Source organism: Molothrus ater, chromosome 1 (assembly GCF_012460135.2).
Source record: "Molothrus ater isolate BHLD 08-10-18 breed brown headed cowbird chromosome 1, BPBGC_Mater_1.1, whole genome shotgun sequence".
NCBI classification, from domain to species: domain Eukaryota; kingdom Metazoa; phylum Chordata; class Aves; order Passeriformes; family Icteridae; genus Molothrus; species Molothrus ater.
Genome location: NC_050478.2, coordinates 47,435,389 through 47,496,336, shown reverse-complemented (window position 1 = coordinate 47,496,336; position 60,948 = coordinate 47,435,389). Strand labels below are relative to the sequence as shown.

At 40.3% G+C, this 60,948-nt stretch overlaps 1 protein-coding gene across 3 annotated transcripts; it reads left to right on the top strand.

Annotated features, from left to right (window-relative positions):
• The first annotated feature begins 24,092 nt into the window (after positions 1 to 24,092).
• Positions 24,093 to 44,457, top strand: HERPUD2 (HERPUD family member 2). Of its 3 annotated transcripts, none has more exons than XM_036401840.2 (9): positions 24,093 to 24,500; positions 29,830 to 29,907; positions 33,246 to 33,359; positions 35,346 to 35,503; positions 40,335 to 40,421; positions 41,065 to 41,187; positions 41,488 to 41,811; positions 43,027 to 43,114; positions 43,451 to 44,457. In XM_036401840.2, the coding sequence occupies exons 1-9, from the start codon at positions 24,354 to 24,356 to the stop codon at positions 43,610 to 43,612; spliced, it is 1,281 nt and encodes a 426-aa protein (XP_036257733.1). In that variant the 5' UTR covers positions 24,093 to 24,353; the 3' UTR covers positions 43,613 to 44,457. The 3 variants fall into 3 exon arrangements, with proteins under 3 accessions (XP_036257733.1, XP_036257725.1, XP_036257752.1); XM_036401832.2 differs by having other exon boundaries at positions 43,000 to 43,114; XM_036401859.2 differs by lacking the exon at positions 40,335 to 40,421 and having other exon boundaries at positions 43,000 to 43,114.
• The last annotated feature ends 16,491 nt before the right edge of the window (positions 44,458 to 60,948 follow it).

Genomic DNA, 60,948 nt, shown 5'->3' with positions numbered 1-60,948 from the left:
GACACAGAAAGTAGCTTTGACTGCAGTGTTCCCCTGCCTTCTGTGATAGAAGTCACTTGTCTCTGAAAGGTTTTCAATCCATCATTCAGCTCCTTCTCTGTTCCTTATTTGTACTGCCCAAGTAATTAATTTACCACCTGTAAATCTGTGATAGGAGGAGGAATTGTGTTTGAAAAAGGAAAATCATAGCTTTCTGCTCCATTTATCTTAAAACTAAATCTGTAACGAGGTGTCACATTCCCTTCCTTCCTGCACATGTAGGCTTGTCTAAAATAGCCACCCTCCCCTAACATTCAGTTATCTCTGGTGTAGCACCATTGCCTGTAGCAACGCTGAGAATAGTTAAGATAAGACATCAATGTTTTATCAGTGTTTGGTCTAACCTTACTTAATGCAAGTCTGGATGATGGAATAATAATAAAAATACCAACACCTTAAAGGATCTCTCCTGCCCTAAAGCTATTATTTCTATCAACAGTGCAGCCACAGGAGAAATCCCAACAATGGAAGATGTGGAGGAAGGACCCAAGTTTTAGGGTTACATTGGGGCAGCAGGTATAAGGAGAGGTAAAAAACTGGAGCCAGGTTTTCATGTCCATTGTATTCTCATGTTTCTGCAATGTCTCTGTGAAAAATTAGAGAAAAGTGGTTCAGTAGTGTTAATTAACTATTAGTGACCTCCCGAGCTCTACAAAATTTATGGCCTTCGTGGAGGTCTCTGGCTCTTTTTTTCAAGATTGCAGGGAGACTGTTTAATTTTTGCATTTCATGGTGGTTTGGTTCCCTGTGATTTCCCCCTGCAAGGGTAAAGTGACAGGCTGTGCTTGGGTAGAGCTTCTATCCTGAGAATGTCCAGATGTGCCCCATTCCCCTAATGAGATTATTTTTACTCTGTCTTAATGGTATTTTAGGTCTTCACAGAAATTAAGTTTTAGCTGCATACCTTACAGGCATACATATATAAAGACTGGTGTTGGTTGTATACCGTACTGCTCAAAGTATGTCAGAAATATGTAATGTATGATAAACAGAAAGATGGGCTTGGGGTTTCAATCATCTTTCTTCTAAGTGAGGTATTTCAGGACTTCAGCGAAATGCACATGTCTTACATTAGAGAAGCTTAGCAGGCTCAGAGTATGTATATCCCCATTTCCCTTCAGCCTGTGAAGCTGCCTTACTACCAAAGCTGAGTAAAGTATCTTTATTGAGTTAGTGTAAACAGCTCCTATTCAGCTCTCAGCCCTGCAATCACATACTGGCTGATTTTTTTATTTTTTTTCCTCCCCTGCCGCATTTTTCTTTTTCGGAAATAAGAACTTTCTCATGCCTGTTGATTTCATCGTGCAGGAATTTAATTCAGCAGTCACCTTAAAAGGCCATTCATTTAGATTTAGGGAGGAGCACATTTGCTTCCTTTGCAAAATGTGATGTCAATGCTTGTATTTTTCCCCCTCAATTCATCTTTGAATAGGAAATGCAGAAAGAGGAGGGTCCACAGTAGAGCACAGCACACATTTATATCGTCATCTAAATGAACAGAGCTGAAAGACTCATAAGCAATGCCTCTTTCACTGAATGTGAGTACACTGGTTGTTCTTTCTGAGGGTCACAGGTATGGAAAAAAGACACAACCTATTTTGGCAGGGTGCTGATTCAAGCTTCTTAATTAGCCAGCTAAGAGATCAAAGAGCAGAAAGAAGTCAGATGAAAGCTAGGTGCTGGTGTGGCTGCAATTCCTTTCCTAACTATCTCTTTCCCAGATTACAATGATGTCAGGCTGTATCTGTCACAATTAACATGGGGAGGAGGAAGATAAAACAAAAGCTTGCTTACTGTAGGCTGTACCAAAACAGTTTTTGTATAGATTTCTTCAAACGAAATCAGTTATTGTAGGTGAGTCTGGTGGCTCCAGGTATTATTAAAATTGTCTGCACACCTCACAAAGCCCTGTTTGCAGCCAGTTATAATTCCTTCAGAAATCAGCTCCTAGAATTGAGCTGTTCAGAGCTGTCTGGCTCTATGGGATACACCTACATACGCGTGGCTGTAATTTTCAGATCCAGCCTGAAAGGCTTGGTCAGGTCAAAGGCGTTTGGAGTGGAGATTTGGCCTTTGCCATCAGGAGGGCTGGGGGGAGGAGGGAGAAGTGGTCAGAAGTGGTCTCGCTGAAAGAGCTCTCTCTTTTACACTCCTTCAGCAAACGCAGGTACAGTTCGCTCAGTCAGAGGGAGGCCCTTGAAGGTTTGTCACTCACAAATATTCAACAGAAACAGTTTTAGCAGCTAACCTCCCTGATGGCTTGTCTTCCCTGAGCACATTCCAATCCAAATTTAAGATAACTTTCCCCCAGTATGGTCATTACAAGGCTGGCTCTGTGTCAGGTCACACGTACTGGTGAGATCTGAACTGAGAGAGGGGCACTGCCTGGTTTTCAGCCAGCTTCCCCTGGTAGAACTATGGAGGAACGGGGAAGCTGCTGCACAGCAGAAGCCTCAGAATAATGGAAATTCATCCTGGAGGTGGCAGGAGGAAGGATGAAAGTTTTAGACCAGAATGAGAGATGGGGGAGAACACAGGTGATGAAGTAAAGTGCAGGGCAGAAGCTGGAAGGGACCATCAGAGCCTGGGAATACCCACAAAGAGAAACTGTGGTTGAACCTGGCTGAGTTGACACAGGAGAAAGGGAGAAAGGCAGTGGGAACACTGATGCTGAGACAAGGAGAGGGGAAACAGTGCTGGTCCAAGAAACAAGCTGTACATAGGGCTGATGTCTGTAGTCCATAAATCTTGGATTTACTAAGGCCTAGGTTTTGCTGCACAAGAAGATTAAGACTGGGTGGGAAGTTTACAGAGTGGAGGTAAGGACTGGATCAGTCAGAAGTACAGGACTCAAAGCTGAGGGCAAAGAGAAGATATGGTATGGATAAATGGCCCCTGGGGTTTAAATGCTGCCTTGGACTCTGTCCCACTGCTCCAGAACTCCTTGCATTCCAGGCAAACTTTGTATATGTTTACCCGGAAGCTCCTAATTTCCCTGGTGGTCAGTGTGACTCCTGATGTGAGAAAGTGCTGTGTTCAGAGCTGTAACCAAAGTCAATGGGGGCTATGTTTTTTGTATATGAAAAAAAAATCCCAAACATTAGGTGCTTAAAAGGATCAGGTTTTAATATCTCACATTGGTTACCAAGATTATTTTACTTTCCCCCCCTTTTTTTTATCCACTTACAGGTTTTCTTAAAAAAATATTTGTGAAATACTCAGATTTTATACTGTTAAATGCCAATAAACAAGCATCTTGGGAAACAAAAAATCCTTCCTTCAGAATACAGCAAAGTAAATTCTGAAGCGCCATTAAACAACCATCAGAACACAAATCATTGAACAGCTGCTAATTACATAATCAGGTCTTGTTCTGTGTACTGGCTGAAGCAAAGATACTCTGAAAATATAGTTGTGTATCATGCTAGTAGGAGCTGAGTCATCCATGGAAGTACTAATTGGAAAAATATCATCCATTTCTTCTGATGTAATAGTAATAGTGTAAATGCAAAGATTTTAAGCTTTCTTCACCTGTAGACCCCTGTAAACCTTACTGGAGACATGCAGATCCTTGAACGGTGGCTAGACACCAGCTTGTTCTTCAGTTATTTCTGCTGCAGCCCTTGGAAGTCATCTGTGGAACCCTGGGAGTCTGCAGACCACATGTTTTAGACTGCTGTCTATGACTGTATAGCTCACAAAGGCAAAAAAAAAATTGTTAAACCAAGAATCATTTTTTCAGTCTGTCCAGTAACGTGCTCTGTGGCATAAGAAAGCGTGTGAAATATTCAACACCCTTGCTGCTAGCAGTCATCTTGAAAGAAGGGAACAAGTTTGTTCTGATTATGCCATATCAGATGTTCTGCCTAAGACTTGTCTGCTGGCTTTCTTTTTCTCCCTCTCCAGTGCCACTGACAAATCTTGCATTTCTCTAGTTGACCATTGTTATCATACCCAAGCCCAAGTTAAGATCCCAGCACACTAGCTCACCCCTGCCAAAACAGTCCAGCTCCTAACATGCACCATGTAGGGCTGAAATCCAGTCTAAAGGTTCCCTTACTTGAATGTTTCCATCCCACTGCAAACTTGGAATGATATTTGATTCTGTAAAAACAAACATCATTAAGGTGTTTCCCCTTGGAGTTTGGGAACTTCTGTCACTGATGTGCCAGGATCTATAATTACAGCAGTGTTCCCTTCCATCCACCACAGCTGTCTCCAGCAGTGTTCCCCCTCATTAGGAAACTATCCTATAATTTAAGATTAGACCTTGAGCATAAGGCAGTAATTGCCTCTTTCTGTTTGAGTCCTTACAGAATTTACATTGTCAAGCTGAAGCATCTGTTGTGCCTAGACCTTTCCACCTTTCAGAGACAGGTCTTTACTTGAACTTCATTTTGCTTTGCCTGCTTTGCACCAGCAGCTCCCCCAGTGCAAATGCTGTGAGAGCTGGTTGCAGATAGCCCTGGCTTCAGGGAAGCCAGGCCTCTGATACTCTTGATACTGTTAAAACCACTGAGGATTTTTTCTCACCATCTGACGTTCAGCTTTTTATTACATCGGTGACCTGTGTCACTTTCCCATTAAGTTATTCTGGCTGTGAAAATTATGGTAGAAGAATTGAAAGTGGTGTGAAACGATAGGTTTATTCAGTTCCCCATTCTGAATAGCTGCTCATTTCTGGAGTATGGAACAAGACACATTTATCTTTATTCATTACCCTTTAAAATGACACATATTTTAAAATTTTGTTAGTTCCATCAATGTGATATATGAGATCTTCCTGAGCTCATAATTTTTCACTGCTGCCTTTGTATAACTTAATAATATAAATCTTAGTAATGGATGCTGGGCTAGTAGCAAAGGATGTAGCTCCTTGCTCCCTTTTTTCTGCTTTTTGATCTTTTAAGCCATGAGCCCTGGATGTTTTCCTCTGAAGAACTTGGTGTTTGCTGGCTGAATTATAACAACACAGACATAAAATAAATTTGCCAGAAAGGTCCTTTTAGCTATTTATTTATTTTTAATTCAATTTGCAAAACATAAAAAAGGATGAATTCTGAGCTGCAATCACATTTAACAAAGGATTAAAAAAGCAGACAAACCCATAAGAGCTTTAGCAAACCACTGGCTTTTCCCCACATGCCAGGGTTCTTCATCATATTTTTCAAGACTAGCAGAGTGAAAAAAAAGGGCTCAGTGTGGGTGGGCTTGGGACAGAGGTCTAACACGTGTGGACGTGACTCAGAGTGCTTAAGCTGTTTTCTGCTTCAGTCTTTCTGTCTCTTGCCTCAGTGTCTGCATGGCAAAGGTGTACATGTGCACATCTTGCCCCAGGTAGGTGTGTAACATCCACATATTGTAAATTATGCTTTGAATAGCTACTCACTGCCTTCACTTTTCCTGATATTTCCTGTTCCAGCTTTTTTCCTGAACCACCAGCATTGACTTACTTTCGCTTTACTGCCAGAACATGACACATTGCAAGAGATAAATTTCAAAGTTCCACCGATAATTTATAATGATTCCTTTCCAATTACCCCCACTTAGTGAGGATAAACATTTCCCCAGAAGACAAAACCTTAAACCACATTCTGGTATTCACATTGACTTTTTGGAGGGATTGACTTTGTAAAAGCGATATGCTGCTTCATGGGAAGAAGAAAATTCCATTTCTGAAAATCAAGCCTTTGTTTTCAGAGAAACCCATACAGCTTGCATTTGCTGACTCTCTTCATGTGTTGCCAGTGACTGGGGATGGCCTGAGCCTGACTTTTCCTTCCTCATTATATGTGGCGCATGTTTGCTTCTTTCGTGGGCTGTGTTTTCAGTGTTTGCTTAGTTTCTCACTGTCTACCACACAGACTTCTTTATTCTTTCACTTCTGAATCTGCTGCATATTTTATTTCTGTTTTGCATCTGCACTCTGCTTGCTTTGCTCAGCTGGATTTAGCATCCTGATTTTATAAGGACGTGCCTTTTTTTGTCATTTTAACCTCTTCTGCCTTAATGCTCTGTTGGAGAGACTGTAGAGGGCAAGTAAAAATAATTAAAACCCTAAATAAAGTCCTACTAACAGCAAGAAGAAAATTTAAAAGCCAAAAACCAGTCTTTGCAAGGTTAAAATTATCAGAATAGACTCAGAGTTTTAAAAGATGCATAAATTCTTCCCTCATACATGATCCAGATATTACTCAATGAAAGAATCACGTTTAAATATAGAGGACTCTATTTATTGTGTTGCATAATCACTGTATTTTTTAAGTTCAAGAAAAATATTAAAAAACCAGGTTCAGTAATTCACAGCTTTCACAGGAATGCAAACCTTCCTTAGCATGGTTTATGACCATTGCAGAATATGTTCCTCTTATCTCTGGTGAAAGTCTGCAAGGTTTATCATCAGCTCCCAACACAAATGAACTTCATATCTGGCTGCTTTTCTACAGAAGCTATCTGGGATCAATGGGGTCATGCTATATCTGCACTCCCTGCAGAAATATCTGAAAGAATCATGTTGGTTATCTTCTTGCTTCACATCCCCTCGTGGAAAACTGGTTGTCAACATTTGTGTCTATGAGATGTCACTTGATGAGATACCTCAGATTTCTCAAGTGAACAGTTGTATGTACCTCATAATCTGTAACTGAACATAACAATCATCCAGCTATAGCCAAGCCTGGGAATAGAGAATGTCAGAAGGAGAAAAGAAGCTATCTCAAAATAAGTTTGAAGAAAAGATGAGTAGAGCTGACAGATGGTACAGCACTTCAAGGAAATCACGACTTTCCCCTTCTTCCATCAGTTACTAAGGAGAGATTATATATAAGAGAGTATCAAGAATACCAGCACCCAGGTAATACTTAGTTCTGATAAGGATTTGAACACCCATGAAGCCATTTTACACACCTTCCATCTTAATCCAACCTGCTTCTTGGGGCTGGGGCATTTATCCCTGTATCTATTTCTAAAATGGAAGATGGGAATGTTCTGTCTTTTGAAATGTCCAGAAAGCTGTTCAGAAGCATTAACCAGTCCACTGTACAGCTATGCATCTCTTGAGCTGCAAAGGCAAATACATACAGCTCAGAACATATCTCCCTGCAGCTTAGTGATTCCCCATTCAACTGCTTTAAGCCAGAACAATGATCTTTTTCTTTTTGGCTTTCTGCAGGATAGGGTTTAACACCATTAATGACTGTATTTCCCTCCTTACCACTCCAGGGATACTTGGCTCAAAGGGGATGATGTAATTGTCTTGAAAATTGAAATGAAGCTCAGATCAGTTGAGGGGACAGAGTGTGAAGAACACATATTTACTGCAGAAGTTCATCTGGCAAAGAAAAAAAATTGCAGATCATTGCTTGCTTTTTTTAAAGGTGATATTTTTTATTCAAAATGCAGATCATTGCTTGCTTTTTTCAAAAAGATGGCAAGGTGCATATTTTTTACTCAAGCTTTAACTGACTGGAGGGTAGAACTGAGAGTGTTGTGGGGAATGAGGCTTCATCTGGATAGACATCAGTCACTAGCAGTGTTCCTCAGGGCTTAATCCTGGGAACAGTTCTGTTCAATATATTTATCAATGATTTGGGTGCAGGAGTTGAATGCACCATTAGTAAGTTTGCTGATGATTCTGAACTGGGAAGTATTGTTGATTGTTTTGTAAGGATAAGTGGCCTTGAGGAGAGATATGAATGGACAGGAACATTGGGTTATGATTAATGGGATGAAATTTAGCCACCTGAAATACCAGATTCTGCACCTGGGAGAGAATACTGCTGGGTACAAGTATAAACTAGGAGAGGAGTGGCTGGAGAGCAGCCCCACAGAAAGGGGCCTGGGGTGCCAATTGACTGGAGGCTCAAAAGGAGCCAGCAGTGTGTGCCCTGGCATCCAGGAGGGTAAACCTCATCCTGGAGTGCCTCAAACACAGCACAGCTGACCAGCCAAGAGGAATAATTATCCGACTGTATTGAGCTGCTGCAACCTGATTTTGAGTATATTGTGTAGTTCTGGGCCCCAAAACTTAAAAAGGATGTGAAGATCCTTGAATGTGTCCAGAGTACATGAAAGATCATGAGAGGACAGGAAGGCATATCTTGGAATTGCTTATCTCTTCTCCTTGGGATCCAGTGATAGGACACATAGGAATGGTTCAAAGTTGCACCAGGTTTAGTTTGGACGTTGGGAAACATCTCTTTACCAAGAAGGTGGTCAAACACTGAAGTAGGCTTTCTAGAGAGAAGGTTGATGCAGCACAGTTGTCAGTGTTCAAGAGGCATTTATTTGGACTAAGCCCTTAATACCACACTTCAATTTGGTCAGCCCTGAAGTGGTCAGGCAGTTGGACAAGATGATCATTTTAGCTCCCATCCAGCTGAGCTATTCTATTCTATCTTCTGTATATTCTATGTCCAATATTCTATATTCTATTCTAAACCTTCCTTCAACAGAAGCAGGGATGTATTTCCTGCTAAATTATCTTCCTTGTCTCTTCTTTTGACTACCTTATATCTACTCATTTCTCAAAACACAAAAGGTATTGGAGAGACGTTCCAGCTGAGGATGAACAAATTTAATTCCTGGATGTAAGAGAAGCCATGTCTACAACATCTTCCTCTTAAACAACATGCAGAACCCTAAAAAATGGCCCACTTCTTTTAGTAAAGCAGACTATATTATGTGGTGGCCATCCACAATCATGACAATTATGACGGAATTCATATGAGTTAACACTCTTACTTAAGAACTGAGACCCACTAATGGAACAGGATCTGCAGGTGTACAGGATGGAGTCACTCACTATCTCAGAGAAGGAAACTTGGATTTCATGAAGGGCCTTCAGGGAAAGGAAAAGAACCAGGCTTCTACTTTTTTGAAATGAAAAGCACCAAAGAGTGCCCAAAGCACCCTTAAGTGTTAGTGGGAGAATCCCTTGGGCTGTAGCATGGGTCAGATTTGAGTGACTGGCAGCAAAATGAGCTACAGATTAAGTGCACATGATGGTGATATTCAGAATGGGAGGCACAGAAAAAACAAGGGACTGGTAAAGCTAGTAAGTGGACAGAGTCAGTGGTGGTATCTGGGGGATATTCATAAATTTTATGGCTGGAAAGGAAGATGATGAGAAGCAAGGCTGTAAAAGTGACTAGTATGATTTAAGGCCAGTAAGAGAGAGACGAAACAGACACTGGAGGCAAGTTGTTTTGGTCAGAACACAGCAGTGGGGGTGAGGACAGACAAGTATCACTCAGGCTCACTTCCCAGACCTTCCTCAGCTGCATCTCTCATTCCCACATAACAAAGACTTAAGAACCTCCTTAAGACTCCTCTTTTTCAGCTTCACTTTGCCTTGACTTTAATGAACTAGCTTCCATACTGGTGCTGTTCAGCACTGGTCTTTCCCTTCCTTTGTGGTCTGTAACTATCTCAGTCGGACTGCAGACTCCATAGTAAATCATTTTAGTGCTAAAGTATAAATCACAGAGAAATACAGCACCTGTACAGTGGCGAAATTATGCCCATGCTGCTCTATAAATACTAAACCACTCAGGAGTAAAAATCACAAAAGGGTAAGGTGCAGAACTTGAATCAGTTGTGTTGTAGCTCTGGTCAAATTAAGATGTGGTCAAGAATTTTAAACTTTTCACTACATATTTTATCCAAAGCATTTGGTAGCACACAGAAAACCTCTTCAGTTGGGGAGAAGCTGTGATGTATTTCTAACCCAAGAAATATCACAGACAGAATGGTCACCAGTGAAAATCCATTTGAACTCAAGTGAAAGAAAGGGTAAAAAAATGACAATAGGAAGCCATTATAGGACACTGGGGGAGGATGAGAAAGCAGAACAGGAAATGTTTATGTAGATAAAGGAAGCCTGCAAAATAGCTACAACAGGAATCATAGGAATTTCAATCGTCCTGTCACTGAGTGGAATTGTAATTAGGAAATATCAAATAAGTGGGAAAAGCTGAAGACTAACATGAAGACTAACATAGCTCTGAATTGTCTTTAGAAAGATTGTGAACACACTCTACATATAGAAGCAACAGACTCAGAAAGCTCACATCCTGGCTTTTATCTCCAAATCCAAAATAGTGCAGATCTGAAAGAATCAGTTTATTGACCTACTGGGTTATACTACTAGCTCTATTTTCTCAGGCCTTCTGCAGAAGGTTGGGGGCTGGTATTCACAGAGGATGTGGTTCATTTAACTTCTGGGGACTTACTCTTGTCATGTTTGTGGAGAGAGTGAGCTATAAATTGTTAGTAAGACAACTCTGCAAGCTATGGTAAAATGGCTATAGGTTTTTACTACTTGAGTTATTCTAAATTCAAGTTGGTATAAAAGATAGGCCATTTCTGTAAATCACAGTATACACTAAAAAAAGTTTAGTTCCATTTATATTTTTAAAAAATCATGTGCAAAATCCATTCTTCTGCCAGCAGTACCATACTGACTTCTGTGAGGTTTGAATTCTCTGCTGCAAAAGTGCAGTTAAGAATGGGAGGCATTGGCAAAGCTTCTTTGTGTTGCAGTTGTAAGAAAGAGCAGTAAAGTGAAAATTACTTGCTATTACTCAGCTGATGTTAAAGCATCTGGTAGCATTTGTCTTCTGTCCATCCCAAGCTTTTTTGCTTGCCTTCTACTTAGGTTCTCTGTGTCTGCTGCACCACAGCAAGCTTCCCTTTGCCCAGGGTTTCCACCTGATACTTCCAAGAACATTCAAATGCCCTTGATGCTCACCTCATACAAAACCAGTTTGGTCTGTCACTGGGCCAGCATAAAACAGGAGGCAGTCCCCTCTGAGACTGACCTTCAAGAGACTCGAGGAACATTGTCTCATACTAACGGGACTGCACTCAGGAAATAAGAGGAGTTGCAAGAGTAACCACCAAATATTTATGACAAGTAATTCAAAGTGTGTTCTTCTGAGACGCTGAGGCTCTGAAATTTATTTCACTAGACTCAATTTTTGCAAAAATTCATCTGAACAAGCATCTGGTATGTTCCAATTCATAGCACATATGTCTGCCATTGTATCATTCTGCACAGCAATAATCACTTTAGTATTTAGCTCTGACTTAATTCAGTATTGCTACTATAATTCAGAATTTTCCTTGACATCTGCAAAAAAGGACAACATAATTTCACAGTATTTTATCTTTTCTGGCCTTTATTTGCTTTCGTGAAAGATGATCTAGCCTGATATTTCTCAAGACATAACTGTTGTGTCTGGAGTCATCTTTGTTTGTGTAACAGGGATAGCACTTGTGAGACTTCCAAGGGATTAAAATGAGCATTTATTTTATAATGTGATTATAATGTAATTCACTAAGGTTTTGATGAAACTGTGCGAGAAAGTGCATAGTTAATTCTACTTTTCTCTGGCTCCATGTGCATTCTGGCCTCCAAAAGTTGTGCAGAGACTTTCTGAAGAGGAAACTCTAATCAAGCCTTTTCATATGAATTTTTTGTTTGCAGTCTGCAGAAATGCCTGCTTTATTTTAATTAGCACTTTCAGTAGTATCACACAACTGTTTTCATAATCTCAAAATTCTTATTTAAAGAGCTGTGACAATCAAGCCAATTATGCTCCCATGGACCAATTTTTAGTTATCTTTGGTCAGCTTCCACTAAAAACATATTTGTGTCCCCTTGCTGTCAGATGAAATATTTTTCTGGAAATCAGTATTATTTATCTCACTAATTACCCTTTAACTTGCTTTTGATTATTTTTACAAATTTTCTTTTTTTTCCCTCTACTAGATTATTTGTTTTTTTAAGGCTTACTACTTATTGTTTCTCCTGACCTTTGGATCTCTGAGCCTATGAGGCTCTGGGATATTTTTTCCTATTTAAAATACGAAAAGGGACATTTTAGTTTCCTTTTCTTTTTTTTTTTTCCCTCCAAATATTTTCTGCCAGAAATTCCCTTTCATATGACTGCTTGATTTAGTTTCCCCAGCTCACAGAAATTCACGTTAAAATAGGAGAAGAAGAGATTCTTTTGGCAGCCTGCCTGCTGAACTCTAGAAATGCCACTTCACATAGTCCATGCTATGGATGGTTGAGTGAGCTCCAGAGAATATAGCAGGGAAGAAAAACCTGTGGACTGAAGCCTGTTAATCTGAGGAGAGGGGAAGGTATTCTTTAAAGTGCTTCATCTCGACCATCACATGTCTGTTTTATTCTGAGTGCTTCACGTTGGCAAAGCAATTCATTCTCTTCACTGCTCCATTAGTCAGTCACTGTGAGAACTCAGCCAGCAGGCACTAATGGTGCCTGGGAATTTCGTGCCACTGACACCCATTTATTAATAAACCATTAAGATATGGCACACAGACAACCATACAGTTATTAGATAGCGTTAGACCTGTGCTTACCTGAGTATCCTTTAGGACAGGAATCTGGCAGGGAAAGGATGGCTCTGTTGTCACTTCACAGTCATCTTCCAAACATGACATTCCTAATTATATAACTGGGAAGCCCTAAAAGCATTTTGGTCCTTCATAAGTGAAATGAAACTGCCAGTTTACACTCCATCTTTGCATGGAAAACGTTAAAATTCACAGCAGATTTCCAGACGTCTGCTTCCCAACTGTTTTTAAAATCTAGGTCATTATATATAGGTGGCATCAGATATGTCTCCATGGAAGTCTCAGAATATTTTAAACAGCAAAATGGGTCAGCCTTCTTTCAAGCTTGTAACCATCTAACTCAAGTTTTCATATGTGTACAGTCCAAGAAAGGTTAAATATCTCCCTTGACCCCCTCACTGAATATGGATTTTTAACGTTCCATATTCTCACAGCTCTGTGAGAAAGCATTTTCTAGATAAATTCCTCTGCTATTTCAATCTGTGTGATGTTTTTTGCCATCCAGTATGAAATCTATGGCAATATAAATCCTATTTTGTTCCAGACACTGGGTATTCATTTCCACATGCTGGGCAGTCATTCATTGACTGCAGGCATTTTCCACAAGTTGAAAACTTGTTTCTTTGATTTTGTGATTATTATTGTCCTCACTATGTTGCCCCAGACTGGGACTGAAACAGTGATTCCAAAAGGTGCCATGCTCCCTGTGTGCAATTTTACACATGCTTGCAAACAATTTTCAGACTAGCAGGCAATACACGTTACTTTAAGCAGTATAGAGCAGAGGTGTGGGGTAGTGCAGTGCTGGAGAGGGCTACTAAATGGATGCTGCTGGGAAGTGGAAAGGGATTAATGGGAAGAGATGGTCACCAAGCAGGAGGGAAGCACAGAGAACATCAGCCCCATGTGGTTCCAGTGCAGAAGGATAATGAATGAGTCAGACATCGCTGGGTGAGAAAAGGAGTTGATGCTCTGATTTGGGCTTTCCAGAGGCAGAAGCTACTTTAACTGTGGAGCAAAATGTTGGGGATCCTGCCATCAGTGACAATAGCTTGGGAACCTTTATCCTGGCTCCCCTTGTCCTGGATCAGGTCCACTGCTTAGGGCCATACTCCACTTACAGACAGGTCATGATTACGCAGGAGTAGAGCCATGGGGGCCCCTAACAGTCCAAAGACAGAACTACAAGCCAAAAGCCTGACACATTTTCCCACTGCCAGCTTGAGTGCCTGAGAAACCAGCTGAAAGCCAGGCCAGCGTGAGAAGGTCCTCACTGGCCTGAGTGAAATGCACAACATTTGGCAGCTCTACAGGCTATTGAAACCCATAAAAACATTCCCAGTGCTTCCAGAGGACTGTAGATCCTGCCTACAGGACCTGTTTTCCTTGCTACAGGAGCTCAGATAATATTACCACCTTCTGAACATGAATCCACTTGCATCTGAAATTGTTTACTATTTTTTCCTGAACTTTTTACCTCTGCGACTAGTTTTGCTGTGTCTTCCCACAACTGCCAAAGAATAAACTTGTCTCTTTTTTCATTTCTTTCCATTGCAGCCAATATAATCTCCTTGTGCCCATTGCAAATTCTGCCACCACTGAGTTCTTCTGGCATCATGCTGGCTTGTGTTTTTAGGACGGAGGGAAAGAGGGTTTTGTGTGGTCATTTAATGCATGAGAAAACTCATTAATAGATTTTCTGGGTAACTGAAATGTTGTTTTTATCTGCAGAATAGAAGGAGCCTAACACTCCAAGCTTCTTCCTGATGCCCTGGCAGTCTCCTCCAATTCCAATTTGGTGTGACTGTTTCTTTGGAAGGGAAGAGTAGCTTGAACTCTGTATTTATTCATTCTCTCTGCTGGAGCTAATCAATGAAGCAATTGTAATTTTTTGGTGATGTGAGTGTTGCCATGTTTTAAGCTGACAGGAAGCCCATCACTTGCACAATTGCTAGGCCACAAGGTGAGAATGAGAAGGAGCCAGGACAGTGATTATGAATACACAACTGAAGAAACTCTCAGTCCACTTCTAAACAGTTGAAATAACCCATTCTTTCCCAGTGGGGCATTTGTAACTGGTTGCTGTGAAATTATGGTGATGTCAAGAGCAGATAATTACTAAAGCTAAGCTGTATGAAACAGCAATGCATGATGGCTCAACCAGAGAGTTAACAAAGATTTTGTGCAACTAACAAACACCTTCAAAAAACCAAAAAAAATAGATGAACAATACTGTGTGCAAACGGAACCATCTGGAAACAGCGAAGTGGAAAGGTCTGTGAGCACTGTCAGTGGCTCCTTGTATCCCAGGGGAAGAGCGCTCTCCTTGGCCATGGCAATGCAGTGTTGTTCCCTGAAGGTGGCTAGAAGCAACAGAGCCATCTACTGACTGACAAGGTTAACCACAGCATCTCTGTGTGCTGCTCATTTAACTTGCCATTTCCATCCTAAAATTGTGGCCTGTGGAGAACTGGTTTTCAGCAGAAGCCAATTACTGAAGTACACAGTTAATAGCTGATTAGCAACTTGCTGAGTCTCCCTATTACTCACCACTTCGACATCTGGTTAGGTACCTGTGTGAATAAGCACTCTTAGGCATGTGCCATTTATTTTCCCAAGCATGAGATGACAACACATCTCGTGGTTGAAAAGCAAGCTTGGTGTTTGCTGAACACTGATTACTCTGTAAAAGGCAGAAAAACACTCTGGACATCAACACAATGTTATTGGAGCAACCTGGCAAAATAAGGGGACGGGAATGTTTGACATGGGAATCTTTGACTTGGGAATTATTGAGGATCTTTAATTGTGTTTAGGAGCTGTTTGTAGGCAGGTGTTTGAAAAGGGAGCCTGACATGCAACACCCTGTGTGCTACGTGACCTGAGGGCTCGCATGTCCTAGGACCACGGAGTCTTGCAGGAAATCCATGTCTTGCCAAAGACTCTCATTAAAGCAAACAAGCAAAGAACCTTTCAAGTTCATTCAACTTAAAATGACAGATGTGAAAATGGAGTGAAAGTGCATGAAATACTGATTTTAAGGACCATTTTTATTTTGGTAACATCTACATCCTGGATAGATATCAAGAAGCTCACACTTACCAACCTTCTGTTGGTTAATAATCATATAAGGTTCAGCGGGAGCAATGTCTGCGCCAGCAAACTGAGAAAATACCTGGCATACTTGCTGTACTGCTGAACAGTCCAAAAGGCACTCAGGCAAATGCAGTCAAACAGCAGACTGTCAATATAAGAAGTCTGGCATTGTTATGAAATGACTGTAGGGATCAAGAGTGGCCAGAGCAACTGACTCTGCCCAAGAACCCTCATGACAGCTTGTAGAACCTGGTCTTCACAAATGGTTTGTGAAGTCCCACGATCCCCCTTGGGTTTAGGAGGAGCCCTGTGACCTGCAGTGCTCCTGAGGAAGCTCTAAGTGCTCTGCTAGGAAGAAGGCTGATTACATACACACATAGGATTCCTTGCTAGAACTGGAGCATCCAGATTTACACGGCTAAGACTTCTCTTTGAAGTGTCACTATGAGGAAATTGTGCCTTTCTTCCTCTTGCAACCACTTCAGCATGGCATGAATTAAATTGTAACTAGGTTTAACCCCTATTGCTTACACAACCTATAGGCTGAATTCAGCCTTTGCAATTTTTAGATAAAACAAAAGCCAAAGCATCAAAAACTGCAGGCAAAATACCTCCCCCCCCCCAGTTATTTCATTGTATCTTGCTCTTGTGAATGAGATGTGACTACAGATTCTCAGAACAGTGTTAAGCTCCACATTTATGAACAAGGGCTTTTGAAACTTTAAACTGAGACTCAAGACTCTTCTTATGATATTCAAAAACTTGTAAAATCTTTCTTTAAATAAGAGTGTGATGTTTAGTGGACAGAGATAAATGTTATTATAAAACCTTCTAGCTGCAAGAACAGCATTTCAGACTGAGAAGGTTATATTTTTCAGAGTACAGATGTCAGGATGACCCCTAAAAAGACAAACAATAATAGAAAAGCATTTGGAAACAAAATATTTGGAAGCAGAATCTAAACCAGCTTGTTTCCACTCAAAAATATATGAGAGTGTCATCACAACAGACACGAGACAATGGCTCAGACATAACAAAATATAAATATACAAAATATATGGATTTCCAGGACAACTGGATCTTGTTTCTGTAAATACCTATGCACTGAAATGGATGCATGAAGTTTTCTGGGACTGCTCATGAATAAAGATATTAGTTAGAGTCTGTAAGTCTCCAGTCATGTGCTGTGACATTGGCAAACCTGTAAGACTGGAATTTCAAAAAAGATAATTGATTAATCATTCTGAAGAACAATGGTTTCTTTTCTACAGGCTGGATAAAACTTAGCAAGCATTTGATAATTTATGTTAGAAATAATAATAAGGCGTATAAAGACAAGAATGAGGGAAGATAGATATTTGATAATCATTAGACTGGCAGTTTTTAAAGGTTTTCCCCTACCCCTTCACAAAGACACATTGTCAGCATTTCACATTCTTCTGCCAATTAATGAATTACTTGTGTGGTTATTTTCACCTGTGTAGCACTGATACACAGAGTGTATGGGACAGGGGGAGAGAGAGAAATCCCCAGGGACTGCTGCAAGGGATACTGCCAGGAGGTAATGGCTACACCAGAGTTGCAAGCAGGGAGGAGCTGCCTTGCTAATTCCAAGCATTTTCATCACTGAGCCTGCCACACCTTGTTCTCAACCAGACAATTCTGCCATAACCACACTCCTAATTCTATTCCTTGTCCCACAGGTGCCACTGGAAGAAGATGCTCGGCCATGCCATGCAGGGAGCATGGTGAGGAAGGCTTGGAACTGGCAGTGCTGCACTGCTCTGCCCTTGTAATGCCCCTGTGCCATGTCCTGGGAGCTGGGGAGGCGCTCAGTAACAAACACCACTGTAGTGGTTGGTGGAGGAGCAATCCCTTCTTTCATGAAAAGCTGGGTATTCACCTACATATCCTAATTCTTTCCATGCATGTCCTTTCTTCCCCTCACCCCCGAAATTTTGTTGAGACAGAAAACCAGGAATTTGGTCTTATGTCTGGGATTTCTGGATAGCTAGCAACCTGAGTGGATGTGCAGTACTGCAGACCAAGTGATGTCTGTCCTGATAACTGGCCAGCACACATACAAAGATCAACTGTACTTGAATAAAAATTCAAGATATCTGGAGCATGTCACACTTATTGTGCAGGTGCCAGTTATCTGAGCACATGCCAGGAGATGCCCCCATCCCTTTTTCTGCCTGTGTAGTCCTGAGCTGAAATTAAAGATGCTGACACAAACTTTACACAAGAAAAGGTAAAAAAAATTAAAATATCTAACAGAGCCCCTGTAATGTAAATCAGGAACCTATCAGGTTTCAGAGGAACTTCTCCTTTAAGCATGAAAAATTCTGGCTACCATCAAGTCTCTTTGTTTTTTTCCTTATGTTTTTAGCCCTAAACACACTCAAAGAAAAAATAAGACTATAGGAAGGAGTGATCTTCAGTGACAGTAAATTTTACATTGCTGTTGATTCAGATGAGTCCATTACTGCTTCCTGGAGGTGCAAGGGATGATACTCTAATTGGCAATGCTTCAACATAGCTTGTATGCTATGGAGAATGAAACAGGCACCTTTTCAGTCTGCACTTGCTCTGTTCTTAGCTGGGGGAGAAGTTACTCCTTTCCCACCATGAACCATGCCCTTCCCTAATCAAATGCTTCCTGACAACTGCCTTCAAAACTGGGATTATCTTTAGATAGCAAGTTCCACAGACTAATTATACTATATATGTTGTAAAAAGAAATATGAAAAGAAGGGTCACACTTGGTTTCTTCTTATTTTAATTAAGTATCACTTTGTTCTCAAATTATGAGAGATCCTTTTGGGTTTGTTGCTTCTGTGGTTATGGACCCAGAATTGTGGGGCTGCCTGGGCTGTGCCATGATGCACAAAGAAGCCCCAGTTCCTGCAGACATTTATGCACCTCCCACATTTCAAACATGTCCCTAAAACACAGCCAGCTCATTGCTTGGTCTACAGCCAGGCACTGTGGAGAATAATCTCTGCTCCAAAGGGCTTATAAACCTCAAAAGGTAGTCGAGCAAGTAGCAGAAAACAAGGAAACATTTAGAGTGAGAAACACTTTTTCAGCTCTCACTGTCATTTTATCATATACTACGCTATCAGTGTCTTTGTGGGAGCTGACTGCAGTTTCTTTCATGTGGGCAGACTGACAGGTCTCTTAATGTTAATAGGGCGTCACATGAGTAAAGAATGCTACTGATGGAAGCAGAAGCTGGATCACAGCACTCATCTCATCAGTAGCCTCTTGTGGGCAGTAAGGTCAGAGGCTTTTTCAAAGTTAAAAATCAATTGTATCAGTAGACTTTCCTGTATTTACTGCTTTGCAAGAGATCATTCTTCATAGAAATGCTGATTTGTCTCAAATTTTTCTTCATAGTGTCTTAGAATTATTTGAAATTTAAAAAGACAAGGAATTTGCTAAATGGAAATAGTATTTTTTACAAAAACAAATGCTCTTCTTAAAAAAACCCATTATAATAGCCAGTTTTGATAGATTTCCAATGGCCAATTTAGCAATGTTTTAAATTGAGTATTTGAAATAATTTTTCTTTTTCTTTCAGAAGCCCATTCCATGTTGCCAAATGTTTGACTGCCACCCCTTGCAGACTTGTAGGGCCTTAAACTGTCTTGTTCTTTACATGATTTGCAAGTGAAAACAAGTATTTCTGTATTTCCTTCTTAGTCTGCTCCATTTGAATTCTCTGGCTAAAAGGAGAGAGATTATTCACTTTCTCATCAGTGAATACGTTTGTAAAGTTTCTCTCTCTCTCTCTCTCTTAATAGCCCCATAGTTCTTGCAGCCTTTAAATAATATCTGACTGCTACCCCTTGTGATGTTTGATGGAAATTGGCCACTGAGTTAAAAGTTTAGAGGAAGGATCAACTGGTACATATAGAAAACATAAGTGCATAAGTCCTGACAAAAAAAAAAACAAAACCAAAAAACCGAGAAGCCCATTATTATATTTAAAAACATCTGCATTTCAGCTTGCTTGCTTACAGAAATATCAGAAATATTACTGACAAATTGCATACTTCTTGTCAAAAGACATGTAGTCAAACCTGTTTGTCAGTGCTGTTAATATGGCAACAAAAAGGCTTACAGAGACATTTTTCCTGACAGAAATCCATTATGGAAATTCCTATAGTACTGTTGGGAATTGTAATATTTCTAGTACTGAGGAGATGATACACACTTCCAGAGTGAGAAAACCCATGTGAACATGACCTTTCCCTTAGTTTTCTCAAGGAATAAACCACTCTGGCTGCATGTATACAACTGAACAGAGCAAAAACAGCACAAACCCACTCTTTCTTCCCTGTCAATCAAGTTTTCCAAATCATTAACTGAAATGTAAATTCTGTGGTTTATAAGAAATAATCTTGGCAAGGACTGAAATACTGATTTTCTCAAAGTCATTTGTTCTGGAGAAGGAATGTGGGAATCCTTGCGATTGTTCCATGGTAAGGCAGAGTTTTTAAAAAGTCTTGGAGAAAACTGATGTGTCTGAGCATAGAGATTCTCAAGTTCTTTCTGGTTGTCATCCCACATACAGGTCAGACATTTCACATGACCCCTACTATTAGTATAAATAACAGAAGAGGCTGAATTTGTTAGTTGCAACTCAGCTTGTAACTCAGCTTGCAACTGCTGTGATTTTACTTCATGTTACAGTGCCTAAGCTGTGCCCTGCTGGCTTCTGCAGAGGAATGAAAGAAAGAAATTATCCAAGTTTTTGGACTGCATACTACCTTATCAGGAGATAAATAAATTAATAAAAATAATGTAGAAACAGAGATGGTATTTTACTGCCAATAACTTGAGATTTTTGAGCTATTCCAGCATGATAAATGGATATTAGCATGGACTAGAATCACAGAATATCCTGAATTGGAAGGGACCCATTGGAAGGATCATTGAGTCCAACTCCTGCCCCTGCACAGGACACCCCAAGAGTCACACCATGTGCACGAGAGCATTGTCCAAACGTTTCTTGAACTCTGTCAGGCTGGTGCTGTGACCACTTCCCTGGGCAGCCCGTTCCAGCACACAACTACCCTCTGGTGGCTGCCCAACCTAAACCTCCCTTGCACAGCTTCCTGCTGTTCCTTCAGGCCCTACCATTGGTCACCACAGAGAAGAGATCAGTGCCTGCCCCACTGCTTCCCTTTGTGAGGAAGTTGCAATCAGGGCTCCCCTCAGTCTCCTCCAGGCTGAACAAGTCAAGTGACCTCAGCCACCCTCTGTATGAATTCCCCCTCTAGGCCACCATCTTCATTCCCCCTCGGTCACCATCTTCATGGCCCCTTTTGGATGTTCTCTAATAATTTAATTCTACATGTATCTTCTGTGCCTTAGTTAAGAGCCTGGAGATGCAGGATCTCATAGACTATGAATTTCCTCGTGGATAGGCTAGTGGCTGTATAAGAAGGCCCAACTCTCAAATTAAGTACCTGCTTTAGACATTTCAAGAGTCAGAAGATGATCTCCTCAGTCTTTTATAACATTTTATTGCATGAATTCCTTTACAAAAAAGAATAGTTTTGGCATTCTTTAAGATGTGCCGTAATTTTTCCTCTGCACTACAGAGATGTCACAGATGATAGAAATATGCAAATTATTACTGTGGATGTGTCAAGGTATGATAAGCCAGAGAAGTATTAAGAATAATGACATAATTTATTGCATGTTAAAATATCAAATGGACTCTTGGTGTGATGTGATACCTCACAATCTATATTCAAAGACATTTATGCCCCCATGACAGGGGTTTGGAATGATGTTTAAGGTTCCTTCCAACACAAATCATTCTATAATTCTATGAGTCTGATTTTCTGGAGCATAAATAAATGCTGAGCCATTTTTACAAAGTTTTAAGTTTTAATCCTAAAATGAGATTGTTGCAAGTGTCATGCTGCCCTCCATGGCCCTGTGCACAGTGTAGGGATCTGCTCACAGAGCTGGCACACCATGCAGCTTCTAAAATGCCACCACCAAAGGGATCTTACTGTTCTCAGGTTCTAACTCAGGAGATTTCTCAGTCATCCCAAGTCTGAAATTTTGTATAGTAGTTAAAATGTGCACTGTAGAAATACTGTGTGTATTTACATATCATCAAATTGTCAAGTAATAAAATTTCAACCACTCTGAATGAAAAATTCCATGGAATTGCCTTGAGTTTTGCATATTAATTCTTCCAAGTGCCATGATCAGCTAGCTGATCCATTGCCTTATGTACAAATATCTGCCAGGTGTTTGGAAATTCTAGTTTATTCTTGGAAATTCCAGTTTATTCTTGGAAATTCCAGTTTATTCTTGGAAATTCCCAGTAATTCCAAGTACATACTCTGGTAGTGACAGCATGATCAGAATTTCAAGAGCAAACAATTGCTCTTATAGAACAAGGCAGGGAAATGGAAAGCTGGTATGAGTATGTCAAGTGTTGTAGCTGAAAGTGCTGTCAAATACCAGTTGTCCACATTTACAATTTGATAAGCCATCTCAAAGACAACAGGTGCTGTAGGAACATGCTTGAGGTCTCATGCCCCATCTCAAACATGAGGTTTGCAAAGGTGTGGTTGTACAGAAAGGTAATTAAAAGTCAATAAACATAAAAATAAGGACTGTTTCCTCTTCTTTTGCAAATCCTAACATTAGTTGTCTGCATCCGTGTTTTATTTAAACAGGAGAATTAGGTCCTGGGGGCTAATGATATTCCTTCAGGCTTTTCTTTTTATCTTTCCCTTCAGAAGCTGGAGTTCCTTATGGTCCTCTCTTCATTAGCAAACTTCTCCCTGCCTCTCTCCAGCTTAATTAAAGGTCTGATTTTTTGGCATTAAAGGGACACTATCTACTGGAAAAATCAAACCTGAAACTCTTGAGCCATCTGTAGCTACATTCAGTGTTTGATGACAGAAGGGAATAGAAGGAAACATTGTTTATTTGTTCAAGAGACAATTTGGGTTTTTATAACCTTTTAAAAATTTTTGTCAAGTTAATGAGGCCAACTCTTACTGTAAAAATTTAGTAGAAGTATAATGAACTGAACTTTTCCCTTATTCATTGTCATTTTATCCATCCACCTTGATGGTTATCCTTTGAAGTATTTTCTTCCCAGCAACTGAAAAATTACATTGATGATTAAAAGTTTGCAGTGTTAACCTGGAAATTTAGAAGCTTATTTTATGGTTTTAGACAGAATTCTTGAGCAACATAAGGGGTCCATATTGAGACAAGTGTTATTTAATAACTCCATTAATGATATAAACAAAGGGACTGAGTGCACTCTCAGCAAATGTGCCAATGACACCAGGCTGAGTGATGCCGCGATGCCATCCAGAGGGAGCTGGACAAGCTCGAGAAGTGGGCCCATAGGAATCTAGTGAGATTTAAGAAGACCAAGTGCAAGGTGTTGCACCTGGGTTAGGGCAACCCCTGGTATCAGCACAGGCTGGGGGATGAACTGATGGAGAACAGCCCTGGGGAGAAGGACTTTGAGGAGCTCATGGATGAGAGGCTGGACACGACCCAGCAATGTGCATCTGCAGCCCAGAAAGACAGATGTGTCCTGAGCTGCATCCAGAGCAGCGTGGCCAGCAGGGCAAGGGAAGGGATTCTGTCCCTCTGCTCTGCTCTGCTGAGACCCCACCTGCAGGGCTGCATCAGCTCTGGGGTCCCAGCACAGGAAGGACACGGACCTTTTGGAGTGAGTCCAGACCAGGCCACCAAGACAGAGGGATGGAGCAGCTCTCCTAGAAAAAATGGCTGATAGTGGGGTTGGTTCAGCATGAAGAAGAGAAAACTTGATCTCGGGTCACCTAATTGCAGCATTCCGGTAACTGAAGGGAACCTGCAAGAAAGCAGGAGAGGGACTATTTACAAGGGCATGTAGTGACAGGACAAGGAGGAATGGATTCAAATAAAAAGAGAGTAAGGTTTAGATTAAATACACAAGGAGGAAAATTTTTACTGTGAAGGTGGTGAGGCACTGGCACAAGTTGCCCAGGAAAGTTGTGGATGCCACATCCTGGGTACTGCTCAAGGCCGGGCTGGATGGGGCTCTGAGCAACCTGGGCCTACAGCAAGATGTCCCTGCCCTTGGCAAGGAGCTTGGAATCAGATGATCTTTAAGATCCCTTCCAACCCAAACTATTCTGTGATTTGGTGATTCTTTGTGATTCAGTGGCCTCCAGTCTGGTTATAAAACAGCATTTCCTGACGTCACAAGGGCATTTGGGCTAACTACACTGCGGCATTCCCACGCAACGGTGACGGATGCAAGACACACAAACAGCAAAGCTTTAATTCCCATGCTCAGAAGCATTTAAGCCTTCCAGTCGCTGAGACCTTCTTGTGAATGAGCCCAGCGACCCGAGCAGCCGGCGAACGCCCACACTCCGCACCGCGGCCCACGGCCTCGGCCCCCGCCCGCCATTGCGGCCCGCGGGCGCCCCCGGGTGCCGCTGGGCGGGAGCGGCGGGGGGCGGGGGCAGCGGCGCCGCCGCTTCCGGCCTCCATTTTACGCGGCGGCAGCGGCCGGAGGCCGAGGTGGTGTCGCGAGTGGAGGGTTCGGCTTGTACGGGTGCGTTCCGGGTGCCGTAGTTTCTTCTTCCTTGGGCGTGGTGGACGAGGTTGTGATATCCTGTGGCTGCGGTCGGAGTGCCAGCGAGGGGATGGGCTCCCCCAGCTCTCCCGAGAAGTTCGGCTCCGGCCGCTGAACCCGCCCGGAGCCCCCCGAAAGGTTCGCGGGTCGTGTCCCCGGGGAGGAGGAGGAGAGCGGGGCAGGGCCGGCCGGCCCCGCGGGCAGCATGGACCAGAGCGTGGTGGAGCACCCGGTGACCCTCATCATCAAGGCCCCCAACCAGAAATACACCGACCAGACCATCAGCTGCTTTCTGGAGTGGACTGTGGGCAAGCTGAAGTCCCACCTCTCCAAGGTGTACCCCAGTAAGCCGGTGAGTTGTTGGCCAGCCCTTTTCCCTCGCCTTGTCGGTAAGGCTGGCACTGCGGCGACTTGGGGACAGGCGGTCAAGACTTCCCTTTTAAGCCTTGTTAAATAAACAAACAAGAGCCCTGCTGCCGAAGAGTGAGCTGCGTGAAGGCGATGGCCGGCCCTCTGCTTTCAGGGAAGTTGGCAGTGTAATAAATACGAAGCTGCTCTTTTACATCGTGTGACAAGATCGCAGTGTAGCATCCTGAAAGGCGATATCGCTAAAGATGCTTACTAATGCTTCACTTAGCTTTTATTTGGGAACTGAGATTTAGGTATCTCAGTTAACTGAATTTGTGACTGATTTTTGTAAATCTAAGAGCACTGGCTAAGAGTTCTGTCTGTTCTCAAGTACAAGTGATATACTTAGGGTTAACAGGATCTAGGGAATTCATTGAGGTGTGGAGCAGATAGATGTTTATTCATAAAATCATTTGAAATTATGTAGCTGAACAACCTCCAAAATTATTTCCTCTTTGAAAAGCCATTTTTCTTGAGATTGTGCTGAAAATTCTGCTATCAGGTCTTATACGAGCTTGTGTGACAGCTGTGACTGTATTTTGAAACAATGCCTATAGCTTTTTTTGTTTCTGAGGGGAATACGTTTATTTCTGAATTCCTCCTAAATTGTAAATGTGGCAGTTAAAAGGGGCTATGAAAAAAGCATAGGCAATAGATGATAATACTGTATATGTGTAGAAGGGCAGTTGTGCAGAACGGTATATTTAAAAATTTGTTCCAGAGAAGTGTATGAGAACTGCAGCAGCATGTGGGGCCTACAACCAGGCTTTAGAAAACACCAGAAGAAAGGTGGCATTTATATTTTAAATTATTTTTCACCTAGTTCAGTAGAAGAATTACTGTCATTGTTGATTTTTTTGACATGGAAAAGTAAAATGGTTGCTTTGTCTCAAAAAGGGTTTCTGCCTTTTGGGGAAAGAAGAAGAAAAGCAGCCAACAACTTGGTCTGTGTCACTGGTACATTGACATCTGTTAAACAGTTGTGAGAGTTTGTGAATATAGTTATTGCTGTGGGTAATTCTCTGCTGAAAGAGCCGATCTGCTGTGGAAAACAAAAATACCACTCAGCTGATTGCTACTTTGTCCTCCTCACTAGAATTTCCTCCAGTGACGTGTTTGTGAAACACTAGTTTTCTTACTCATCCTATGAATGATCTTGCTAAATTCAGCTCCTGAAAGGAAAGAACCACAATGAACAAGAGCTCTGCATGTTGCACTGTCGGCTTTAAACAGCAGTATAGTGTTAAATTTCAGTTTCCTGAAACATCCTTCTTCTGTTGAAAATAGATTCCTCAACATGCCTCTCAGTATTACATGAGTAGTTCAGCACACCCAAGTTTGTTCTGGGTTAAAGAATGGGGAGTTTCTTTAATGAGAACTGTCTCAGTAATTCCAATTTAATTTGGATTTACTGCACTTGCAGTTAAACTAATAACTGAACACAATATTTTTATTTCATAGGACCTTTCAAATTAAAGTAATAACATGGGAGAGGAGAAAGGTGTTTAATTGCATGGCTCCTATGTATAGTGAAATCAAAAAGTATATTTTTGGCTCAATATATTTTGAGTGCTACTGCTTTTTTCAAATGTAAGTCCTTTTGCTTTTAGGAGCTCCCCTCCCCCCCCCCTTTTTTTTTTTTTTTTTTTTTTTCCTTTTAAACCAGATCAGTGTTAAAAGCTTGATTTCTCTGTTCCCTCACCATGATAGGTCCTGGAAGTAATTTCTATTAGAATGCTATTTTAAGGTGGTGGGAGTACACCAGAACACAGAGACTCTGCAGGCCTTGGAGTGTTCTTGAAGGGTGTAAAATAGAAGTCAGTTGCTGTCACTGCTGTACATAGTATTTCAAGTTTTCTGTGTGAATTGAACCTCATTCTTGTATGTGCATCTGTAAATTATTCAGTAAATTATGATAACTGTAAGTGTCCTAATTAAATTTACAATTTATGAAGAGTATTTAGAAAGTGAGGTGATTAGAATAGGCAAATGAGAAGGTAGGTCTTGAGGCAGTATTTTCCAGATTAATTTGTGTAAATTACTTGCCTAAATACATACAAATTTCAAATACAGGCAGATTTAGATCGGTTTAGTTGTTATTAAAGTTGATACACTTCACGAAGTAAGTACTTGCATAAGCTAAATAGGTTCAGAAGGGTGTTAAATTATGTTTGTAAGCCTTAACCAAGATTCACATTTTTCAGTACTTTTGCTCCCTGTCTGGACCAGTTTTCGCAGCTAGAGTACTGCAGTTACAATGTCCCTAAATGAAATACTTATGTAGAATAATACAAGGCTCTTGTAAAATCAGCCTGGGTGTCTCAGTCTGGCAGATCCTACCTTCAGTGCATTAAGTGCTGCATTGATTACACCATAAACAGTAATTGAAAACTGCTATTTCTCATTTCCCACAGTACCTGTCATTAGCATTTGCCTACAGTTCTCACCAGATGTGGTTGTCTGGATTTTTATTAGCTATGGAAGAATGGGAGAGAGGCTTAGTGAACTAAAATAATACCTGTCTGGTAGCTGCAACTGTATAGCTCAGAGATCACCTGTGTTCCTACAGAACATTGCTACACTGTCTTAGGTTTGGTGTTTGGTAATCTGCTGGGCATAGCTAGTTTGGACTAAGCATTGCAAAAAGAAGTCTTGCATGAAAAATTTCCAAACCAGTAGCTCTGGAGTTCTTAGTTTTGAATACATACATTTTGGATTTTGATCTGCAAACTGTCTCCTATCTCGCTCTAGGTTCTAGAATAATTTTTTCTCATGTCATGTGCTTTCTTCTGAAAATGGGACTACTCTAATTATGTGGTTTGAGGTGTTTTTCCATCACAGTTCAGTGTTTCAGCTAGCAGTGAGCGTCCTGTTCTTGAAGCAGGAGGTGTGGTACTGACATTTCCTCTGGCAGAGGATGAGTTGAATGCCTTTTCCATTTACTTTGGCATATATGTGAACTACTGTGTTTCCACATTTATTACCTCTTCTTCCAAAAAAAAAGTCCATTTCAGAATTACAGGCTTTCAACCTGAGAATTGCAAGTGATAATCCTTTAGTTCTCAGGCAGTTGTTTAATTTATGAAGGGAGGAGCATGGGGTTTAAGGCCTCATCTTCCCCATTAAAGTACTCAACATATGCTTAACCTTTTCTTTTGTGGCCTTACTGTAGGGAGTTAAAATGCATTACTGAAGGCTGTGTAGTCAGCTTTGAGGGGCTGGTTTAAGCTTGCCAGTTTCACCTCTGTAAAATACTCATATTTAAAAGTGACTTGTATCTTGTTTGAGAAAATACTTTAATGAGAGGGAGTGGAAGAGGGGCTGGTTCATGAGGTACTAAAGAGAACAATTGAAAGTGACCATGTAGAAAGCCCCATTAGAGTGAGACAGGGAAAACAACACTCTAGTGCTATGCTGGATGGTGATTTAAAGATTTGGAGTTTGAAGAGTTTTTGCTGTTGGGCTTTCCTTGTTTTAAATGCTTATCTGTTCTTACTAATCTCCAGATAATCTGTCTCAGGACCCAGAAACAAGGATTCTTAAAATTTTTCTTCTGATTGCACTGGTCAGTCTAAAGCAACAAGTCTCCAATTTAGAGGAAATTAAAGTTTTCTTTAATCTTGATGCTTAAATTCTGATTTTTCAGTCCTTTCCCAAATACAGAATGCAAGCTTGCATTCTGCTGGTAGCCTGTTCGTGCTTGAAGGGCGCAACAGAATGGTATACCTCAAAAGAAGTTATTGAATATGAGTCAGGCTTTTTTTGTTGTTTTAAATGTAAATAGAAATAGTACAGCATTGTTGTTGAATGTATTGCAGTATTTTATCAATTTGAGCTGCAAATAACTAGTTCTCCATGTTGGGAGACATAAAAATACTGTCCAAGGCCACTAATTAAAAATACAGAAAAGTGCAGAACAGTAGAGAAAATGAGTCTTAAATAGAAGTGATAAACAGTTCTGCACAGTATGTGGCAGGTTATTAAAAAAAAAACAAAACATGTATTTAATCATGAATGGCTAGTTTGGCTTTGGGAAAAAAGTTAAAGCTTCAGATTTACTGAGTACTTATTACCATTATTTGCTTTGAATATCTGTTTTGTTCTTATGACATGACCATTTTTTTCCAGGTAGAAAAAACCCAAACAGTTTTGTAACATTTCTGTATTCTGCTAAATTATTTTGGATCTGTAGAAGGCTATTGCAAGAAGAAAAAAGTCAAAACTTATGTGAAAGCTTTTCCTAATCAGAGAGATCTGGGGCTCAGCTATTTGTCTTAGTATTAGCATGAACAAGACTGCAGGGCTGGGATAGGAAGAGGAGAGGTGTGAGGCTTGGTGTTTGCATGATGGAGAAATTCTTCAAATAGTTCATGCTGATAATGCATGTTTGTTCCAATGGTGTTAGGCTAGATTTCTTTGTTTAGCATTTGTGTTTCTGTATTTTGTTGGACGAAGTAAGCTCCTTGTTTTAGCATACTGGACATCTTACTGTAGTTAGGCACCTAAAATAGTTTCCCTTAAAATAATTCAGTTGTTATTTCTATTGTGTGGATTAGTCCAAAGTTATTAAAATATGAACAGTATATAATTTGTTAAAAAAAGAAATAAAATCTTTGTTTACAATACTAGATTGTTTTAAACTGTGAAACTGTAAGAATAGGAAAAAAAGCTTACCCAGGTTGGAAGGCTACCTTACAAAAAAAAGTTCTGCTGATTCTTGCTTTTTAATGCTTTCCTTCTTGTGTTTTTTGTAATGATGTTATTTTTGGTTTTGTGTCTTTCTGATTTTCTTTTTTTTCTGCAGGGGGTTTGAGGGTGCGGGCAAGGACTAATAACAGAAAGTCCTTGTTGAAAAAGACTGAAATGTGTGCTCTTCTCTGTATTTTAATTGGCATTCCATTGTTCTGCTAACTTTCTTTGCTCCAGCCACTTCTCCATCTATATTTTCAGAAGGTGACTGGGACCAGGAGCAGGGTAAAGAACGAATCACTAAAAGACAGGAATTTTTGAATGTACTTGAAAGTTTTCTTGACAAGCTTTTACCCTTAAGTGTTGTTAATTGTTATGGCACTCTTGCTGAGTGCTTAATAGCATAATTCTTTTTCAGAAATAATTTGTGAGTTGGACTTGTGAAGCCTCTGAAATGTTTTTAAGTCTCTCTTTTGGTGATTGGACTTGACATTTGCAGATGAGAAAATTCCTTTTATCTCCAGCTATATACCTGTGCAGCAGGAAAAAAAAGCTAAATTCCTTTCTTTGTCCCCATCTCCTAGTCTACAAAGGATCAGAGACTGGTGTATTCTGGCAGACTGCTTCCTGATCATCTGCAGCTGAAAGATGTTCTCAGAAAAGTAAGCTCTATATCAACACCATACAATATTTGATCAAACCCTGTCTTTGGGAAATAGGAATTTAGATTTGTGTTATTTAAGTTAAAATTATCATTGTTGTATTGAGAGATGTAACTATAGAATGTTGCTATGTTCTGGAAAATGTATTTTCAGGTGTGCCTTGTGTGTAGGATTATGATATTGTGGATTGAGGAGGTGTTTCCAATTGGTGGGAGAGCAAGTAGGCTATGCTAAGTCCCAAGCAAGTGATATGTTGTGTCATGGAATGATTCATGTTGGAGGGGACCTTATAGATATTCTAATTACAACCCTCCTGCTTTGGGCAGGGGCACCTTCCACTAGACCACGTTGCTTAGAGCTCTAACCTGGCCTTGACTTTTTTGGACAGTTACCACTGTCACATAAATGGAATTATACAGCATATTTGTGTTGATTTGGGACATCATTTAAATTCTCAAAGAGGTTTAAATCCAGACGTTATGTCAAAAATGGCATTTGTATAAACAGATAAAGAGTAATATATTAATTATGGAGAAGCAAGAATTCTCAATTCTTGAGTAATTTCCTGGGAAGGGAAAACTTTCTTGGTTTTGATTTGGCAGCTGTTAACCATTCCTGATGATGTTTCAAACTTTGTTGGTTCTTGCTCTTTTCATTTCATACTTTTAAAAAAAATTCTCTTGGTTCCTATTGGAACAAATAATTCTATTAGTCTAATTTTGGATTCTTCAGTCAACATCTAGATCCCAGTTCTGAATATGTGTGACATCTCATGCACACATGCACTTGGTTTTTCAAACTGACTCAAATAGCCTGGATTGATGATACCAGGTAATCAAACTTCATTAATTCAGGAATGTTCTTAAAAATGCGTAGAACAAGATATTTAGAGTAGATTATAAAGAACTTTTCTTTCAATTTTGATGGTGACCGGAAACATGATGCATTATGTTGAGTTGTGTAAGTTCTTTGTAAACAGATCAGGATGAATCAATAGCTGTTATTGGGGAAATGCCTTAGGTCCTTGTACAGTTTTTAATCCTATGAAATAGATGAACTCCATAATATAGTACCTGGCTGTGGGTAAGGTTGGTTTTCTGTAATGTGTTGGGGTAAAAATTAATCTACAGGCTGTAAGAGTGTGTTGGTCACATTGTAAAACTTCCTGTGCAGGAAAGTCTCCAAACATGGATGGTGCTTTAGTGAAAGTGGGCACTTGAACTTCAGTATTAAGATGGAGAAACAGATGCAGAGGCATCTTGAGTATTGCTTCAGCAGACTAACACTTTATAATCTTTATTCTGAAATAGATTTTATTAAATGGAATTAAACTTCTTACCAAAGAAGGTGTTTGCAGTTTACTATGTATAGGTTTACTAGAAAACTGAAGCTGGACTGTTGCAAACCAGTGTATGCCCTGTGCCACTTAAATGTTCAAGGAAATGGTTACAAAACTTATCTCAAAGCTTAGTTTTGCTTGCTAAGTACAAAATGAAATCCAATTTCCTTAAATTCACTTGGCCTGCTTGCCATGCACTTGCTTTAGAAAATAAGATTTCAAACTTTATGTGCTAGAGGAGAAACTTTGTAATTAATGTCTTCCTTCACCATACAGGGGCTGTGCTTGACTTCAGAGTATTGGCATAGTGCTTTAATGTCATAATGGCAGTTATAGGCCTTTGGTGTAGTTAAAGAAATTCAGTGGATTTGAAAGCACACCGAGCACAAAGTTAGAAATTTGTGTTGGAAGAAGAGGAGTTTTTGCGCTAAAGCTTTTGAGAGCTTTTGGAAAAATATGATTAAACTTAAATTCAGTCTCATTCTCTGCCAAAATCTTCCTACTGGATTATCTATAAATTCCTAATATTATCTGAGGACTTACTAAATCACTGAGTTTAGCTTTGTGATACTTGCTCCTTGGTACTAACCAGTGTCATTTCACCCATACAAAATGCATAAAAGCTGGATGAAAGTTGTGACACTCTTCTAGCACAGTGGTGTCCAACACATTACATATGAATAGAAGTATGTTACAGTAAACTGCTGCATTTGATAAAGCTGTATGCTGCAGGCTAACCAGTGGTATGTCTAGCTTTCTTTGCCTTTCCCAGGGGCATAAATTCTTATCCAGGAAGGTGATTAGTTAGGTTCAAGGCTTTTGACGTGGCCAAAGTGCTGATCACCTGTGTTCAGGGCTTTCTGATCCTTGCTCTCACTGACTGGTAAGAAGTTACACTTACTGTAGCAGTGAGGCTGTGCTTGGGGTTAGGGGCCAGTGCATGGGAAGGCGTTTAAAGGACTGAGTGTGCATTGGCTATGCTAGCAGTAATGCACAGTGGTGTGTAAAAGCATTTATCTAGTTTTCTCTATTCCTAAAGATTAAAACCATAAAAATGGGTAAATGGCTGTTATAGCACATTTATATGTAGTTTAAAAAAAACCCCTCCAAATGCAGATTTTCTGAATGTCATCTCATTAAAAATGGCAGCTTGCCTGCACCATGCTGATTTCAGAAGAGGATAGAGGGATGTTTTTGTTGCTCCTCTTGCTAAAAATTTAGTTACTGAGGAAGCTGCAGTGTGCAATTTAAATATGGAGCCATAGCTGTTGTGTTGCTATGGCCGTGTAAGGGAGTGTTTTAATTTGGTACAGCGAAATAGCTTCAGATTGAAGTTATGGCCTTCAGATTTGGGGTGAGCATGTTCTGGTGGAATTGGCATGGCCTTGCTACAGGGCTTCAAGTTGTGGCATGCATTTGCTTCCTCATTTTCGAATATTTGGGAATACTCAAGCCCCACCTAGCACTTTGAATAGCATTCCACGAGCATGGAATATCTGCAGGGGCCTTTAGTTGCATGCAATGGCTGGCACATTGTTCCTATCTTGGTCTGCTTGTGGAATTCCAGTGCCTTCATTTTTCATGTACCCTGATGTCTCTATTCAATAACATTCTTCATAGATTTCAGTGCAACTGTAAGCATTCCTAGTATTAGGTAAACTTAGCCCTGTTAAAGGTGTGAGATTTTTCCAAAATAAAAGTTTAAGCTTGTGATACACTTCCTCATGCTTTTCCTGGGTTTCTTCCATTAGTTCTGCTATACTACAGTTTTAGGGGAAACTGGGATAAAGTCAGTGTTCCATATTTTATTGTGGACAGCTTCTAAGAATACATTTGCTGTGAGACAGTAAGACTCTTGTGCTGGACTCAGGTGTTGCTCTATGGTCTCTTTTGTATAAGGTTTTTAGTGCTTACAACTTTGAATTTTTAAAGACTTTTTTTATACTTGTAAGTTTCTCCAATATTGTTGCTTTAGCTCTTTGATTTCTTTAATTTTTAGCAAGATGAATATCATATGGTTCACCTGGTATGTGCATCTCGGACACCCCCAAGTTCTCCAAAACCCAGCACCAGTAGAGAAGGTCACGGAGCATCAACCTCCAGCAGTAGCTCAGTGAGTTTTTTCATACACAGGACATGAATTCCTTCTACACTAAGGAAACTTGCCATTAATTTCTCTTTTAACTTTTCATATTTGTCTGTAAAATGGTGTGTTGAAAGTAGAGCATGCTATATGAATTTGTACAATTAGACTTGATTATTTAAGGATGTAATTTTATTTAAACAAAGATGACCTTTTTTCGTATTGTAATAGTTATGTTTATTAGATGATAAAGCACTATTTTTCTAAGCTACTCTTTCTTTTTAACACTGTATTGAAAAGTGCACTTTCCTTTCTCTCTCTATCTCTGTATCTTTGGCAGAAATTGCAGAGTGTATTCAGAATTTTAGAATTTCTAAGTTGAGACTTGTTTTATGAAAATTTAAGAGAGACCAGTCAAAATATTGCTGTTGTCGTGAGATACAGGTGGAACTTGGCCAGGTTTTTTTGTTTGACAGGAATTGGCCAGTGTTTATGTATGAACTTGGAGCTAGTCATAGCATCTGTAAGGCAGTCAAAAGTAGCAAGTGTTCTTAACACTTTTATTAGTTAAATTGTTTACAGAACATGTTTGTTTATGGTGTTTTGAGCCTTCCTCTCCTCACACCCTCTGAAAATGATGGTGGTCTTTGTTGTATTGTATTTTAAAAGCAGTTATGATTTCTGTTGAGAACTTGGTAGTTCTTTTTTTTCCAGAATTGGCAGTATCACTAAGCAACCCTTGAAGGTTAGTCAGAAAGGGATATGTACAATACCAGCGTAGGTACATTTCATCTGAGATGTGTGGATTGTCAGCATATGGGAAATGCCCTTTGAAGCTGTCTGCCTTCATTCTCCTGTTGACAGGGCCTGTGTCAGGCTGCTACGTGGTAGTCAGAAACACAAGCAGTTTAAGCAATAGTAGAGAGGGGACTGTGGCTACAACATCTTTTCAAAGGTTTTATTTATATTTCTGTATACAGGCAGGACACAGGCGGCCTGCTTGGTAAGTGTTTATTGCTGTGTACATCAGTTGTCAGTGTTGTATTTGAATGACTGTATTAATGACTGCTTAAAGCAGGCAGTTTGCAAAGTGCTGAGTTCATAACACTTTGGAGGAAACAGCCTAAACCCAAAGCTTGAATGGCCTTTGTCCTTCTAGTTGTTTTTTATTTCTATTCCTCCCCACCCCCACTGGTCTAGCGGTAAATTTTTCTTGTGTTTTTTGTGGCATAGATGTCTTAAGTAATTGCACCTCCTCACTTCCTGAGTTGTCAAAGTTATAGAAGATTTTTTACTAAGTAACTACTACAGTAATTCTTAGCAACAGGATTTGGGGATTTATTACAACTGAAACAATGCATCTCAATGGCCCCATTCTAATCTTGTTATGGTGACAGTTTAGAAGCCGGGTACCAGAGGTCTGACACTAGTTTAGATGTGTTCCTTGGAGCCTGAGTAGTTCCTAGCTGTTTCCCTATTTTCATTCATATCCCCCTTCTAGTGATGAGTGCAGCAATTTGGATTGGGCAGCAATTTGGATTGGCAGTGAAGAGGGTGAAGAGTAGAAGGGGTAACTAAAGATAAGGATAGGGGAATGGTGTTTTAAGCCACTGTCTCTGAGGACAGTCATATCCTGAAGTTGCATTTATTTCTGTTAACAATAGCCACTAGAATTTTTGTTCCTGCTAAATATTCTTTCAATTAAGTTTTAGTTTGCTTCGGCTTTTTGAAACTATGATTCCCAGTGACTTGTGGTTTTCTCTGTAAGCCATCAAGTGTTGAGTCTTTCTGAATAATTCTCTTTTTTTTCCCCCTCTTGCACCTGAGTACAATTTTGAATTTCTGTTTTTACTAAGGCTGGCCAGAACCAGTAAAACCACAGAAGACTTACCCAGTGTTTACACTCCTGTTAAAACTTGTGACAAAACATTAAAGCAAGTAGTTTTTTTTAAGACACTCTGGTAAATCTTATAACTGTGGCAAAGATCCACAACCTTGATTTTATTTATTTTTAAGAATTTAGACCGTTCTGGATCAACTGCTGCCTCACCCACAAACCAAGAAGCTGCTTCTACGTCTTTGAACACTAGTGCAGATGGAGTGAGGCATCGTAATCTTCCACAAGCACACAGCAATCCCGTGCCAAGCCACCAGTTCCCTTATTTAATGCAAGGGTAAGTGAGACTGAAGCAATCCTCACTCTTTGATACTCTGTACAGTGCTTTAAATGTTCAGTTGCAATTAAGTTTCTTTCACAGTCTGGAAAACCATTTGGCTAGTTCGCCTTGAAGCATAAGTTGCATTAGAAAAGTTGAAAATTAGTGTTTTTAGCCAGGAGTCAGTCAAAGAGGAAGTGCTCTTGGTGCTCCCCTTCAGACTGATTTTTGATATTATTCTTTATGCTTCCTGCCCTCGATTTTCTTGGAGTAGTGCAGCTTTAATATGTGTTGTGGATGTAGTTAGTAATGTAACTGATAGAATTATTACTTCTGGTTGTCTTTTCTGTCCTTTATTTTAGCAGTCAGCACTAAATTCTTAGTGGAATCTGATGGTTTCTAGTTTTTTACACAAAAGAGATATAATTCTTCATTTCTCCATATTTAAACTGTAGAAATAGAAATGCTAGAAATGATATGCAGGTGTTTTGAGTATGTGTAGTAAATGATATGCAGGTGTTTTGAGTATGTGTAGTGCTTGTGTATCTACAACAGAATGTTTAAGGATTTTCATACATACCAGTGAAATGTAACCAAATCTATATCAGGTCTGTTACTGCATAACTATTCAAATTCTGTTCTTTTTTTTGTGTGTGTGTGCTTAAAAAGCAGCTTTAGGAATTTTAAGCCATGTGACCTTAGCAGCTGCTTAAACATGTTTTTGTTGTTAGTAGCAGTAGTAGTAGCTTCTTCCAAGGGGAAAACAGGAGGATTTCTGAGTGTGTGTTCTGAGATGATAGCTGTCAGTTCTTCAGTGAGCATTTTCAAATTTCCTTTCTGACAAGGTGTTTTCCCAGTACTGTATAGATTCTAGAAACCTGCTTTGGAGAATGTTGAAACAAAAGCCCCTAAAATATGAATGTGCTAACAATAACATTGCTTCTGTTGCTGGAAAGAAAACAGATGCCAAGAGCTGTTAAAACTTACTAAAGCTTCAGTTTAATTCACATGCTCTCATTACCGTTAACTTAGACTTTACTCTTCTTGCTAGTTTTCATCTTGAATTTGTTATTTTTTTTTATTATTATCTGAAATGTACTATCTGCTGGCAAGAATGGGTGGAGACTTGTGTTATTATGACCAAATGCATCTTCACAGATGTGGTCATACTTGCCCTTCTGACAAAGCTAGGTGACACCGGGTTGACTGTCAAGACTGCTGTTGGTGTAATGAAAATTAATTCCAGAAGCAATTTATGATGTGTTGTGTGAATGACTAATCTGTAAGAAGTTTAAATATTTTTACAATTAGCTTTTCACATAGACATATTCTGAGTGAGTTTTTTTTCAAGGGTGGTGAACTGAATAGGCTATGGACTCCAAAAGGCAGCAGAACCATTATTTAGTCTTTGGGCTGAATTAATTTGTGTCAGTTTGGGAGATCTTGCTGTCTTGGAAAGAAGGAATAACTTGCATTAAAAATACTAAGTCTGTGACCTGCTGTGTCTAGCAGGTTATGTGGATTTGTGGACCGAATGAAGTGCTGAGAACCTGACATGACTGTACATATTTCAGGGGTTTCAGTCCTACTTGGACGATTTCTAGCTTGGCTACCTGGAATAGGGTCCTGCTTGTGTTTCTGGTGCATTGGCAGTGCACCCAAACCACGTATTTCAATTTTGTGTAATCCAGAAGGAATCCAGATGGTGTTCCAAGAGCATTCTGTGGTGCAAACAGAACTGTAGTAAGAGCAAGTGACTGGAGGTTTCCAGGAGCGCATTCCTAATCTGAACAGAAATGCCAAAATAAATGAACTCTAAATAATCCTAGGCTTTTTTTTTGGAAAGTATTTTAATGGAATGCTGTCAGAACTTGAAGTAGATCTTTGTGGACTGTTGGATATTGGCTCTGCTCAACTTGAAATAATCTCTGCCCAGTGCCTGCTAGAGTCTGCTTGCTTCTTTAAGAATGCTTTTTAATGCTTTCAGTAGTCTTTTCAGATGCATCTGCTTTTGCTTTTGGGCACTGCTGCTTGTATTCCAGCAGTAAAAAATGCCCTCTGTTTTTTTAGCTGTCACTTAAACATCATTTGGGGCAGTGGGATCTGGCTTTAATGTAATTTATGTGCAGATCAAGACTTACTAGGAAAATGAAGATTCATAGCTGAAACTGGTGTTACTCTGTTGATTTTTCTTTTATTTTCATGACCAAGCAATTTTTATTCTCGCTATTCTTGCATGATGAAATATAGGCACTGCTGATAGGGAAAGATCACCAGGTGTTTGAAAATTTATGTAAGAGTCAGTTTCTTTGGGTGTTTTGCAATACTTGACTGACTTGTATAAATAAGTAGTGTGGATGTTAGATGATTAAATTACAGTTTTGATGTTTTTTTCAGCTCCTGGCTTAATGCTGCAGTGTGAGAGTTGAACATACTTTGGGAAAATAGCATTTAGTTCAGATTGTTGAAGTATTACAGGGAAAAAAATTAAAACCTTCTGTTGCTTTTAACCTTTTGCAAATGCTGTTTTTAAGAACTCCAAACTTGAGGTGGAACTGGGGAAGTAGTTTATGTATGTACCGAGTGATTCTTTAGCTGTGGGGAGCCAGCACAGTGTTGCCTGCTCCAGTGGACTTTGTTGGGGATCAGGGTCTGTGCTGCAGAGGTACAAACAGAACACACGGGCTCAGCCCTGACGGGGCTCACGTTTCAGACTGGAGAGCACTTGGAAGCAGTAAACAGACAAGAGACATCAAGGCAGTGGAATCATTTGTCAAGTGTGAGTGGCCCATCTAGTGAAATGCTTTTGTATTGTGCACACAGTAACCTTTGAAAGCAAAATGGCATACTGACAGCATGCAGTATATCCTAGCACATAAATACATTGCTGCATCAGGCACCTTTGCTCTGTATTTTTTTCTAAGTAGCAGGTATCATAGCAGAGGATACTGAAATGCTGCCTGAAGTTGATATTCCAGGCTTTTAAGTCTGAATAAAAATTCTTGTTTTTTCACTCGTGGTGAGCAGTATCTTTGTGCTAACCTTACCTTCAAATTCAGTGCTGGTTAATTTATTTGGGTATCTTCCATAGACCAAAAGAAGTAGTTTTGTGCTTTTCAGCCATCCTGAGGAGCGCTGTGTCTCTTTTCAGAATATTCTGAAGCTACCTCTACCATTTGAACTGTTTTCTGGCTTATGCAACTGTTCTTCTGTTGTCTGCTCTGCTTTGTTCTCCAGTCTTAGAATGCCTTTACAAATCCTGTTTGCTTCTTTGTTCTTACACTGTTGCTGCCATTCTTTTGATATGCTCTGCTTCCTACCTCTTTCTCCTCCTTTTGGAAAAAGATGAGGAGAAAGTATTGTGCTACTTTACTTTTTCCTTGAAGAGCAAGCTGCCTTGCTTAGCTGAGAAGATCCTCTTTGTGGAGGTTCTTCTCACTGAAATACATTGTTACAGTGTAAAGAGTTGCTTCTGAATTTCATAAGCTGTCTTAATATCATGGCAGCTGTAATAGCTGTATAATTGACAACATCTGCCTCCATTTGATTTTTGATGAGCAAAGAAAATACTGCTGTACTAGCTTGTGTTCTAAGCCAGAAGCCAGTTGTAAGCCAGTCTACTTTTACTCAATTAATGGAGCCAAGTCTTGAAAAATTAAGTCTTTCTTCTCAAGAAGTCATGTCTTCTAGAAAAGCTATTGGGGAAAATAAAATTAGAAACCACCACAATATTTGAATGGGAAAGAAATCATGTGAAAAAAAAGAGCATGACAACTGAACTTCTGTGGTTTGTCTTGTTTGACTGGCTACTTAATCTACCATTAAGCTTTAAGACATAAAGAAAGCAGCTTTCAAAAGAGTTTGAAAGAAAGGCGAGGCTCAAATCCGGTGATATTTCTAAAAGATGTGTCTGTGAGAGCAAGCTTAGCCTAAGCCCTCTCAACTTTTTTTGAGGTCAACATAGCAGTTACAAGGAAGAATCCTAAAATCTGTATGTGAGAAAAGGAAGTGGCAAATTTCTTCAGAACTCACCCAGGCAAGTTGAGTAGTACTGATTTTTGCTGACTGAGGTGGAAGTGCGTGATCCTGCCTGTTCAAAACCCCTTCTGATACTCTAACTGCTTGAAATTGAGACACTGCTCAGTGATTTGTCTCAGCACAGTACTTAATGACACTCATGTCTTTAAATCATCTTTACATTTTGAGGTCAAATGTTTTGTGAATTTTGGAGGAATCTTATCTCTCCAAGTGTATGCCAGTTCCAGGGATAGACAAACACATTCTTATAGCTTGCAATTGTAAATCATGATTAATGTTTTTCAACAGTAGCTCCGTGGCATTGCCGTTTCAACACATTAATTATGCATAAATAAACAGCATCAGCAGGGCTCCTAGTTAACCCTTTCAATATTTGAAATAAACCTTGAATAATGCCTGTGCTGTTTCAGTTTGTGTTTGGTATCAGGAAAGTACTTTTGGTTATTTTTGTTTGTTTTGACAACAGTTTAGAGAAAAAAAAAAGGTTATAGCTAAATGCAAACACAACAGTTTTAGCAGAGGTCATGGAGTTGCATGGCAGGTTCTTGTCCAGAATTACAGTGCAATACTTATTCATGTGTAACATGGCAAAAAGATTTTAATGTCTTCCTCCCATCTTTCTTTCTGGGCATGTCGTGTATATCTGAATGCCTGGTAGACTAATGAAATCTCTTGGTGATATCTTTGCAGGGAGTGCCTTACTTAGGGAACAGGTGTAGTCTGCAGTACAATTACAGCAGTCTCAGCTTTTGCTACCTGCAGTCTGAATAAACTTTTCTTCATGCTTTATACTCTCATGCTGTCCTGAAAGATGTCCTGGTTTACTACAGTTCACTACATCAAAATCTTTTGGGAAAGAGTTGGAAATCTTGCCAAAACATGCTATATGCTCTAGGAGGTAAGAGAGGATAAGAAGTGTAATAGCAGACAAAACCAGACAAAACTTATGTACAGGAGTTTTATCTCTCTTGCATGTGAATCAGAATCACATATGCTCAAAATATCGAAGGGGGGGAAGTAAATCCTTTACAGTGTTCTTAGTTGCAATCTTCAGAAGTGGTATCTGAAAGATTAGTTTGTTGTCTTTGCTTATGTTATTTCTTCAGGTCTCTGATCACAGTGATATTTCAGATATTGCTTCTAAAAGAAAGCTGTAGAAGATAGTGAATTTTCCCTTTAGACCTCTTGTAGACCTTTAAGGATGACCTCTGAATTTGAAATGAATTGTATGAAAGAATTTCTGCAGTTAGCACAGTCTTGAAAAGTTTCCAGCATTGTTTTGTCCCAGAGACGCAGCTAGTGCACATACTAAGTACAAAACAAAATATTCTTTCTATGGAAATAACTTTGCTTATTCATTCCTTTTATGAAAATGTGCTTTTTTGGAATGGGTTGGATGATCTCACTATATGTTATTTCAGTGTGTTATTTTAGGGGAACAAATGAGAGGAGAAATGCTACTTTAATTGTTTTTTAATACTAGCACGCTTTTTAAATATCACAATTCAGAGCTGAATATTTTTCTTTAAATCGTTTTCTAGCAACATAGGCAACCAGTTTCCAGGCCAAGGTGCTCCTGCTGGATTTTCCATGTATCCTGCATTCAGTCCCTTACAGATGATATGGTGGCAACAGATGTATGTACGTCAGTACTACATGCAATAGTAAGTCTGCATTATCTTAGTACTGAGCTACACTAGTGAAAAGAATATATTAAATGTTTTTTTCAGGATCAAAATGGCAGTGTTTATTTTGTCTAGCTCTGTTTTATACTCTGTTTTGTCCAGCAACTTATGAAATCTAGTCTTGGATTATAATTAAATTAATGTCTTAGTAAATAAAACTCTAAGGGAGAATGCAGTTTGTTCTGACATGTATTACATCTGGAACTATAGCAAAGAAGACAGGCTTAGTAATTATGGTGCGTGTTTTTTGACAAACCAGGTTTATGTTTAAATTTTTAGCCAAGCTGCTGTTTCAGCCCAAGTGACTTCCAGCACCGAGCCAGCAAGATCTGCAGTTGCCCAGGCTGTAAATTCAGAACACGCTCCTGCAAATGAGCCTGCAGCAGTGCCAAATGTAGCTGTCCAGGACAACAGGCCTGTAAACCAAAATGTTCAGATGAATGCACAGGGTGGCCCAGTAGTGAATGAAGAGGACTTCAACCGGGACTGGCTGGACTGGATGTACACGTTCTCTAGAGCAGCAATTCTTCTGAGCATTGTATACTTCTATTCTTCTTTCAGTCGGTTTGTCATGGTAATGGGAGCCATGCTGCTGGTTTATTTGTGAGTACAACAGTTGAGTATAGCTGCAGATCTGAGATGTGGAGTATGGTGCTAATGTTTATTCCACTTAGAATAAAAAATCATCCACGTGCAAAAATTTACACACTGCTCCTTTACAATAGGATGTGTCTGATAAAAAACAAATTTAAACAAGTAGAGAGACTGATGTGAAGAAAAGCAATTCTCAAAATGTTCAAAATGTTTTTACACTGAGCTGGATACCTCTTATACCTGAAACACAGTGTTCTTACGTATTGGTGATAATAAGTGATCAGTATTGTTGAAATGTAGCATTTTGGAATGAAAATTGAGAAAGCAGGGTTGGGAGGGGAAGGAAGCTCATATAAGTCAAGCATATACTTGCATAAACTTAAACTTACTGCTTGGATATGAAATTGCAGAGCAAAGCTCAAATATCTTTCCAAAATAACGTATAGGGGTGTGTGCAGTAAGTTTTCTTAGGTAATGGTACTGTAATAGTGAGGTACTAGATCTGGTAGAATATGGAGACGTAAAATTTTTTTAACTACATGTCGTAAAGACATAAGCACATTCTGTGCTTAGTTGAGAAATACCAGTACTGTTGTCATCACTTCCTTTTGCATATGAAGATACTTTAATGATGTAAATAGAAGTGGAAAACAGAAGTAATGCTTGGTATCTTGGACTGATGTCATTCACTGAGAGTTTCCTTACACTGTAGTCTCAGTCCTAACTAGGACTGTTCTTTCATACAGGTAAGGTAATTGAAATCAGAATATAGATGCTTGGAAATGTAGGAGAGGCTTATTTTATTTACAGTGGTGATGTGGTTCAAGCATTAGATGAAATTTAAATTGCTTTTTTCCACAGAAAATTAAATTTAAACTAAGAAAATTAAGACTGGCTTTGAAAACTTACTTAACTTCAGTGCTTAAAAATGGGGAGGAAACCCATATTCTACATATTTAATCACCTAATTGTGGTACATTATTTGTCTTCTGGAACTGAGGGCTGTGAACAGCAAGACCTTAATGCCTACATTGAAGAATAGCCATTCAGTTTAGTAGGATGAATTACAGAAAAATAGATGTAATCTCATTCATTTGAAAATACTTACAGAATTTGCTGCAGTAGTTAGCTGTAGAAGAAAAATCTTTTTGTTCCTTTCAAAAGAGAGGTTTTCAACTGTTCCGCTTTCTTACATAGACACCAAGCTGGATGGTTTCCCTTTAGGCAAGAGGGAGGCCAACAACAGGCAGCCAATAATGCAGAAGTGAACCGTGATGGGCAGCATGCAAATAATCCTGATCTTGAAGAGATGGTGAGTAAGGGCAGATATGTCTTTTGAGACTCCTATGTATTATATTGTAAAGTATGTTGTAGTGCCTGGACAGAAAGCCAGCTTTTGTGGAATGGAGTTGGTTTAACCAGAAGGCTTTCAGCATTGTCCTCAGGTTGTGCCTGCTGCTTAAATTCTGTATTTCTCCAGTCTGACAATTACTGATTGTCTCTACTTCAATCACTGACTTTCTTCATGCTAGTTACTTCAGGAGGTTGTTCTGAGAGAAGTCACTTAATGTAGGAAGATACTGCTGGTTACCTTATGTCAGAATTCTGAAAAGAAGCAGTTGAATTGCTTCAATTTCTGTTTTTAAAGGAGCGACTTATGGATGATGGGATTGATGAAGACAACGGAGAAGATGCAGGTGAAGATGGCAATACAGAGCAGCAGCCTGGATTCATGGCTTCTGCTTGGTCCTTTATCACAACCTTCTTCACATCACTGATCCCTGAAGGGCCTCCACAGGTTGGCAATTAAAGTGGAAAAAGAACTGTCAGGCAGCCTCAGTAGCCATATGTAGAAGTGGAGCAGATGCTAGAGAGTGTTCTAAATACAGTGCAATTTCTGAAAATTTATAATGTTATCTTTTTGATCATGGTGTACAAAAATGTGTATTTTTTTCTTTTGGCTTTCTCATGCATTGAATATTTTAAGCACAAGTGGACTACTAAATGCTTTCTTTAAGATTCTTCTTTTTCTGAAGAATAAAATGTAAAGATATTGGTCTTCCGTGTTTTGTTTTAATTTCAAATGTGTGTTACTCTGAGGCAAAGAGCTTGTATGTAATCTGCACCATTACCTCTTTAAAGAGCTGTTAAAAGTATGAACGTTGACAGACCTTTCCAAATGCTCTCTATTTACCTGAATAATGAATCTTGTGTTTGATGCAGGGTATGAATTCTCACATGGGATTTGGAATTTATATAATTCCTGAGAGAATGAAGTTAACACAAGGGTTACTTGTTAATGGCATGTTGTCTTCATGTCAGAACGTAGTAAGCTTCTTCATTTAAAAAGCTGAGAGCTTTTTCTTGAGACTGTACTGACATTCATTAAAGTTGGAGGTATTTGACAGCTCTTCAAAGACAATTGGCAGTCATGGGATAAACTTTAAATGTTTGATACATACAGTACTTTTTAAGGAGAATATAGCTGTGCTGGGGCAAAACATGTACATTAGGTTTTTTAATAAAAACTGTTACGGTAACTCTTTTGGATGTTTATATGCATATTTGAATGCAAATGGCTAAATTGTGCCTCCTTAAGGATGAGGATATGATTAATTTCAGAGTGTAATAAAGTTATCATGGTGGCATTACTGACATTGACCAAAGTGATGTGTTTGTAGCAGCGTCTATACAGTTACAAGTATGCTCTCAAGAGCAGACTATCTGTATTTTTTAACTTCATTAACCTTATTAAAACTGAGAAAAAGAAAATGGTACATGAGAGAGTAGCAGAGTGCCATGTCAGGTTTTTGGTTGCTTTCCTTAATCGTAGTCAAGAAGGTACATTTGGTTTTGTACTTAATTCTGAAGTTATGGCGTGCTCTCTAACTTAAGAATGTCTGCAAAGATTCTGTTACACTACCACCAAAGTAAAGCATGTTTGACCTCAAGTATGGGGCAAAGTTCTTGAATATTCTGAATGAGTGATAAATAGGGATTTATTTTTCGCTTGCTTTTGTTAAACTGCTATGCAGCAAAGTTTTAAACCCAAAGAAAACCTTTTAATTTTCACAAGTTTGTCAGAGGAGAAATACAAATCTAAGTCTTAAAAGCATCAGTTATGTTATTTGCTGTATAGGTAGCAATGATGAATAAGTCATTTTTAATTATGATATTTTCTTCCCATTTTTACTACAGAAAGCTGATCTTAGTTTAGGTTCTTTACTAGATATACATAAAATGGATAGACCTTGTCCATGAAAAGTTACCTTTTTTAGTTTGGCAAATGGATCTAACTTGACTAATATTTAAGGCATGGTACAAAAACATATGTTTTTAAAGGAGTGTCACAAGTGTAATAGGCCTTACTTCTGGAATACGCTGAAGAAGTTTCATCTCTTTGACACGTGTATTCTCCTTCTCACTTTTACCAAAGTTTTTCTTTTACTGTTTTTGTTTTTGTCCTTGTGTTGGCATACCTGTTATCTGTGCAGTTATGACTGACAGTATCCAGCTATCAGCAGCCATTTGTTGCTTCTTACTGATGTTATTCAGGTTGGCTTGTTTTCCATGCTGTAGGAAGTTGATGGCAGCTCTCTGCTATTAGCAGACTGGATTAAAACAGCTCATATGCTGTTACCCATGGTTTGGTTAAAAGCTGTAGAATTGTCACTGCTGATTTGTATTTAGACAAGGATAAATTTGGCAGGTTTCACAAGGCTGAAATAGTGAAATGAGAGATTCTGGTAGTTGGTTGGACGTTGAGGGAGATGTTCTGCAAGCTTTAACCAAGAACACAGAGCTGAACTGATTCATTACAGAGGCCACACTTCCATGAGATCATTAAATCTCCTAGCCTCCACAACTTACCAAGATACAAGCAAGGAAAAGCAAAAATATGGTTACTGAGGAAAGTGAGTGAGAAATAACAATGAGGTAGGGAGCATTACCAAAGAGGAAAGCTAGTGGCAGAAGCAAAAATAGGATAAGGTAGTGATCATGAGTAAATACAAAGCAAGTATTGAAAAGCAGATTGAGGTAAGAAGTGTACAGTTTTTAGAAAAGGAAAGAACGTGGTGAAAATTAGACAAGGTTGTTGTTGCATGTTTTTCTGAGCAATTTGCATATATAATTGAGCATATGAAGTATAACAGTTGATGATGGGAGAAAAATTAGAACCCTAGGAAAATGGTTGGTTTTTCTTAGTATATCCTTGTAGAAACTGTTCAATAGCATAAACCAAGCCAAAACACAGTTATGTAGTACATGGTTCTAGGAAAAGCTAGATGCAGAACTCTATTAAATCTGTGGCACGAAATGTATCAGAAGGTGTGAGGATTAAAGCACCATAGGATGTGCCCCGATTGACCTGTAAATCACACACTTTTTACAACTTTGCATATAGAAAAAGTGATTAAAATTGATTATTTCCTTTGCCTTGCAGGAAGACCTGAAATGACAGATGCATTTAGATTCCTCTAAATGTAGATTAACAACAAATCTGTGGCATTATGGTGCAATACCTTCATGGTGCGTTAATGTAAGAGACTCCTATCAGAAACAGACACAAGTGAAGCACATTCCCTCCATAACACTTCTGCTGTGAAGACACAGATCAGATCAGCAGTGCTGATGGAGCAACACACTGCTACTCCTTAGCATGATTTCTTAATACTATACTTTGAAAAATACTTTGCAACTCCTGTTTATCCATACATACATGTGCATCGACTTCTAAAGCCCAGCTTACATTGAGTTTAGCAGTGCCACTGTTGGCTTAACAAGTTGTCATGGTTTAACCCCAGTGGGCAACTGTACTGTGCAGCTGCTTGTTTTCTTCCCCCTTTCTTCCCTCCCTCATGGAATGGAGAAGAGAATCAGGAAAAAAAGTAAAACTCAGTCTAATAATTGAGATAAATTGAAATATAATGGTAATACTAATAATTGTAGTAAAAAGGGTGCAAAGAAAACCCAAGAAAAATGAGGCACAATACAGTTGCTCACCACCTGCTAACAAATGCCCAGCCTTTCCCTGAGCTCCCCATGGCACCATTTAGGATGGCTTCCCCCTGTTTATATCCTGGGGATGATGTTCTATGCTTGAAATACTCATTTGACCAGTTCAGGTCAGCTGTCTTGGCCATGTTTCCTTACAGCCTCTTTTGTGTCTGCTCCTGGCAGAGCATGGGAAACCGAGGAGACCTTGATTTAGAGTAAGCACTGCTTGGCAACAAGAGAAAAATCAGTGTGTTATCAGCATTGTTCTCACACTCAATCCAAAACACAGCACTTCTTAGTACTGGCTACTAAAAAGGGAAATGAATTCCATCCCAGCTGAAACTGGGACACAAGTGTAACATAAAGTCAAACTGGAGAATTCTTGGATACAAAATAGTGGACAAAAGGATTTTTTTTCTTCTATTGTAAGCTTGCCATCTCTTGTTACTGCTTGGTTGGGAGACCCTGAGAGGCAGAATTGGCTTTCCAGGTCACTCATAGAGAAGTCACCACCTGATATTCCAGGAAAAGTTTGCTTCAGTCTAAGACACTACCTTGTTACTTGATGCAAAATGAAGCTGATGCTTCCATTAGATGGTATGATTAGTCATGTTTCTGCTGCCAGTTTCCTGTACATACTGAACATTTTTTAGCGTAATTCATATTTAGCAGTCTTTGCTGTTGACAGGAAGCAGTTCAGAATTTATCCCAGTGAGTGTGAACTCTGACCTATTTTTGGTTATATTGGGGTGGGCAGTTGTGGACCCAACTGCAGCCCAGCTGGGTGCACCCTTGTTAGTAAGGTTGGGGCCTGCCTTTACTCTGGTGCCAGCCAGATGCCAAAGCCTCCAGGGTGCCATGGGGAAGCTTTAATACTGCTGGCATTCAAGTTAAGGGGGTTAATGCCAGTGTGGCTGTTCTTGTGAGTGAGGTACTCTTCTTTCAGATTCCAGTGTTAGTATAGGTGGAATGATGCAAACTGGGAATGAGTTACTTCATCACTCAGAGCCTTTGTTTGTTTCAAATCTGCTGCTTGTCCAACTAACAAGGTAGTACAAGGTTTCATTGTAATTCCCACCCTCCAAAAAAAAAAGTATTTGGCCATTCTGTGTGGTGGTGGCTCTGCAGGAATGCTGGATCTGGAGTACCTGTTCAGCTGTAGCTTCTTGGCTGGATTTACTCACTTGCAGCTGTCTGTGCAAGTTCTTGCTTTTGAAGGAAGCTGGATGACTAATGTGAATGCTTGTCAGTTTAGATGTATTTAAGGATAATCAACCCAGTAGCAGTGATTGGAGAGGAGGGAAGCACATACTGCACCTGAAGGAAGTGTCCATAAAGAGGCTAGGGCTGCATAACTTCTTTTGCCTTTGCAAAGGCAAGCACAGTGTCCAGTGGGAGAATTCCCATGGAGCAGCATTTCCACTTCTTTACCAAGACAGTTTTTCTCTTCTTTATTAGGATTAGTTTGTGCTTGTTTTAGACTTTGTTTAAACAACATGAGGAAATGTTGCTATATAACAATATTTTTTTTTTCCTTTAATGCATGCCAGTGATATTGGTGGATGATTCTTGCGTAGTTTTTGCCCTCCTAGAAATAAACTGCAAAATTACTGGTAATTTTTGGAGTATGGCGCTTATACCACGGCAGCTACAACTGGAGTTTGCTCACACAGTGGTGCGTGTGCTTAAAGCAGGGGAAAACTTACAGAAAGACTGTTGACATTTTTTTCCCTCGCTTTGCAGAAATCTAGAGGGAGAAGCTTGGTGTGAGGTGCTCATGAGACAAGTGTAAATTGGATTGTGGATACATTTGGTTTTAAAAGATGAGGGGCTTTTTTGTGCATGTGCAGAGGTATTTTCTTTATGGCTTTAGGAGGTCTGCTGACCTTAACTGCTGCTTGGAAAGGAAAGACAAAACCTGGTCTTTGTGTCAAAGTTATCATATTTGGGTGGCTTTCTTGGACTGTTTTGCTTAGTAACTTGGTGCAAGGTCAAACTGTAGCCATGAAATAACCACAGCAATGTGAAAATACACTGCTGTAAAAATAAATGAGCCGCTTGTCTGGCCGATGAGCCACTTGACGGTCTAATTTGTCAGCCAGAGATAATTAAGGAAATGAGTATTCGACAAAACAAGAGCACGTCATTGGTGACGGGGTAACCGGGGGTGCTGAGGGCAGGGCCGGAGCCCGCGCGGAGCGGCGGCGGCGCTGCTCCAACAAGCCGCTAGATGGCGCCGCCGCCCGGCCTGAGGGGGCTCGGGGGCAGCGGGGCCCGCGCTACCGCAGCTCGGGTTACCGCGGCTCGGGCTATCGCGGCTGGGTTACCGCAGCTCGGCCTATCGCAGCTCGGGCTGTCGCGGCTCGGGCTGTCGCGGCTCGGCTGCGGGCCAGCCGTTCGCTGCGCTGCTGCAGACGGAGGCACGGGGCTGCAAGTGCCGCTTGGGCCGCCGACGGCGCTCCTGGATTCGCTTCGCGTGAAGTGAAAGCTCCTTGTGTGGCTGGCCCCGCGGCACCAGGTCACTGTGGTTACTGAACGTGCAGAGCAGAGGTTCTGTGTTTATAAAGGTGTTTCTTTTCTCTGTTACCAAGACTCCTTGCTAGCAGGAGTGTAGCATTCACCTTCAGGAGATAGCTGATGCTACCAGGGAAAGCTCGGTGGCTTTCCCTTCAAAAAAATGTGCATCCGGAGGCGCAAACCCTCCTGCGGGGCCCTCAGCAGAGGTGAGTTCCTGCAGCTGGCATGAGGGCTCGCTCACTCCACGACTCCTGCTTGAGATAAGTGGATGAAATACTGCGAGGGAGCTGCCAAATTGCTCCCATTGTTGTAGCTTTTCTCTGGCTCGAGGGCTTCGTATTCCAAACATGCCTCCAAACAGCCGTGTCGGTAGCTTGCCTGTTCCAGAGCCACCAGATTCTCCCATTCGGGTGCTTGTGGTAATGCTGCTGCGTGGTGAAGCGGTGCTGTAACACTAGGCACCCCGCTGTCTTCATCTGGTTGAAAATACCCAGCCTCCAGATTATGTAACACAGAGTAGGCTCTGGGAAATGTGGAATCATCAGTTTATTGAGTTGTAGGCTAGTTTTCCAATGCTGATGATTTAAAAGAATATTTTTGCCCTGTGGCCAGAAGGATGCAGTGCAATACATAAGTTACAGCATGAATACTGTTAATTGAAATGATTATACATGACTTGGCTTTGATATGTCTTGAATTATTTTCCTACCAGTTAGATATAATGCAAAAGACATTGTGGGTCTTCCTAGCAAATAAGCTATGATGTATGGATCCATTTCCACTTAAGAACAAGTATTTTTTTTAATTGCTCAAGCAAACATTTGTCTTAACTCATCTGAATCATTCCCAGGCGCTGCTGTAGAGGACAACTGATACCTTCCTACTGCTGCTTTACCAATTGCATTTCTCTAGTGAGGGCTGGAATTTCTATGGCCTCAGCCCAAGGGCTTTTGAGGCCCTTTACTAAGCCAGATGACAGGATCTGCAGAGATCCAGTACTGTAAAACCAGTGACATTACCCAGTGTCACAGCACAGCACTAGGCAGGGGCTGGAGCTTTGTAGAGGTAGTCAGCTGATAAGGGGATTCAGAGTCTGGATCAGCTCTCTGGTCTCATTCCCAACATAGGCACCTGCTGCAATGGAGGGGGCAGTATGATGTGTCATGAGAACACTACTCAGCAGCAATATCTTAAGGGGATGTTGCTGTCAAAGATCCTGTCTCATGGGACTACAGTTAGTGTTCCAAAGTCCTGTTCAGGAACTGGGAATGCACATTTTTAACACACTTAACTGGCCTGGACAGCATGTTGGGTTCAAATTTCTAGGGAAACATATAAGAGCAAAATGTAGGCAGAACCCTAAAACAGTTGTCCCTCTTCTTCATTTGGTGTTTGCACAGCATATGAAGCCAGTTAATAAAGTGGGTAGATTTGGACCTGTTTGCACTGTGCAAAGATCTAGCCCTAAAGTTTTCTGAGCTATTACAGACAGGCATAACTTTACTTGTATATGAAATATACCACATCATATATCCTTCAGTTTCTCTCTTCCTTGGCTTATTGTGTGTGTACGGTGATCCCAATTTGCTTTCATTTTTCTCTGTACTGACTTCATTCCCCTTTTTGTGACAGCACTTTAAGGAACATCCATATGTAAAATGTGAGGCAAAGATTAATGTGATAACCATACAGTTAAAGTTTGCTTTTCTTGTTTTGGCATTTCATTGCTTCTGGGAAAGTAGTGTAGCATGAAGATGGGCAGTGGCAAAAAATAGATGGTGAAGCTCAGGGAATACATTGTGAGGAAAAACTGTTTGGAAGGTCTCCTCTTTTCTGTGTGTTTGTAAACTTTCTGAAATGCCTTATGTTTGTTAAAGAAGGAGGTAGAATTTTAATATTTATTGAAGAGAAATAATATCATCTTTTTTTGCTAGCCAAGCTAAGTTTCATTTCAAGTGGTATAATTGTCCCTCACTGAGGGTCTGCAGTGTTCCAACAGTACAAACAATAGTAGGATCACAAAGACAAGTGAGTTTTCAGATCAGATGCTTGAGAGCACAGTTAGCATCAGGGAAACGTTTCAGAGAGCTTTGTTGATTGCCATGAGATTTTACTTTGTCCTTAAGCTGAGAGAGAGCCTGTTGCCTTGGTATCCACAATGCAGATGATACTTCATATTCTCTAGCCCTTGTGATGCTGGAAGATAAATTAGGTCAAAGAACACCAAGGGTGAGTTATCCTGATTTTAAGTTTTCTATAGAGTTTATTGCACTGCTCTTATGACTGTATAGAATTTTCCATTTTTAAGAGGAAAAATTGGAATTGCATACATGGATAATGGTCATCTCAAAAATCAATTTGATTTTGATTTTAATGGCTACACTAATGTTTTTGCCCATTGTAATTTAATAGCCATAGTGATCTTCCTTGTAGGGATAACAGACTGACTCACTCTGTATATTCACACAGACACGCAAGCACTCAGCTTCAGTCACATGTATAACCAAGGAGCTACTGCTCAGTTTGGTACAGCCTGTTCACATACAGAATCTGCTACAAGATGGTTTTTGTGTAGAAGAGGAATTATGGGTCCTAGACTGTCAGATTTTCCACCAGGGCATATGTATATGCAGTATAATGTAGAAATATACAAACTTTTCAGTGTTTTTAAAAAAACAACTGTCATGTCAAGGACAGCAGGGTATTAACAGAAATGTGTAATTAACACAATAAAGTCATATGAACTACATATGAACACATAGTGAAGGACCTCAGTGGGATTGCAAGGAAGCCAGGTTGACACTTTGGGAACAGAGATCATGAAAGAAAATCAGGTGTTCAAAGAGGTGCACTATTCAGGACAGATTAATAAAGCTAAAGGGGATGATAATTCTCTTTTCCCAGTATGACAAAGAAGGAAAAAGGCATAACACTAGTCAAAAGAACACACTTTGGATTAAAAATTTATAGGAAGAATGGTGAAAGAAAAAAATCTGTTGGTATAATGTTTTGAGTCCTGCTTGCAGATACTCAGCCTTAGATTTACAAATGAGTGGGTTTCTATAATTAAATTTCATCTGTAAAATCGAGGTGGGATAGTCTTGTACCCAATAATTTACAGATTTCTTCACTAGTCGTAATGGGAATCTGATATCAGTACTACAGATTCCAGCAGCAAAGAAGTGATGGTCAGAATCAAACCAAACTGCTTGGATTGACTGAATGCCCATGGAGTTCTTTTAAATCAAAAGGTTGCTAAACAACACTAAGGTGCTTTATTTCAGGAGAGCAAACTTTGTGAGTGGGAATGAACAGATCAAGGGGAATTAATGAGCTCAAGGATTTATTGTTAGAGGTGTCTCAGAGCTGCTGACATCAGAAGTACAGAACTTGCCTTGACTTTGAATAGACAAAATCTTTGTAAGAAGTGCTAGAGAGACAATTGAAACATGAAATGTGTCTGGCAGACCAGATGTTATGGTCCTTTGAGACAATTTATTAGTTTAGATGGTTAAGATAGGGATGAATACAAAAGCTAGATAAAGAAGAGATAATGGGGAGCTTTGCTGACAGGGGGATTGCAGGGCTGGAGACATGTTTTAAACATAGCCCTGAGGAGAAGAATTCATACTGAATAGTTCAGCTAATGATCTTGCATAAAAACTAGCAGTGTTTCTAAGGACAGATTACCCTGGGCAGTGAGATGGTAATCGGGTAGCATCCCTTCCCTGTGGGCTTTTCCAGTGGTAGGTTATGTGTCCTGGTCACAGTCCTCCTAGCCAGGGCACATCTGTGGTCTGTGACCAGGCTCTGGAGTGCCAGTGAAACTTGGTACTGACATGAAGTTATGAGGCACCAGCAGTATGAAGATAATGGTGATAACAAGAATTAGTCTTACAAACCAAAAGCATAGCACTTGGAAATGGCAAAGGAAGAGTATGTAACATATGGTGCATGATCAGATGTTTACAGGGAGTTATAGATACAAAGTAACCAGGAAAAAATATCTACAATCCTGATGTCTTAAGGTACCTCAAATGAGGAATTGGTAGAAGGGTAGGAATTACTAACTCCATTGTTCAAGGGGTTAATGTACACTGCGTAGTTCCACTCTCTCATTTTCACCACAGATAATCTCCACAGTGGAGTGGTGTGGAGGAAAGAGATACCTGGATGACCAGGAGAATTTAAATCATCTAAGAAGGTGTAAACTGAGGAATTATGAATGTTGCCTATGAGCACATCAAAGAGATAAACTCTGTCAGGAAGAGCAGCTCTTTGGCGGGAAGGACAAAACTGGCCTAAAGAGAAATGGTTGAAATTTCCAAGAGTAAATTTGGGCCACGATAAAATTACCAACCATGGAAGTGGTATCTTCCCAAGAAGAGTGATGGGGCAAAGACCACTGGTAGGTGTAAGGTGGTGCTCAAGGAATCCTGTTACAGGGGAGCTCCCTTTCAGTTCCCTGATCCAGCACCCTGTTACCTGCATGTTCTTTCAGGGTTTGCATTTTGTGAGGAAGCATCCAAAGTAGCAGGACAATAAGGTATTGATGCAGCAATACCATACCAGCAGGCCCAGAGATGTGATACTTCTTCTCTACTCTGCTCTTGTGAGAGCCCACCAGAGTACAGACTCTGGCTCTGGGGTCCTCAGCACAGGAATGTCATGGATCTTTTGGAACAGATCCAGAGGAAGGCTACAGAGATGACTGGAGGGCTGGAGCACCTCTCCTATGATGACAGGCACAGAGAGCTGTGGTTGCTCAGCCTGGAGAAGAGAAGGCTCTGGGGAGCCTTGGAGCAGCTTTCCAGTACCTAAAAGGGACCAGACCAACAAGAGAGCTGGAAAGGGACTTTTTACAGAGACCGGTAGCAATGGGACAAGGGGAAATGGCTTTAATCTGAGAATAGTTTTGCTTAGATACGAGAAGGAAATTCTTTGCTGTGTCTGGAGAAGTGGTAGATGGATGCCCCATCCCTGGCTGTGTTCAAAGTCAGGTTGGATGGGGCTTTGAGCAACATGGTCTAGTGGAAGGTGTCCCTGCCAATGGCAGGGGGCTGGAACTAGATCATCTTTGAAGTCTCTTCAAACCCAAACCATTTTATGATTCAAATCCCACTGAACTCTCAGGGCACATCTAGGAGATGAACTGTAATTATCAGACTTGGAATCTGTCCTCAGCACTGAAAATAATGCTTGCCTCTGTGAAAAATAAAATCAGATTCCTGAAGACTCTTGGTGAGCTGGACTTTATTTTTATGCCTCTTCCAAAAAATTAGTAATAGTTGCTTTGAAGACTTCAGGGAGCTCTCATTCCTTATACTCTTGTCACTTTCAAAAGAAGAAAATTCCACTGGACTTTCAGAGGCTTAAGAAAAAAACATATTGGATGCCAGCAGTTTAAATTGGGTGATGTCTGATCAGAAGATTTATTCCTTGTGGCAAAGGCTATTACTAAGGATACTGTGAATGACTCCTATTATACTTTAAAATAGTTTCCTTGGTCTTTGAATAAATGCAGCTCTCTGTGTCTTGGAAGTTTTTGCCTACCAAAATGTTCATAGACAAATCACTTCTTACATGCAATGCTTGTGATCCTCTATCCTTAATTCACCCGTTAGCCTTAATAATCTAAATAGAAAGCTGGGTAGAAAAAGGTGGATGACTGGTTATTTATATCAGAATCATAATGCTCTTTAATGTCCTCTATCTTAAAAACACTGAGAATAGCTTTAACAAAGATTTCACACTAAACTTGAACCATACTGTTTAAATTGTTCAAGTTTAGAGCCTTTAGCAGAGAGGGGTAAACCTTTCAAATAGTCTTTGGATTCTGGAAACAGGAGTGTCCCCACCCCACTGGGCTGCACCTAAGTTGCAGACAGGGCTCTCAAACTCCTGCCACCATGTGCCTGGTATTGGAATGCTGCTTTGGAGGCTACTGAGGTGATGGAGTCCTGTGTCTCAGACACAAATAAGAAAAGACACAGATAAGGAAAGCCAAAGAAACGTAAGAGACAAGAAGGATGTAAAAATGCCATAATGAACTCGTGTGTCTTGAGAAAACCTCTAATCTAATGAGAATGGATTTTGTTTGAGAGATTGTACTGGTACAATTAATTATTCATGGCAGCGACATCGTTAGGATTTCATTCTATTTAAAGACCTCTAAGTGACTTGGAAAATTGGGTTAAGCTGAAAAGGAGTTTGAGGAGAGAGACAGGGGAAAGCTTTTCCTTTTATTGTCTTTGTCTAATATTTTTTACATAGCTATTAGAAGTACAAACACAAATTACACTCAATCTCTAACATTCCTGTATTAAACGTGGGCATAAATTTGAACCACATAAATACAATATCTGGGCCAAATGGGAACCTAGATGGCTTTTTGTGAGACAAGTTAGATACCATTAAAGTGACCTACTGTCACTTGTTGGGGACTTGCTATGTTTCAGCACTGTACATTAACACCAGCCTGTGATTGGTGGCTGCAGACTTGAGCTCCTAGTGCAGAGAGGGTCTACATGGACTTTCTGTTTGTCCTGAAGCATCATAAGTGTGGACACAAACAGAGGTTCATGGGGCCATTGTCCTAAAACTGGAATGGCTTTAACTGAGGTACATACATACAAAAGATACAAGTCTTTCCCTTGGCTGCAGCAGAAAGCAAAGGCAGAAATGGTCCTAAAAACCAGTAACAGCCAGACCTCTCCTTCATATACAGTATCTAAAGCTCTTCACAACTGACCACACCACCAGGTGTATTGCCCCTGCTGGCAGACAAAAGCACTTCGCAGGGTGGTTTCTCACCTCTCTGGAGAAGACAACCTGCAGGCCAGCCCACATGTGGTGTGTGGTGTGCCTACGACAGCCCTGTTTTATGGCCTGAGACCACGTGCCCTGCAAGGCACAGGTCACAGGAACAAGTCAGGGTTCTCCTCTCTGCCCTCACCCCTGTAAATCCATACCTGATTCCCAGATAGGCTACACAGCCTCAGAGCTGCTAGATCTTGTGCACTGTTGAGGAGATTGGGGATTTTTCTTAACACATGAATTATACACATTCCCTGCTTAGCCTGGGAACTATGCAGGCGCCTGAGTGTTTAAAAAGTCTGGTTTTCTTTTTCTTTTAGTAATGTTTATTTGTTCCTTCCCTTGTAATTCTCCCTGTTAACTCATGGACATCATTCAGGGACAGATTTAAATCGAAGCAGACAGACTCCAGTTCTGCTCTGTCCCTGAAACAATGGAGATTTGTTTAAAAGTGCTATCAGGAGCACACTTGGTATGACTGGAATGCTCAGGGCTTTATTTTTCATTTCACATCATGGGCAAAGTAATACAGCTATAGCTTGAGATGTTCATGTGGTCCTGGTGGTACCATCTCAGCCTTGGTTTGCTGAGGGTTGTGTAAATTATTTACAGCAGCTTTACTGTAGATGCTCAGAAACAATGGACTGGCCACTGGGAGGAATGTGAGAGCCATTGGGCAATCGGTCTTAAAAATTAAAAAGTATGTCTGCAAGTACTGGTCTGGATCCAGTTTCAGGCTTGCTCTGGAGCCCAGAAGCAATCACTCTTGCTTAGATGTCTGGAAGGGTTTGTTTCACAACATTTATATCTAGCTGACACTAGAAGGGAAAACTCCTTTTGAAATTTTTTAATTACGAAGGAATTTCAATAAGAAAAATGCCATTTGTTCTACAATCCCCAAGTGTCATCTTACACAAAAATCCACAACAGCTCTTAGCTCCCAAGCTCTCATTCACCTGAAACCTAAGCTAGGTCGCAGCAAGGTTTTGGCTGGCATGAGTGGTACCAGCTGGGTCAGTCTTGAATCACAAGAAAATGTGGCAGTTGTGGTTGTTTTGCCAAAGATGTGGCTTGCCAGCAGCATCTCCCAGGTGATGTCCTGGGCACCTCGGGGCTGCAGCCCAGCCAGGCTGGGAAGTAACAGCCCTGCAGTCCTCCCTGTTCTCCTGTACTTCTCTGTTGGTGCTCGCTGCTCCTCTGAAACTGGGTGCGCAAACACTTCCCAGAAGCATTGAAAGCCAATCCTTCTTTAATTTTGGAGTGCCTCTATAATTGTTGCTGCAATGGAAAGAGATGGAGAGTGAGATCTACATCTCACAGATGGAGACTTCAGAACCAAGTGGCTGCCTAAAGCATGTGTAGGCAAACATTTTGTACTGGTGGTTAATTGATTTCCAGTGAAGAGCTTGAGATGCCTCAGCTAAAGGAATTTCGGGTGGTGTTCCCTTGGACACTGTTACCTTGAGTTCTGTGGTATGTATCATGCAAGGGTGGAGGTCTCTGCTCCTTTGGGCAGTGTACTTACCACTACTTGCTTTGCTATTGCTCTGGCTGCATCTGGAGAGCATTGGAAACAGCTTTCCCCACAGTGTCTCATCTTAATCAGTCTGAATGGGTGATTATGTTGGGCTGTGAAGCCTCTCAATTCCTTAGGGCCCTACTCTTGCTGCTTACCAAGAGAAAAACTTAGTTTCTCTTTTAACACAGGGGCCTGCCACCTCCCCAAACTTCCAACAGATGAAATATGGCTGCAGCCCAAGTGTTTATTTAGACTGAAAGAAGAGAGAACCACAGAAGGAAAAAATCTATTCAAATAATAAGACCTTTTCTCCTGATGGCTTTTTGATGACATTATTTTGGTGGCTAGACACTTGACTTTACAATATATAAATATTCATTTGCCTTCCCATATGAGATGAAAATTCAAGTCAAATAAATTCAAGTCAAATTGGTACTCTCATTTCTCTCCTTTTAAAAAGTTCTTTATTATTTTTGCAACTAAGTAATATGTATTTGACTAACCATTAATTTTTCCCATAGGTAACCTTGGATAAATAAAATAATTGTTAAAACAGAAATGAAAAGTAACTTCTCAGTACTCAGAGAATTTCTTCTCTCAGTCATTATCCACCATGGCAAATGTAAATCTTCATACTGTACGTGAAAGCTGACTGGTCAATCCTCAGCTCATGAAAATAGTTTTCCTTTGGTACTGGTTCACATAAACTTGAATTGCTCTCCCTGGGACTTTAGTGGCACTATTCAAACTGTTGAAATGCAGCAATGCTTTTCTAATCATCCATTATTAAATCCCAGTCATCCAGATCCTTGCTAAGCAAAACTTCTGATGATGTCCTTTAGCTGTCGCCCAATTTTTATCTAAGCAAATTTCAAAACTCCTCTTCAGTTTATTAGAGCACTGTGTTAGCAGCTGCATAACAGCCTTGTGGCTGGGCAGTGCTCAGGGCAGTGCAAGTATGTGCTGTTTTACAAAGACAGATCCAAGCTCTACCACCAGGCTTTAAAGGGTTTGTGTTTCTGGGCTCAGTCATCCTGTTAGTCAACTTCAGAGAAACTTGCACACTTAGATCATGCCAACTTCAGTGAGAAACAAATACCTGCCTTGGTGTAGATTTAACTTTTTTCTTCATTTGGAATGGATTTTGGATATCCTTACCTCTGAGTGGTTGTTTAAGAAGACAATCATTTCTTTGGGGAAAAAGAGAGGCTTTGGGATCTTTTGTCTTAGTACTTTGTAAGGAAAGGCAGTAGTTCCTTCTACATGGTGCTCCCATTAAAGGGGAATACCAAGTTGTCCTAGGGCAGGAACTGGTGCTTGCTTTGGCTCCTTTCAAGGGTCCCGATACTGCAGGATTTGTAGTCTTTTTTTCCTTAGCAAATCAGGGAAAAACCCTTTTAAGGTTGACACCATGTGTTTTTCCTCAGAAGAAGGAACACACTCATCAGAAAAACTAATGCCATCTACTAAGCTCTGTTGTCTCAGTACGAGCTGACTTGAAGCAGCATCAGCTGGGAGAGAGGTGGTTCCAAGTTACAGCTGCTGTGAATTAGCACAGGCCCAGCAGGTGCTCAAGGAAGGGCTGTGAGCCTTGGGGGGCTGGTGGGAGAGGGTTTAGTGTTCTTCAGTTTGCAGCGGGCTGTTGGGTCAGTTTGGTCTGAGTTAGTGTAAGTATGAACAGTGAGTAACTAGGAAGATCCTTGTCCATAAGGACTGTGTTGGTAAATACAAATTTTGAGCTTGTTGAAGCTCCCTGAACCAGCAGTAAAATACAGGTGTGCTGTGTAAGAAAGGATAGATGGAAATAGCTAGATGCATCTTGTAACGGATGCCGTTCCTGTGTTTTGGGTGGACTGGTATGACTACAAGGCAAGTGATCTGTGGCTGAAAGGTAAGTGAAAAACTGATTTGCCTTCATGGATGCTGATAGGAGAGAGGGGGGTGAAAGTTTCAGTGAAGAGAAGGAGGGAAAGGTTGTGTGCAGCAAAACATCTTTGAAGCTGAGAAAGGAGAAAAGAGATGCCAGCATCCCTAAGCCAGAATCACTTACTGAGACCTCTTGAAGGCATCTGCATATCTACCTCTCATCCCATCTTGATGCCTTGAGTAGCTAGTGAAAACTGCATACTTGGGAAAGAACAGCTTACAAAGCTGTGCTGGGGACCATTCACTTTGGTTCAGTAGTGCTAGCTGCTAAAATATGTCTTTAGTGAGCTCTCTTTGGGCTGCCTCCTCTCCTGGGAGTTGTGTTGCCTATGTTGCACTGGTTGAGTGGTTCCCTCCTTCCTTTCCATTGACTTTTGCTGGCTGGTGTTTGTTTGACATCACATCCCTGCCACTGATAAGCATGTATCTGGTTATTTTGTTTTGTTTGTTTTTAACTGGAGGTTGTTTAAATACATCAATGAAACACTCTGTACTGTGGAACAGGAATAATAAACTTCTGAAAGCTCCAGGCTCCTGCCTGGTGCCAGGAGAATGAGCGATGAAGATTTCTGCCTGCAAATCACAGCACTAACAGGGCCTCTTGATTTGGTCCAGTGAGTCTCTGTATGTGGGTGTTGGGTACAGTAGCATAATTTTAGAGGTGTGAATTGATTTGTCCCATTTTTCCCACCACATGTCCCAGGACACCGGGAGAGGAAATCTTAGCTATTTGAAGGAGAGTGGAAAGAAAAAAATTAAGTGGCTAGATTTAATGAAAGCACAAGGCCCATTACTTTTTCTCCATTCTTAATTTTTTCTGCTTCTTTGACTCAATTAACAGATAGGAAGGGCTATGCAATTTGGTGCCTGACCCTCAAAAAGTTTGAATGTAGGCTTGCTCATTAGATGTTCTAAAGCTTTACTGTACAGATGGGTAGCCTGTGTTGCTTCCTGATGTTGGATGTTATTCTCCTAGTTCAGCACATAGATCTGTGTAGATTGCTGCACATTTTGTAGTCTTAGCAGCTAAAAGTTCTGTACTCAGAAATAATCCTTCTTCTCAGAGCCAATTCTTTTCCCAGTTGGATCTCAAAGCTGGACTTCAAAGCTTCATAGAAATTGGGTTGAGACCCATCTATGTTATTCTTAGATTGTAACAGCTGCTGTGTTTGAAGTAGATGGCAGCTGTTCTTGAACTGAAAGCTGCCTATCCAGGAACCAGCAGAGTTTAGGTCAGAGCTCAGCAAAGTCCAAATGCTGAAGTTTGGACTCTGTAACTCAGCTGAATTTTATGTTGAAGTACCCCTGCACCAAGCTGTGGTTACAGTGGTGACTGTAGTGTAGGAGTAACACAGTCAGACATTCTTGAG

Excerpts from the sequence above, each read along its gene's own strand:
- HERPUD2 (XM_036401832.2), top strand. The coding sequence starts at position 24,354 with ATGGACCAGAGCGTGGTGGAGCACCCGGTGACCCTCATCATCAAGGCC. Across the intron at positions 33,360-35,345 it reads CAACCTCCAGCAGTAGCTCA|AATTTAGACCGTTCTGGATC; the intron begins GTGAGTTTTTTC and ends TTTATTTTTAAG. Across the intron at positions 35,504-40,334 it reads TTCCCTTATTTAATGCAAGG|ATGTCCTGGTTTACTACAGT; the intron begins GTAAGTGAGACT and ends CTGTCCTGAAAG.